Source organism: Homarus americanus, unplaced genomic scaffold, assembly GCF_018991925.1.
Source record: "Homarus americanus isolate GMGI-L3 unplaced genomic scaffold, GMGI_Hamer_2.0 scaffold51859, whole genome shotgun sequence".
NCBI lineage: Eukaryota > Metazoa > Arthropoda > Malacostraca > Decapoda > Nephropidae > Homarus > Homarus americanus.
Window position 1 is genome coordinate 14,177,581 of NW_024711292.1, and position 72,089 is coordinate 14,249,669.

Sequence of the window (72,089 nt, forward strand, 5' to 3'; positions counted from 1 at the left end):
ATTAATGTTTACAACAATGGTAGTGGTTACAAGGGTGCTAGTGGTGACTATGATGGTAGAGATGACTATGGTGGTAGTGGTTACAAGGGTGGTAGTGGTGACTGTGGTGGTAGTGGTGGCTATGGTGGTAGTGGTGACTATAGTGGTAGTATTGATTTTGGTGGTAGTGGTGACTATGGTGATAGTGTTGACTATGGTGGCAGTGGTGACTATAGTGGTAGTGGTGATTTTGGTGGTAGTGGTGACTATGGTGGTAATGGTGACTATGATAGTAGAGATGACTATGGTGGTAGTGGTGACAATGGTGGTACTGGTTATAATGGTTGTAGTGGTGACAATGGTGGTAGTGATGACTATTGTGGTACTGGTGACTATGGTGGAAGTGGTGACTATGGTGCTATGGTGGTAGTGGTGACTATGGTGGTAGTGGTCACTATGGTGGTAATGGTGACTATGGTGGTTGTGTAATGGTGGAAGTGATGACTGGTAGTAGTGGTGAATGGTGGTAGATGGTGACTATGGTAGAGATGGTGACTGGTGGTATTGGTGCATGGTAGGAGTGGTGACTATGGTGGTAGTGGTGACTATAGTGAGAGTGGTGATGATGGTGGTAGTGGTGACTATGGTGATAGTGTTGACTATGGTGGTAGTGGTGACTATAGTGGTAGTGGTGACTATGGTGATAGTGTTGACTATGGTGGTAGTGTTGACTATGGTGGTAGTGGTGGCTATAGTGATAGTGATGATGTTGGTGGTAGTGGTGACTATGGTGATAGTGTTGACTATGGTGGTAGTGGTGACTATAGTGGTAGTGGTGACTATGGTGATAGTGTTGACTATGGTGGTAGTGTTGGCTATGGTGGTAGTGGTGACAATGGTGGTATTGGTGATTATGGTGGTATTGGTGATTATGGTGGTAGTGGTGACTATGGTGGTAGTGGTGACTATGGTGGTAGTGGTAACTATGGCGGTAGTGGTGACTATGGTGGTAGTAGTGATTGGTGGTAGTGGTGACTGGTAGTAGTGGTGACTGATGGTAGAAGTGAAAGGTGGTGTTGGTGATTATAGTGGTAATGGTGACTATGGCAATTGCATTTACAATGGTGGTAGTGGTGAATGGTAGTAGTGGTGGCTGATTGTTGTGGTGACAATGGTGGTAGTGGTGATTATGGTGGCAGTGGTGACAATGGTGATAGTGTTGACTATCATGGTAGTGGTGACTATGGTGAAAGTGTGACTTTGGTAGCGGTGACTATGGTGATATTGGTGATTATGGTGGTAGTGGCCAATGGAGGCGACAAGTTGCTGGTGGAGTGAATGTTGGTCTCCCGTTATTACCACGACCTTGAGGAAGAGTTAAGAGCCACTTGTCTCCCCCTCCTGCCTGTGGTGATATCGAGTTTTACACAAGATGGAAGCAGTATTTATTTCTGTATACTTGTGTGTATGTTAAAGTCAGCATCAATCTTCTGTAGTAATATTTGTTATAGCAGTGAGTAGGTGTGAGGCAAATAGCTGAGAATCACTACCAGTCAAGTACCGTACATTTCCTTGCGTAAACCCAACAACCTCACTAAAAAGAGACTCCTTCGACTGAGCTTTACAGAAAACGATGACCTACTTTTTTACATGTACTCGTCAGTTGTCAGTTTATATCACAGGAATTCGTACTTAGTTGGCAGAGGATAACGTTATTTTACTGAACTATTAATGACTTGCCGGGTGCTTAGTTTATCTAAGGTAACTTTAGCCATCAAGAGGATAACATTCCGGTTTCGTAACGATAAAAAGTTCGCATATAGTTTATTAATATTGGTTGTGAACGACAGTTGTAATATATCTAACCGTTCATCGCTTTTGACGTTACTCGACTCATACCCGGCTGACACTGGTTGTGTCTTTATGATTATATATGTTTAAGGCTCTAGAGTTGAACACAACATCTTGTTTATCATTAATATCTTATTTCGCTGGTTGTACATTCAATCACGAATTTTCCCATGCATTAGGCAGCTTCATGATAAGTAAGGAAAGCCTTGATTTGGGTGTACGAGTTTATACGTACGTCAACAGGAGAGCTACCAGTGTCATCTATCTCTATGTTAATAATCATATCATACATTATTTATGTATGTCTTCAGCATGATTCAAGAACAGAGAGAGCTATAATGGTCCTTTGTATAATCACCACGACAAACCACTACACGTGCTATGTTTTGAAGGCCAATTGATCAACATTCAAGGTTCAAACTTTGAAAATGGTGTACCACCGTGTGTGGGTTGGCACCTCGCCCAAGTGCGTCTGGTTATGTGTTTGGTAATACTGGAGTCCACAGCTGCTGCCAGGGAGTGCCTGCTGCTAACAGCTTTCCGCTGCCATTATTACGAACCCCCTTACTGATGTATCACCCACTGCCGTTCCCGCTACATCATACTACTGCGAGGCGTGAAATTACGACAGAACGTAAGGTGTGGAGAAGAGAAGGGCGGGTAGAAAATGAGAGGAAGGGAGGAAGGGATAGAAGAATTAAAAGAAGAGGAAAAGTGGGAGGGAAAGGAGAAAGGAGGATGGAGGGAAGAGGGAAGGAGAGACAGAAGCATGAAGGGACGGATGAGAGGAGGGAGGGAAGTGCCACGCCTCGGTTCTGCACCACCATTCACCAGCGCCAGTCAGTCGTACAGAAGAGCGTGTAACACAACTACATCTATGCCAGCTAGTGTGGCGAGGATGATGGTGATGACATGTCGCTCTCGGACGCTGGCACGAAGGGGAGGTAGAATATTCGGGGGTTGTTTATAAGTTGTTGGAGAGAAGGTGCGAGAAGAGTGAGGGAGAGAGAGCAGGGATAGAGCTACACACCTCCAGACAAACAAAACCAGATTTTGCAAAAATACGTGATAGGTTCTATCTATCTACCTATCGATCTATCTCTCTCTCTCTCTCTCTCTCTATATATATATATATATATATATATATATATCACGTAATTTTGCCAAAGCTGGCTTCGTTATGTAATAGACATAACAATTCTCAGAAAACAATATTTGCCAATGTACAAAAAAAAATAGCCAAACAGACCCTAATTAGTAATGTTCATTACGCTCTCACTAAATACTGGAAATGTTCTAGTGAAAAGTGATTCCTGAATTACAAATATATCAAGGTTGATGTAAATTCCAGTATGCCTGGTTACAGCCCGCTTTCGTTTATAAGAGTCAACATGATCTCACACAATTTGTTGATGTACTGTACTGTATATACATATTAAGTGTTCTGTGCCCCCTTCCTCTCTGGCAGAAGGTGACCTTGCTCTACGGTAATTTATTTATATATTTTTTCTTTATAATATTAATTATGAGATTTATTGTAATTGAAATATTTCTGGTAAAGATATTTGTGATGACAGGAAGGCCAGTAAAGTATATCATGATCAGATATGAGTATAATTTGGAGAGAATGAGAGTCTAGTTCCACACAGGAGATCCTTGCCACCGTGACAAGTACTTTTATTGTCATTCTACATTCTAGTGAGTGAAAGTATTATGGTAGGTTAGGTAAAAAAATCTAACAGGAGGAGACAAGAGTTGGAGGTAACACGAGTGGTTACAACATGACGTATCATAAATCAAAGGTTACCACAACATTTATAACAAGTGTCACATGTGTGTGTCATACTATAACACCTTAATTTGTCTACTTCTCTGTAAACAGCTCTTTATATATATATATATATATATATATATATATATATATATATATATATATATATATATATATATATATATATATATATATATATATATATATATATATATATGTGTGGCGACCTGTGGTGTAATAGTCAGCTGGGACTCTAAATCACCAGAAACTATATACACCAACACATTAGTGAAAGATTGACGAAAACCAAATTACAACTAACCAAACTCCGTCACTTCAGAGAATTAAACACCAAAACACAGCAAAATCTATACGAATCACTAGTCAAACCACACCTTGAATACCCACCAATTCCACTTAACGCAATAACTAAACAAACAAACTCAAGCTGCAAGCATTCCAAAATACAGCACTAAGAAGAGCAGCAAAACATCGGCCGCCATACAGACAAAAAATACGAGACATACACATCGAACATAAACACAATTAACATAAGAACACACAAACAAGCGAAAGCGGTATGGGAAAAACTACACCGAACACAAGACCCCATTTTACAGAAACTATTACAGGCAAACAACACTATATCACACGGCTGGTGGCCAAGAAGCATCAATATTAACACAATCAGCCCGGAACCATTATACGCGAGAGAATAACACCACTCATATAACCGAAAAGATGGGGACTATCCTGCCAGTTCACACAAGGACCCGGTGGGACCCCCCAATCACTAAAGATGAGGAACATCCCTTCAGTTACACAAGGACCTGACGGGACCCTCCAAGAAACAACCAACACGAAAGACCAACACCACATGCATAACCTTAAAGATGGGGATTATCCTGCCAGTTACACAAGGACCAGGCGGTACCCCCCAATCACAAGGACCTGAAGGGACCCTCCAACAAACCCTAAAACAGCACATTCCCTAGGATCGCACTTTAAAGTAGCTTAGCTTAGCTATCTAACCTCCCTTGCCCCTGGAGGACTGAGGGATGTCTGTCACTGGTTAAGCCACAAACCAGCCTCAGCAAGGTGGAAAGCCCACCTGCTATAATTCTTCTTCTGTACTTCCAACTTCTTAACTATACTTGCCCTAAATATCCTTATTCACCTCAGAGACACGGCTCTCTTATCTCGGTGTTCTGACTGACTGGTGTAATGGCCAGCATGCTCGCCTCGCAAGCAAGCGGACCCGGGTTCGATCCCCAGGTAGGGTGAAACTACGGCAAGTTTCTTTACTCCATTTGCCTCTGTCTACCCAGCAGTAATTGGGGACCTGGATGTTAATCGATTTGCGGATCGTATTCCGGGGAAAAGGTTAGCCAGTGCAGTTGGCGAGTTGTCCGGTCTGGTCTTCTCGGACTATTCCTTGACACTGGGTCATGCAACTCGTTCACTCAGGGTGTGGTTGTTATGTTGGCGACAGCTTCTACACCTTAAGCAAATTCACGCCTAGGTGGCCCTAGGGCCGGCCATCTTCGTTTTAACGAGGGGCAAACATTATTATTACTATATATATATATATATATATATATATATATATATATATATATATATATATATATATATATATATATATATATATATATATATATATATATATATATATATATATATATATATATATATATATATATATATATATATATATATATATATATATATATATATATATATATATATAATGATAACATCACATGGGAAAAAGGGAAACAACGGAGCACCTTAGCTTTCGTCTTTATTCAAGACATCTTCAGAGGCAACTGTGCAGACGTCAGTGCTCGAGGATTCTGGACGCGGGGACATCGAGCCTTCTTCGACATAAGGATTTTTTATCCCATGGCTACATGTCACCACAACCTAGCTCCCGACGCTGCACACAGAAACAACGAGAACGACAAGATTAGGGCATGTGGGGAGAGAAATCAAAATGTCGATCAGGGCAGCTTCACTCCTCTGGTGTTCACAACCTCTAGCGGGATGGGACCAAATGCAAGATGATTCTACGCCAGACTCGCTGAGGTGTTATCTGAACGGAAGCAGCAGCCCAGAAGTTATGTTACAGCCTGGTTGAGATGTCGACTGTTCTTCTCTCTGCTACTGAATGTCGCATAGATCTGAGGCTCAACTAACTCAACACAGCTAGGGTAGATACTTACGCATTAGGATAGTTAATTTTAAGGTAATAAAATGGCGGTGAAGGTGTGGCTATTGGGGGATGCTGGAGGCCTTTTAAAACAAATAGTAGTAGTAGCAGTGTCCAAGCTTTGCAATGTGTGTTGAAAACGCTTATAGGAGTCCATCAGACCTCTATATAGTAAACAACAAGGCTCTAAGAGGTGATACCATCATACAGTCAACCGAGGGAACAATGCAGGAGGACCCTGTTGCAATGGCAATGTACGCAATAGGCCTATCCGTGCTCCAACACACAATAAAATTTGAAACAACTGTGGTCAAGAAAGTGGCGTATGCTGATGACCTTACAGGAGCAGGAAACGTGGAGGACATCAAAAAGTGGTATGACCTGGTAACATCACGAGGCCCACAAATAGGGTACCACCCAAACGCCAAGTCCTTCCTCATTATGAAACCAGAACATTATGAACGGGCAATGGAGGTGTTAGGTGGAAGTGAGGTCAAATTAACAAAGGATGGCCAAAGACACCTAGGTGCAGTAATCGGCACGACGGACTTCAAGACCGAGTACGTAACAGAAAAGGTGAATGAGTGGGTTTGGGAAATCCAAGCTCTGTCTGAGATTGCTAACACTGAGCCACATGCGGCTTTTGCGGCAATCACCCATGGAGTCAAGCATCACTGGAACTACCTGATGCGCACTCTCCCTGATATGGGTCCCCTCCTCCACCCTCTGGAAGAAGCTATCAGCGTCAAATTCATTCCCAAATTAGTGAAACACTCTCACGTAACCCCAGCAGAAAGATCACTCCTTGCACTACCACCGAGACTGGGAGGAATGGGATTGACCTATCCAGAGGATATTGCTGCCACCGAACATCAAAACTCAGTTAAGCTCACGGCAGCCCTCACAGACCACATAATAGCTCACAACGCAACAGGGGAGGTGGATACCAGTGAAGTAAACAAGATTCGAAGGTCCATTACGACAGAATGACAGCACAGCCAAAGTGATAAGTTGCAGTAACTGTTGCTGCAAGTACCAGAGAATTTGAAGAAAAAAAGTAGCTATAGCGCAGGAGGTGGGCGCCTCGAACTGGTTAACTACGTTACCGATAAGGGCAAATGGTTTCACTTTCAATAAACAAGAATTTACAGATGCCAATGCTCTAAGGTACGGTAGGGCAGTAGAAGGTTTGCCCTCCGAATGCGTGTGTGGCTCTTCCTATGACATCGATTACGCCTTGGTGTGCAAGAAAGGGGGCTTCATATGCATGAGGCATGGCAAAGTAAGGAATCTTACAGCAAATATGTTGAAGGAAATTTGCCGTGATGTCTGGGTAGAACCGACCCTCCTTCCATTGGACGGTGAGAATTTCCAACATAGGACTTCAAACATATCCAATGAAGCCCATGTTGATGTCAGTGCTCGAGGATTCTGGAAGCGGGGACAGCAAGCCTTCTTTGACATCAGGATTTTTGATCCCATGGTTGCATGTCACCGTAACTTAGCTCTCGATGCTGCACACAGGAGGAACGAGATAAAGTTCTTAAATATCCAAGCAGGATAGGACTCGGAGCAACGGATTTAAGTTGGATAAGTTTAGGTTAAGGAGGGAGATCGGAGGAAACTGGTTCACAAATTGGGTGGTGGACGAGTGGAACAAGCTTAGCAACTTTGTAGTAAGTGCTGGAACTCTGGAAAGTTTCAAAAGGAGGCTAGATAGATTCATGTATGATAGAGAGTGGTAGTAACTCTCGACAGGAGCTGCCATGCACAGGCCAACCGGCCTATTGCAGACTCCATATTTTCTCATGTTCTTATGTTCTTATGAGAACGACAAGATAAGGGAATATGAGGAGAGAATTCAGAACGTTGATCAAGGCAGCTTCACTCCTCTAGTGTTCACAACCTCTGGTGGGATGGGACCAAGTGCAAGATGTTTCTACGACAGACTCACGGAGGTGATCTCCGAACAGAAGCAGCAGCCCAGAAATTATGTTACAGCCTGGATGAGATGTCGACTTTCCTTCTCTCTCCTTAGGTCGGCTTTGCTCTGCCTCAGGGGAACGATAGCATCGGCCCCAAAGCCGACAACAGTTGCAAATATTGACTATGAGGCAACAGTCACTGAATGCCTCATAGATCTGCAGCGCAGCTAACTCAACACAGCTCGGGTAGCTACTTATGTATTAGGATATTTAATTTTAAGGTAATAAAATGGCGGCGAAGGTGTGGCTATTGGGGGAGGCTGGAGGCCACGTAAAAAAAAAAAGTAGTAGTAGCAGTAGTAGTAGTAGTACTAGTAGTAGCACTTCATTCACAGGACTGCCAACGCAACCAATGAAACCCAAGTGGATGTCAGTGCTCGGGGATTCTGGATAAGGGGACAGCAACCCTTCTTTGATATCTGGATATTCTATCTTCTGGCCGCATGTCACTGAAGGTTCCAAGTGCTCCCTGAAGAAGGCAGTGATGGGTAGGGAAACACCGGGTAACACTGAAGTCCATTTATTAACGGATAGGAGAAATACAAGTAGTGACTAGCATGTGCCATGCACGACACACAGAGTCAGATTGAGACTGCCTTGCCATATGGCAGCCTCGGGGCAATGTGCCACATAACACGTGCAGTGTTGCCACGTAATTACATATATATAAACGCTACTCGGCACAGTAGCTTATATACAAGGTTGCTACTCGGCACAGTAGCTTAGACACATAACCTACATCTCCCTCCCCCCCACGCTCATAGTCTTTGTCTTGAGCGGACTTCTTAGTTCTAAGTCGCTCCGAGCGTCGAGGTGCACTGTGGGGCGGATCCTCGTGAGGTGTAGGGGACTCGTCCTCGGTGAGGGGGCCAGCAGCAGGGGGTGGGACTGGCCGGAGGAAGCGGCGGTTCCTCTACCAGACGCAGCCGCTCGGCATCCTGACCTTGTAGTCCCGCGACCGGCCGACGCCCATCACGATACCCACCTTGTCCCAACGTGTCGTCGTCGGGTCCTGGATGCGGACAAGGGCACCAATCTCCAGCGGCTGAAGAGGGCGGGCATGGTCGTCATACCGAGCCTTGGCGTCCTTGGTGCGTGTAGCGGCGCGGCGGTCGCAGCTCTTGGCTCTGGTCTGCCACTCCTTCGCAAAGGCCATGGCGTGTGCAGGAACGCAAGAGCGGAGAGGGTGACCATACAGGATCTGGGCAGGGGAGCGTCCTGTGTGGGTGGGAGTATTACGTAACTCCAGGAGTCCTTTGTCAAACGCCTCACAGTCTATGTTGCCTGAAGGGGCCACCTTGAGGATGAGGTGCTTGACTGTCTTGACCGCAGCCTCAGCGTGGCCGTTTGACTGTGGGTAGTAGGGTGTTGACACGATGTGGCGGACTCCCCAACGCTCCAGGAATCCTGTGAAGCCCCGGCTGGTGAACTGTGGCCCACCGTCCGTCTGCAGACGTACGGGGACGCCCAGGTCACGAAAGAGGTGCCGGAAGTGGCGAATGGTGGCCGCGGACGTCGTGTCCGAGCCACAGATTACCACCACAGGCCAGCCAGAGAGGCGGTCGGCGACAACTAGGAAATGTTTCCCAGCTGTGCTGAAGAAATTAGCCGACACGGACTCGAAGGGCCTGGTGGGTTCGTCATCGCGCAAGAGAGGCTCCTGGTGTTGACTGGGCTGCATGATCTGGCACGGCTCACAGGCACGGACCGTATTGACGATATCCGCGTCATTGCCGGGCCAGTACACAGCCTGCTTTGTGCGGCGCTTGGTGGCCTCTGCTCCACGATGGCTGTCGTGTAAGCGGGCCAGAACGAGATGGCGCAGAGCTGCAGGGACGACCACACGGGCACCGTACAGGACGAGGTCCCCATCTGCGTAGAGGTCCTCGCGTATCTTCCAATACGGGCGTAGGGCGTTGTGGAGGTCAAAACGGTCGAGGGAATCCAGTCCTAACACTCTCCAAGAGCTGAGTGTAGGAGGGGTCGTCGCGTGCCGCGGTCCGTAGTTCCTCAAGGGCCAGATCGCTGTGAAGAGGAAGCAGCCGTGGCTTGGGTAGAGGCGGGGCGGGAGTGGACGCGGGTTCTGGGCAGCTCTGTGCAGCAACGCCAGGCGCATCGCTCGTTGACTCACGCACCCTGCAGGCGGTGTACCGAGCGGCTGGGATCTGCTCGGGAAAGTCTCTGGGCACCACGCCTAACTCCTTGCAGTGCTCCCACGACAACAAGGGTGTAGCGAGAGTAGGCTGCACGTCCATCCATCCGTGACACAACCTGTCGCAGTAGGTGATCTCCGCTTGAAAGGAGCCCACAGCGTCCGGCGTCTGGGAACCGTACGCATTATAGTACAGCAGCTGCGGCGGTGGTCCCAGGTCGCGTTTGGTGCGGCCCAGTTTCTAGAGGTGCTTCATGCCTATCACCCTAGTATCAGCGCCGTTGTCTGGTATCACCTCGATGTGGCCGGATACATCACCGTGTGTGAAGGCGACGCGGATGGTAGGGGAAGGGGTAGCCCTGGGGCGTGTGGTCAATTCCACCCTCCTGATGTGACTCAGCTGCTGCTTGGGGCTGCGAGGGCCATCTGAAGGGGGCTGCGTGCGAACCACCCCGAGGGAAGTGCGCTGCTTTCTTCCTCGTCTCGGGCTATTGGGCTTGGGTTGGCGGCAGCACTTGTCGTAGTGTCCATAGCGACCGCAGGCCTGACACTTGTGGCCTCGTGCAGGGCACCTGTCTGTGTTAGACCAGTGGCCCTTACGGTCACATCCACGACACAGTGCGTCGGCGGCCGGGCATGCTGCTTTCCACAGCTGCCACAGGAAGCACTAGGCGGAGGCGTGGAAGAACGTGCGGCAGCCTTCACGTTGTTGGCCGCCTTCTTACCCTTCTTGTACTGTGAGATAGCTCTCACAGCAGGTGGGGCCCGTAAGGCAGAGGTGGCGGACTTGGTGGCCTCGTATGACCGACATTCAGTCACTACCACCTGGAATGTGGAAGAAGCATCTAGGGGGATGAATCGCTGCACCAACTCTTCTTGCCTGACACCTGTCAAGATCCCGTGCTTGATCCAGGCTTCCTCACATTCCAGGCTGTGCGCCTTGCAGACGTCGATCTCCTCCGACAAACTCTTCAAACGTACAAAAAAGTCGTCAAAGGATTGATTCTCCGCCTGCTTGCAGCTGGTGAAGGCGCGGCGACGCAAAGCCTCGTTATTCCGACCTTTAACATGCTCCTGTAAAATGTCGAGTACATCCGTCACTGAAGACGTAGAATCGGGAGGCACTTGCAACGTGTGCTCCAAAACTCTCTGGGTCTCCAGTGACAAACACATCCGCAGTTGGATGAGCTGTTTGTTTGGAGGCATGCTATCAAGGTCCACCATCGTGGAGTAATCTGTCCACCACCGCCTCCACTCACGAAAAAGCTGAAACGTGACGTCTGGTGAGAGGGCGGGTGGGGGTTGAACAGATGCCTTGGGAGCTGTTGGAGTAGCAAGAGTGCCTGGAGGACGCTGGTGTGGTGGAGGAGGGAGGGTGTTGGTGCCTTGATGCGCGCTACCTGCGAGTGAGGGAGGGTGGGTTAGCGCCAGTGTCGCCAATATTGCAGCAAAGCGCGCCTTTTCCTCCTCTCTTCTTATCTCCTCCCTCTGAAGTTCCATTTCTCTGCGTCTCTCGTCCCTGTCGTCCATCCACCTCAGAATTGTGGCAATGTCCGTCGCTGGAGGTGGAGGATGAGAGGCGGTGGGCGTAGAAGTTGGGGAGTCGTGTCTCCCATCTTGACATTGTCCCTTCTTACTGCCCATCTTAGTATGCTTGAACTACGCTGTTTTGTATATAAAGTGGTGCTTCATCAGTTCGAACCACATATATATGACATAAACAGCACAGAAATAATGCATAGAGTCCACTGTTCTGTCCGTGAGTGCGTGCGTGCGTGTGCGTGCGTGTGCGTGTGTGTGTGTGTGTGTGTGTGTCTGAGAGAGCAGATCGTGGTGGCCTTAATGCGGGTGGCTGGAGCCACGGCAGAGGTGAGAACGTTAGTGTCTCCCCGGATGTCACGCGAGAAGGGTGTACACCTGCGTGCTCCGTGGGTACCACCAAAAACAGGCCAATGCTCAACTCTCAGCTCTAGACACACTAATACACTGACACTAACACTGCCACCGTCACTAAAACGCACTGTGACGGCGCAACACTGCACGTCGTGGCGAAACACAACGCAACACAACACAACAGAGTCGACACGCACATCGCTGGCTGACTGTCCATTGTTCACACACTTGTAAGTCCACAGATCCTGCTCACTGCGCCATGAAGGTTCCAAGTGTTCCCTGATGAAGGCAGTGATGGGTAGGGAAACACCGGGTAACACTGAAGTCCATTTATTAACGGATAGGAGAAATACAAGTAGTGACTAGCGTGTGCCATGCACGACACACAGAGTCAGACTGAGACTGCCTTGCCATATGGCAGCCTCGGGGCAATGTTGCCACATAACACGTGCAGTGTTGCCACGTAATTACATATATATAAATGCTACTCGGCACAGTAGCTTATATACAAGGTTGCTACTCGGCACAGTAGCTTAGACACATAACCTACAGTCACCATGTCCTGTCTTCCAAGGCTGCACACCGGAGGAACGAGAACGAAAAGAACAGAAGATAAACACAGTGAATCCAAAATGAGAACAAAGTCAGCTTCACTCCTCTGGTGTTAACATCATCAGGTGGGTTGTGCACCTACTGCAAGGTGCTTCCACGCCAGACTGTCTGAGGTGATATCAGAACAGAAGCAGCAACCCAGAAATTATGTCATGGCCTGGTTGAGCTGTCATCCATCCTACTCCTTGCTGAGCAACTTGATTTTCGGTTCCTAAACATACTGTCCAGTTGCAGTCAAAAGTAATCATCCACTCCACCACCTAACCCTGCACCTGGCCTGGTCCTTTCTTCACGTTAAGTCAAGTGGGGTGAATGGATGGGGATTGGTTGACTTGGGGGGAGGGCCGTTTGTTTGAGGGGTATGAGAGCGTGGTAGGCATTACAAATTGGTCATCAGAAAAGTAGGAGATTGAAGAAAGCAGGGAACTCATGAAAGAAGGAAGGGAAGGATGGATGTAAATTTCTTTTTGTCACTCTATTATCATTGATTACATGCTTGAAAGGGTAATATATTAGGACCCTTATTTTATGATTTTTATAATGAGCCATCCATTGCTATATTTAGCATTTTTTCAGGTTGTTATTCAGGTTTTAAACAACGGCAATTAGATATTTATAATAACGTTGATATGAGGAGATATATTGAATATGAGGATAGAAATCACATTTATATTTAATATTTACTAACACAGGTCAGACAGAATATCAAAAGTCCATCCAATGTCCTCCTCGCTTGTCAATTGTGGTCTCCCCAACCTAAATTTATATATTTTTTTATGAATTAAGAGTTCGAATATGTTTTGTTTACATTACACACCTGAAATTAATCATTTTAATATATCAAATGCCAGCAAACCTTCAAAAATACTCATTTCGGCCGGTTTCCCAAGTTCCCAGCCTCCTCCCAGCTGGTTAACCAACGTCTCAAAGTGACCCCAACCTCTCTTGCAATTTCTGACACATTGTCGCCAGCTGCGTGCAAACCAATAATTTGTCCGTGACTCACCAATCTCGCCAATCGACGTCCTTTAGCATCCATTCTGTGCTGGGTGTGGAGCAGTGCCCAACACCATTGCTACTATCATCTCACCACCTCACATTGATGTTCACAACTGTATAAACATATTACAAGGCGAGAGGTGGAAGTGATCAAGTAACAGCCTACTTTAGTGTCACTGGTGGTGACCAGGCTATATCCCCTATTTATCAACCCTAGTGACCCATTAGCTGCCAAAAACTCACTTGCATTCCTCCCCAAAATCTCAACTGCTAGGGTCATTAAGGCCGTCAACGTCAAGCTATATCTACCAGCCTTAACACCTTCTTCAGGTGTTAAGGATAATTCTAAGACCTCATATAGTCTCACTACAGATGCGGCTCCTGACTTGCGCCTTCCTACTTTACCCGGATCTGCCACCTCTAACTTACCTCCCTCCATCAATACCTCCCCCATCCTCTTGAGACCAGTCGTGTAGAAAGGTCTTGAGCTCAAAGGTATGATTACTTTTGACCGCAGCTGAACATCAGTCCCAGAAATGGACTTCGAGGCAACAGTCATGGAATGCCGAATAGATTTGTGGCTAAAATAACTCAGCTTGGATAGATAATTTTGTATTAGGATAGTTAAGTAAAAATATGTGTGAAGAAGGTATGTCTATAGGGGGAGGTTGGGGGGACGTTTTAATAGTGGGGGTAGGGAGACTGTGTGGATGATCAACGCTCTGCAGGTGTGTGACCAGTGGATGACGGAGGTAGGGAGACTGTGTGGATGATCAACGCTCTGCAGGTGTGTGACCAGTGGATGGCGGAGGTAGGGAGACTGTGTGGATGGTCAACGCTCTGCAGGTGTGTGACCAAACTATGATATAAAAATTCGGAAGATAAATGTGTAATTTTTTCTGTAACAAGATGTAGACTTATGAAATTTAAAAAGTTTCATTTTTTTAATACGTTAAAATACGAAGTTTTATGTACAATTCGAGGTTATTATACGAGTTTATCAGGATATAATTAATTAAATTTTACAATATAATACCAAATCGAACTCTTAATGCACCGCAATACTAACTTCTGAGTATGTGAAAAAAAAGGCTTTTGAAAATTGCTTAACACCTTGATAAAATTTCGAAGTTGTTCATCTTCGCTGATGGAGTCCTTGATGTCCTCGAGAATAAGAGAGCTGTATGGCGTTATACCCAGGTCACGTCTGCCTACCAAAGTTGTACGACACGTAATTTGCTCTAATTTTGCTCATGACAATGCAAACTTCCATCTATTGCAAACAATCACTGTTATCATTTTAGAGAGTGACTATTTATTAACTAAAAAATCACTAAAAGAGGTTAGTAGGTAATGACAGTGGAGGTTTCTGAAATGCTTGTAGTATAACAATCCTCGAATGTAAACAAAAAGTTACGAAAACTATTTATTATTGCACTCTCTTGCTCTCGCTTTTTCATGATGTTTCTACAATATTATTATTATTATTATTATTATTATTATTATTATTATTATTATTATTATTATTATTATTATTATTATTATTATTATTATTATTAATTATTCCTTCTCACCGACATATTACAGCCAGAACTCAGCATTAAATATTCTAGCCACACTCAGGGTTCATCCTTGTGATGACAACAAACGCAACACTCCCGAATATTTATCTGACATTTCAGGGTAATTTTTTTTTCTAGCGAGGTCGACGCTAACTAGAGAGGGCGCCGTGAAAGATATATCACAGGGAATGTTTAATAAAGGGTGTGAGGGCGGTGGAGGTAGGGGGGGGGGCATAAACTGTACATGGGTCTGGATGAAATACACGTTATATATATATATATATATATATATATATATATATATATATATATATATATATATATATATATATATATATATATATATATATAAAACACATGTAGATCTACAATGGAAACGTGGACAAGATAAATCTCGATAAAACCACGCAGGAAAAGGGATAGTCACCGATTAAATTTTAAAAAGGAACTGACGTTTTTACCAGTGTACAGTAGCTAAAACAACTATCTGTGCATACTTTGTGGGAAACAATATGAGACCATGGACGATAAATTTGGGTATATGACGGCTGTCACTAGTCACACGTAAGATTTCGGAGCATATCGACCCCCCACCTGGACAGATAGTTGGTACGTTAGATAAAGCTAGGTTAGACTTCGTATGAAGCTCATCATTTATACGTATTTCGTTTATCTATATGAACGTCTGTGGCCAGTCAGAAGTTTACAGAGAAGATAAATACATAGACGTCATCGCTAGTTGGCAAATATCCGCCTTAGTGTTACATACTGAATATATTTATGTATAGAGACATCATAAACACACAAACACGTCCACAAGCAGCTGCCTGATAGTTACTGTTACTATAACCATTGTTGTCTCCTCTTTTGTACTTAAGGCTTTTGTTAAATGACCCACTCCCCTCTCTCCATAACTACTGTATGTTAACTACGTCATCTCCGTTCATTGTGTATTTTCACTGTTTGGCTATTATTATTCCACCTTTTCACATATCCGTTGAGACATTGTTACATAACTATTTGACAAATTTGACAAATTTGACAAATTTCATGACAGTAGTAGTAGTAATAGTAGTAGTATCACATTAACAGACAACAACAACACAGGGTAAAGAATAAAGCACACACACCTGGATACGACACCGGGGTTAAAATGCTTTATTATCGTTTTATTGCAATATTGCAGAGCTCTGCTGCAGTGACCCAGATTAATGGTTATGTTGTATTACTGCGAAATGATATTGCACAAAAAACGTAATGGTGTAATTTTTGTTAAACTTCGCGAACTAATACAATGGAGGAACATTTAACATCTGACCTAAGAAAATATCGCATTAACGAATATTATTTACTGAAAAAGTTAATAGTAGAATTGCAATTGTGTGTGTTTGGTGCTATAGTGCTTAATCATTCTTACACTTTAATAAGATCGAAACCAGTAAGGAAAAATTAAAAGTGTTGTATTTATAATTTCGTCATCATGGTACAGAGAGAGCGAGAGAGCGAGAGAGAGAGAGAGAGAGAGACGCAATACCTGTACAAGATTATAATACAGCACTGCTGGGACAAAATCACTAACACAGACCCATACACAAATTGACTAATCGATTTCAATAACCATCTTCCCTTTACTCTTTGATGCGAGGATAAAACGAAAATACATCACACTGAGAAGATTTAGCAGTAGGACTGTCATGAGTTAGCAAGAATACAGTCGTCAGTTAGCAAGAAGACTGTCATGAGTTAGCAAGAAGACTGTCATGGGTTAGCAGGAAGACTGTCATGAGTTAGCAAGAATACAGTCATCAGTTAGCAGGAAGACTGTCATGAGTTAGCAAGAAGACTGTCATCAGTTACCAGGAAGATTGTCATGAGTTAGCAAGAAGACTGTCATCAGTTAGCAAGAAGACTGACATGAATTAGCAGGAAGATTGTCATGAGTTAGCAGGAAGACTGTCATGAGTTAGCAGGAAGAATGTCATGAGTTAGCAAGAATACAGTCATGAGTTAGCAGGAAGACTGTCATGAGTTAGCAAGAAGACTGTCATGAGTTAGCAGGAAGACTGTCATGAGTTAGCAAGAATACAGTCATGAGTTAGCAGGAAGACTGTCATGAGTTAGCAAGAAGACTGTCATGAGTTAGCAGGAAGACTGTCATGAGTTAGCAAGAATACAGTCATGAGTTAGCAGGACGACTGTCATGAGTTAGCAGGAAGACTGTCATGAGCTAGCAAGAATACAGTCATGAGTTAGCAGGAAGACTGACATGCGCTAGCAGGAAGACTGTAATGAGTTAGTAGGAAGACTGCCATGAGTTAGCAGGGAGACTGTCATGAGTTAGCGGGATGACGTTTATGAGTTAGCAGGAAGATTCATTAGTTAGCAGGAAGATTGCAATGATTTCGCAGGAAGACTGTAATGAGTTAGCAGGAAGACTGTAATGAGTTGACAGGAAGACTGTTATGAGTTAGCAGGAAGACTGTACAGTAATGAGTTAGCAGGAAGACTGTTATGAGTTAGCAGGAAGACTGCAATGAGTTAGCAAGAAGACTGTAATGAGTTAGCAGGAAGACCGTAATGAGTTAGCAAGAAGACTGTAATGAGTTAGTAGGAAGACTGTAATGAGTTAGCAGGAAGACTGTAATGAGTTAGCAGGAAGACTGTCATGAATTAGCAGGAAGACTGTCATGAGTTAACAGGAAGACTGTCATGAGTTAGCAGGAAGACTGTCATGAGTTGGCAAGAATACAGTCATGAGTTAGCAGGAAGATTGTCATGAGTTAGCAAGAAGACTGTCATGGGTTAGCAGGAAGACTGTCATAAATTAGCAGGAAGACTGTCATGAGTTAGCAGGAAGACTGTCATGAGTTAGCAAGAATACAGTCATCAGTTAGCAGGAAGATTGTCATGAATTAGAAGACTGTCATGGGTTAGCAGGAAGACTGTCATGAGTTAGCAGGAAGACTGTCATGAGTAATTGGAAGAATGTCATGAGTTAGCAAGAATACAGTCATGAGTTAGCAGGAAGACTGTCAATAGTTAGCAAGAAGAATGTCATGAGTTACCAAGAATAAAGTCATCAGTTAGCAGGAAGATTGTCATGAATTAGCATGAAGGCTGTCATGGGTTAGCAGGAAGACTGTCATGAGTTAGCAGGAAGACTGTCATGAGTTAGCAAGAATACAGTCATCAGTTAGCAGGAAGACTGTCATGAGTTAGCAGGAAGACTGTCATGAGTTAGCAAGAATACAGTCATCAGTTAGCAGGAAGACTGTCATGAGTTAGCAGGAAGAATGTCATGAGTTAGCAAGAATACAGTCATGAGTTAGCAGGAAGACTGTCAAGAGTTAGCAAGACGACTGTCATGAGTTAGCAAGAATACAGTCATGAGTTAGCAGGAAGACTGCCATGGGATAGCGGGAAGACTGTCATGAGTTAGCAGGAAGACTGCCATCAGATAGCAGGAAGAATGTCATGAGTTAGCAAGAATACAGTCATGAGTTAGCAGGAAGACTGACATGCGTTAGCAGGAAGACTGTAATGAGTTAGCAGGAAGACTGTCATGAGTTAGCAGGAAGACTATTGTGAGTTAGCAGGAGGACTGGCATGAGTTAGCAGGATGACGTTTATGAGTTAGCAGGAAGACTCATTAGTTAGCAGGAAGACTGTAATGAGTTTGCAGGAAGACTCTAATGGGTTAGCAAGAAGACTGTAATGAATTAGCAGGAAGACTGTAAAGAGTTAGCATGAAGACTGTAATGAGTTAGCAGGAAGACTGTTATGAGTTCGCAGGAAGACTGCTATGATTTAGCAATAAGACTGTAATGAGTTAGCAAGAAGACTGAAATGAGTTTGCAGGAAGACTGTAATGAATTTGCAGGAAGACTGTTATGAGTTAGCAGGAAGACTGTAATGAGTTAGCAAGAAGACTGTAATGAGTTAGCAAGAAGACTGTAATTAGTTAGCAGGAAGTCTGTAATGAGTTAGCAGGAAGACTGTTATGAGTTAGCAGGAAGACTGTAATGAGTTAGCAGTATTACGAACCACGCCATCTATTGTGTCATGATCTAACTACCCAGCACTACCGAGCAACGCCATCTAGGGACGAAACCCGAGTATGACTAGTCTTAGTCACCACTCCGGGTTTCCTTTCTCCATATCCTGGTTGTTGCGTCACCTCCTCCAACTCTTCCTCATCAGCTCCGGATCGAGGAGAGTTCAGTTCACTCTGGGAAGTGACCACACTTGGATTACCTATCCTGGAAACCTACGGCACAGTGACTACCTACCATCTTCTTCAATACTCAGCCCTACTCGTCAGACACTTCAGCACCGCACTTGAGTATTGTAACCCTATTTTGCCTCCCACCTCCACTTGCTTCAGATTGTTGTATGTTGTATAAATATGTATATACTGTTAAGCCAATGTTGTGTATGTTTAAGTTAAGTATGGTTAAGGGTAAATTATAGAAAGCTGGATATTTTGTTAAGGAATTTATTGTACTTTATTATACACAACAAAAACTCGCATCCTTTGTCTACCCTCTTATAGTCAGATTGTCTTTGTTTGTTTAGTTTTTTTATTGTTGTTGCCTGTTGGGATCTGGGTAGACTTTTAACTATATTCTAAACCAGTTTCTAAATCCCCAACTCGTAACAGCAGGAAGAATGTAATGAGTTAGCAAGAAGACTGTAATCAGTTAGCAAGAAGACTGTAATGAGTTAGTAGGAAGACTGTAATGAGTTAGCTGGAAGACTGTTATGAGTTAGCAGGAAGACTGTAATGACTAAGCAGGAAGACTGTTATGAGTTAGCAGGAAGAATGTAATGAGTTAGCAAGAAGACTGTAATGAGTTAGCAAGAAGACTGTAATGAGTTAACAAGAAGGCTGTAATGAGTTAGCAAGAAGAATGTAAAGAGTTAGCATGAAGACTGTAATGAGTTAGCAAGAAGACTGTTATGAGTTAACAAGAAGACTGTAATGAGTTAGAAAGAAGGCTGTAATGAGTTAGCAAGAAGACTGTAATGAGTTAGAAAGAAGACTGTAATGAGCTATTAACGCAAGAAGACTGTTATGAGTTAGCAAGAAGACTGTAATCAGTTAGCAAGAAGACTGTAATGAGTTAGCTGGAAGACTGTTATGAGTTAGCAGGAAGACTGTTATGAGTTAGCAGGAAGACTGTAATGACTAAGCAGGAAGACTGTTATGAGTTAGCAGGAAGAATGTAATGAGTTAGCAAGAAGACTGTAATGAGTTAGCAAGAAGACTGTAATGAGTTAACAAGAAGACTGTAATGAGTTCGCAAGAAGAATGTAAAGAGTTAGCAAGAAGACTGTAATGAGTTAGCAAGAAGACTGTTATGAGTTAACAAGAAGACTGTAATGAGTTAGAAAGAAGACTGTAATGAGCTATTAACGCAAGAAGACTGTTATGAGTTAGCAAGAAGACTGTAATGAGTTAGCAAGAAGACTGTAATGAGTTAGCAGCAAGACCCCTAATGAGTTAGCAGGAAGACTGTGATGAGTCAGCAGGAAGACTATTATGAGTTAGCAGGAAGACTGTGATGAGTTAGCAGGAAGACTCATGAGTTAGCAGGAAGACTGTTATGAGTTAGAAGGAAGACTCATGAGTCAGCAGGAAGACTCATGAGTTAGCAGGAAGACTCATGAGTTAGCAGGAAGACTCATGAGTTAACAGGGAGACTGCCATGCGTGACATTTACTTAACTGTCTCTTTTCGCCAGTCTCTCCTTCTACCCATGACTCTTATCCATCCATCTATCCATACAGTTATCCATGCATCCATCCATACAGTTATCCGTTCATCTTTCTATATACTTTTCCATCCATCTATCCATGCACTTACCTATCCATTTATCTATAAACATATCCATCTATCTATATATATATACTTATTCATCCATCTATCCATACACTTATCAATCCATCTATCCAAACACTTATCCATATTTTTATTAATGCATTTATTCTAACACTTATTCATGCGTTTATTCTAACACTTATTCATCCATTTATCCATACACGTGTTTATCCACCCATTTACTTATTTAACCATCCATCTAGGGATTCTCTTGATTTATCAAGTCATGTATCCATCCACTTATCTCTCCATCCACTTATTTACTAATCTATCCTATCTGTTCACTAATTATATCCATTTACTCATTACTCTATCCACTTATTCATTAATATATCCACTTATTAATTTATTCATCATCTAGTTCACTAGCCTATCCACTTACTTATTCATCCATCCATCTGTTTATTGTAAACAGGTTCATGTGGGTATTCGAGGCATTATCGTGTGTTCGATGTAATTGCGTCTTATCAATGGTGCCAAGAGTGAAGAGGTGTGTTGAGTGGACTACCTGTGGTGCTTCACATTGTGACATAGGAGCTGTCACCTTCTTTTATAACTTCCCCATCACTTATATGATAAACAAATTTCAATACCATCAGCACATGCTTCCCTCAAATAGTTTTATTAATAAATTAGACAGAAAATAACGGTTTCCGTCTTCATACGAGTATGTTAGGGGAAAAACGTAAAAAGTTCCTCGATTCAAACAATTTCTATGTGAAAGGCTGAACTGAGAGGAAAACAACAGTAAAATCATTCTCTCTCTCTTATTTATATGCATAATGAAAATCTCTTTGCAAATCCTACTCAAGGGAATAATGTTCTTAGTAATATAAAGCAGAAGTGTTCTCTACGCCTTCAAAACCTCCTTCCTGCTGCCATACGATCATCAGGTACTTGTATATTGCGTGTGTCGACAGCATATGGGTGTGTTACGAAGCTCTCTCCCAGCCTTCGACGTAAGAGTTTTGGTGAACATTTTAAGCCGGTGAATCAGAGCAGGTGGTCCGTGAGGCAGTTTGCCTTCCTCTCTGGTTTTCCAGTATTCAAAATGTTGTAATTTACTCCCAAAAAATCGAGCCCTATTAAAATAGTAAACAGGTAACCTGTTTAAGGTGTTTTAAGAATCGATGAATCCCGTTATACACTCAAGGGCGGAACTAAATCTGATATGTCACCTCCTTGCCTTCTGAGTATCTGTCCTCAAACAGTTAACATGTTTTTATGTTACAGTGTATTTATAAAAAAAAAATTAAAACCTTACTTCTTTCCAATCCCTGTTATTTTTACTTGACTTGTATTTTTTAGTTACCGATGACTTATTATGAAAAATATGGAATCGTCTGCCTGACATAATGATCTCTTCTGAATACTCGACTTACAATACATAATAGTTTTTTGCGTTAACGTGACCGTCAGACGATCCATGAGATGACGCAACAGTGTTGTTCTCTGACTCTCTGACCCGGAGCTGTGAGAGACCAGGTTTCATGAGATTTAAGAGAAAAACGAGGAGCATATCATACTTATAAATTTCATATATATATATATATATATATATATATATATATATATATATATATATATATATATATATATATATATATATATATATATATATATATGTAATATTCAGAAATTTCAGCGTAATTTCAAACGCCGCGCCATTGGCGATACTGAGTTTCCAAGGTCGACTGAGGGAGGAGCGCTCCTGCAGCTCTTGCACGTAGTGAGAGCTTTTGGAACTAGGCCTATACGATATTAAATGTAGTTTACCGAGTTAATAGGGACGCGAATCATGAAATTAAACATCAGTTACTAAATTGAAAATAATTATAGATCGTTTCCCAGTCTGAAAATGTTGCGTAGGTCCTAATTAAACTGTTGATCGTCTGGTAAATAAGTCACTCCTGAAAAGAGTGAACCAGTGAGCAAGAGTGGCTGGGGAGTTGTGATGGAGGTCACACCAGAGGACCATCTCTGTTCTGTACCCAAGAGAGACGGACCACGTGAACTGGTGCCTTCGTTATTTAACATCAGTGTTAACAAGTAAGTTTTATTCAATCTCAGACAAAGCTAGATAGGGCGGTAGGAACAAACGGTGATGTGAGACAATAGCTAACAGCTCGGGTTTTTTCAGGGTTCTGTAGAGCCCACACGGTGTGAGACGTCTGCTGTATGATAACGTCCACTGGCGGTATGAGACGAGTGGTGAAACGAGCTGTATGACCATCCACTGACCTGGGGTTGAGCTACCTGTTGAGTATGGTGAGAGTTGGAGTGAAAATAGCCGTCTGGGTGCCCAACTAACGACGTGACGATCGTTTGGGGTCATCAGCTCTCCTCTACCTCGGCTCACAATACCACATATCTTCAAGTAGCTTTGTGAAAATCTTTTACTAACGGGAAGCTAAAGCTTCTCTCAATTGTACAAGGTCTGATTGGCTCACTCCCTTCCGTTTCATGGATGTACTGGGGGTAAAGTGAAGCCAGCTGAGTGATACAGGGTCACACACTGGGACCAAGAGTCCAGTGGAACTTAGAGAGGTACATTTCCTAGGTTGAGAAAGGCTGGTTTGGGCCTTAAACTATGGGTGCCTGTTGGTTGTGCCTTAAAAACTACGGAGTGCAGGTGGAATCTATGTGTTAGGTTAGGGAGCACGTGTTTACAGGTATTGGTGGAATCGGTAACTTCTTAATCTAGTGATAATTTTTTTTCATTTACTGATATTGTCTTGCTGTGTGTAATTAATATTTCTTAAATAATTGTGATAATATTGTTTTTAATGGTTGTGTCACTAATTGAGGCCAGAGAATGAGGGAACTGTTTTTCAGATGAGTTTTCTCCCTTATGTTGTAAGTGATACTGTGATTTAGTTCCTTTAATGCATTTAATATTTTTTTATAATTTCAATCTCAGGTATAACCTTTGTTCCCCAGAGTAGTGTTTAAGTTAGGTTAGGAGGTGTGTATCTGTTGGGGTAATATAATTTTGTTGAGTGCCCTGAAGGCCTATTCATTGTAGAGTTATTAATTTCTTATTTTTTTAATACCATTTCCTCAGTGATTGATATTATTTTGTTGAAAGCTCGTAAGGCCTGTTTCATGTGCACAAGCAACATTTCTTAATACTTTGAATTTATTGTTGTCAAATGAGGCGTTGTCTGAGTTTCTAATAATTTCAATATCATGTATAACTTTTATTCCCCAGAGTAGTGTTCTAAGTTCAGGTTTAGAGGTGCGCATATTGGTGTACCATTATTTGACTGTGTCTGTAGTGTTGGAGGGAATATAAGTAACTAAATTTTACAGTGTGTCTCATTCATCCCAATCACAGACGCTATCCTTCCACGGGTCACGGACAATTCATTTTGTTGGTAAATTTAAGTGTTCTTGTGCTGGTTCGGGATTTTTCTCTAAGGGGCGCTTCCACTGCCATTACCATCTAATAACTAATAAACCCCAAGTCAAGTGAGAAATTAAAGGTCCAGTAATTCCGACCGGATATATATATATATATATATATATATATATATATATATATATATATATATATATATATATATATATATATATATATATATATATATATATATTAAAATCAATGGAAATTACTTCGTTTGCAGTAAAATTTGCTTTGATTGATTTGAGGCGTAGGAAAACTATACCTATAATTGGTTAGGGTAGGCTAGGTTGGCTTAGGTTAGGTTAGGTTAGATTTTGTATGAAAATTTCCATATGAATATTTTTTCATAACCTACAAGATCATTCATGGCCAATCAGAAGTCACAGAAAAAATAAGCAGCCTACTTCGGCTATATCGCTAATCGGCAATTATACCCATTTAGCGTAATGCACACGCACACACAAGTACTACTACTAAAACTACTGCTTTTTTTTTTAACGTGGCCTCCAGCCTCTCCCAATAGCCACACCTTCGCCACCATTATATTACCTTAAAATTAAATATCCTAATACATAATAGCTACCTTAGCTGTGTTGAGTTAGTTGAGCCACAGATCTATAAGGCATTCAGTGATTGTTGCCTCATAGTCAATATCTGCGACTGTTGTCGACTTTGGGGCCGATGCTCTCCTTCCCCTGAAGCAGAGCAAAGCAGACCTAAGGAGAGAGAAGGACAGTCGACATCTCATCCAGGCTGTAGCATAACTTCTGGGCTGCTGCTTCTGCGTAGAAGCATCTTGCACTTCGTCTCATCCCACCAGAGGTTGTGAACACTAGAGGAGTAAAGCTAAGTTAGGGTGACATGCGCCCATGGGATCAAAGATCCTGATATCGAAGAAGGCTCGCTGTTCGCTCGTCCATGATCCTCGAGCACTGACGTCAACAAGGGTGTCGTTGGATGTGTTTGAAGTCCTATGTTGGAAATTCTCACCGTCCAATGGAAGGAGGGTCGGTTCTACCCTGACATCACGACAGATTTCCTTCAACATATTTGCTGTGACATCCCTTACTTCGTCATGCCTCATGCATATGAAGCCCCCTTTCTTGCACACCTTTGGGTGATCGACGTCATAGGCAGAGCCACACACTCACTGGGAGGACAAACCTTCTACTGACCTTCCGTACCTTACAGCAATGGCATCTGTAAATTAGTGTTTATTGAGACTGAAACCATTTGTCCTTATCAGTAACATAGTTAACCAGTTCGAGGCGCCCACCTCATTACGCTATAGCTACTTTTTTATTTATTTTTTTTAATTCTCTGGAACTTGCAGCATCAGTTGCTGCAAATTATCACATTGGCCGTGGTTACGTTCTTTCGTAATGGACTGTCGAATCTTGTATACTTCTCTGGTATCCACCTCACCTGTTGTGTTCTGGTTATCATGTGGTCAGTGAGGGCTGCCGTGACCTTAACTGAGTTTTGATGTTTGGTGGCAGCAATCTCCTCTAGATTGGTCAATCCCATTCCTCCCAGTCTCGGTGGTAATGCAAGGAGTGATCTTTCGGCTGGGGTTAAGCTAAGATGTTTCACTAATTTGGGAATAAAATTGATGCTGATAGCTTCTTCCAGAGGGTGGAGGAGGGGTCTGATATCAGGGATAGTGCGCGTCAGGTAGTTCCAGCGATGTTTGATTCCATGGGTGAATGCCAAAAAAGCAGCATGTGTTAGCAATATCAGACAGAGCTTCAATTTCCCTAACCCACTCATTCACCTTTCCCGTTACGTACTAGGTCTTGAAGTCCGTCGTGCCGATTACTGCGCCTAGGCTGTCTTTGGCCATCCTTTGTTATTTTGACCTCATTTCCACCGAACACCTCCATTTCCCGTTCATAATGTTCTGGCTTCACAATGAAGGAGGAATTGCTGGTATTTGGGTGGTACCCTATTTGTGGAGCATATGATGTTACCAGGTCCCACCACTTTTTGATGTCCTTCATTTTTCCTGCTCCTGTAAGGTCGTCAGCATACGCTACTTGCTTGACCTCGGTTGTTTCAAATTTTATTGTGTGTTTATGCACGAATAGGCTCATTGCGTACATTGCCATTGTGACAGGGTCCCCCTGCGTTGTTCCCTCAATTGACTGTATGATGGTATCACCTCTTAGGGGCCTTGATGTTTACTATATAGAGGTGTGATGGATTCCTATAGATGTTTTCAACATACATTGCTAATCTGGGATACTTGATCTTGATGTTGTTCAGTGTGGCCTTGCGGTTCAGTATGTTGAATGCATTGAAAGCATCAACCAGGAGAATTGCCTCACAATAACGCTGCTCAAATATCGTTCTCATGGCGTGAATGGCAGCTTCCCCTCCTGCCTGGTGGCCAGCACAACCTTGCAGTTTCCCTGCCGCTGCCCTGACATCATCCTTTCCCACCTCCAATATGCATTTTCCGATGATCCGCCTCAGTACTTCCCCCACCCCTATAGGCCTCTTTCATGGATTCTTATCCAGGGGAATGAGGCGGCAGGCCGTCAGACCATGGAGGCGGTGGCAGCACGAGGTTGCTAGCTTTCTTGCAAGGGCGGCAATGGCAATGCAGAGATCACTTGCTACGGGGCCAAAATTGTTAGTGGTGAGGATGACTATACAACCGTTTGCATTCAGGCCTGAAGGGCCAGCCCCTCCCTGAGTTTTCAGTACTTTTGTCCACACCATCCCTCCTGTCATTTTCTCGAACAGGACAGCATTTGGTGGGATATAGTCACCCTGGAACCTTATGCCTTCCTCTTCACTTGCAGGGGAATGTTTTTCCTTAAGTTGTTTTAATGTCTCTGTTTATTGGCGAACACCACCTGAGGATTCCTCTGTGAGAGATCTTACCGCAAAAAACACTTTTCCCAAACGCATTTTGTTTCCAAACTTTCTAACAACTATTACTACTGCTACTATTCCTACTACTACTTTGCTGTCACTCGGAATTGATTATGAAGATCATTTTGCACATATAGTGCGGGAGGAGCGGCGGCAGCGTCTTTCCGGCGTTGGCGCTTGTCTACCTCGGTACGCAGTTGGGCTAACTTAAGGCATTGACACTTTCTTGTGTGGTACTCCCCCAAGTGTTACAGTGTGGAGTAATCGTCTCCCAGGTGAGGGGGTCGATTTGGCACTTTTACATGTTTGTCTTACGACTATCCTTACACGTTTTCAGTTGCCCACCAGCGTTACATTTTCTATTTGTTAGGTGACTGTAAAGTTACTGCTTTGGCAGTCTACTGTCGTCTATGCAGGTAACATGACTAGTCCAGAGTAGTTGTTCATGGATAATTTGGTAGCCTCGATGCTCCTACAGTTGGTATCAGTGCAAATACTGGCATTTGCTCTCTTGTCTTCCCAGCGAACTCGGAGGATGGAACGTAGACTAAGTTGGTGAAAGTTTTGAAGTGCATTGAGGTGCCTCCTGTACAGTATGTGACCCATGTCTCGTTGCCATATAGCAGGGTGGGGAGGACCACGTGCAACTTTGTAGATAATTTCGGCTCTCTCCAGCTGAAGACACAGGTACGGAGTCTGCCAAGGGCTTGAGATTCACATCTGATCCGATGTTGAATCTCTTCATCGATGTCTGTGGTTGATGGTCAGGTGGGAGACGAGATACTGAAAGTGGGTAACATTAAGGAAGGTAGTACAGTTATGTTGGATGAATGCTGGAGGTGTGTCTGAACCAGGGACGTTCAGTGTGAACGGCAAGGGTGAGGTCGTCTGCATACTGAAGTTCAGTAATGGAAGCTGCCGACACCTTTGTACCTGCCTGGAGTTGTCATATTTTGAAAAGACCCTTCATCCGGTAATGGATGTCCACCCCGCCGGCTAAATTGGTACTGGCATGAGTAAGGAAGTTAGCCAAGAAAATGGAAAAAGAGTTGGTGCCAGTACACATCCTTGTTCTACCCCCGCTTGGATGGGGAAGAACTCAGACTGGGTGCCATTGTGCAGGACACTGCCTTTCATGCCATCATGGAGTTGCCTCACAATGGCGATGAATTTTGGTGGGCAGCCAAAACGGCTGAGGGTCAGCCAGAGGGCTTTCCTGTTGACCGAGTCGAAGGCCTTGGTATCTGGCGGGCGGCATAGATCATGTCAGTGGTGCCATGTGATGGTTCTAAAGCCACATTGAGATTCTGGGTGGAAGTTTTCCGCCTCAGGAAGAACTCTGTTTAGGAGGACTCAAGGCGTTAACCTTGCCAGCTACGGACATCAGAGCGATCTCGCGGTAGTTGCCACAGTCTGACCGGTCTCTCTTGCTTTTATAAATATTGACGATGGAGGCATCTTTAAGAGCTTTGGGGATTTCCTCCTTTTCCCATATAATCTCTAGGAGAGAGTGAAAACGGCTGGTAAACAGAGGTCCTCCTGCTTTATACACCTCGGCTGGGATTCCATCAGGCCCCGAGGCTTTGTTATTTTTCATCTGTTAAATGACAGTAGCTTCCTCATCCAGGTGATGGAGGATAGCTGAGGTGGGTCAGCTCTGGATTCTGAGGGACCTGCTGGGTTGTCAGGACATCCATGTCGGTGTTTCGGTTGAGCAGCGAATGGTAGTGCTCTTTCCAGCACTGAAGAAGGCCTTCTTCATTTTTAATTGGGAGTTACCGCGGGATGAGCACGCACACACACACACATATAAATAAATAAATATATGTATATATATATATATATATATATATATATATATATATATATATATATATATATATATATATATATATATATATATATATATATATATATATATATATATATATATATATATATATATTTCATGTAAATCCACAATGAAAACGTGGATAAGATTAATTTGATAGAAAATCATACGAAAATGGAAACAACGTGAGTACCTTAGCTTTTCGTCTTTTATTTTCCCGTGTGATTTTATATATATATATATATATATATATATATATATATATATATATATATATATATATATATATATATATATATACTGTATATAACTTCAGCAATGGTCTTGTTACGTGGAAAGGGTAGTTTCATAATCTAGCTAGTTATAACCAGAAAACACAAAATATCTTGACTAAGCCTGGTTCTCTTTCCTCGTTATATATATATATATATATATATATATATATATATATATATATATATATATATATATATATATATATATATATATATATTAGGCCTGACCAAACTAAGCCTAAAAAAAAAAAAAAAAAAAATATATATATATATATATATATATATATATATATATATATATATATATATATATATATATATATATATATATATATATATATATATATATATATATATATATATATATATTGGTTTGCGTTTCATTTGCCATTTAAGTTTCCTTTTGAATCTGTTACATTTTCGTCTCATTTTATTAAAATTACGTTTCAGCCTTAGTTTCAGCTTCACTTAGTGCGACTGATATTTTCCCTAATTTTGTTTTGTTATGTTTGTCATATTCACAGAATCGACGTCACGATGACCAATCAGATAATGTTAGGGAAGAGAGTTATAGATAACACACACACACACACACACACACACGCACAGAAAATAGACCCAAAAAATATATTTTCAGAGAGAGAATATCCACAGAGAAAGAGAGAGAGAGAGATATAAGACAACAAGCACACATTTATATTTGGATCATTAAAATTGTCCCCACTAATCTATTACAGCGGTTTATAATTGGTTTAATTAGACTCTGGTGCTTGACATCAGTTAACTTGACCTGCTCACTTTAGTCATAATCCCATACTTGTAATAAAGGCCTTGGTAAGGCTGCTCATAGTATCGTTAATTGATATTTTCCCCTTAACTGGTGATGTGACTAGACCTATGAGAGGTTCTCCCCCAAACAATGACACAAATATAATTTTGCATAAATTATACTTGGAGTCGGTCATAAGCTCCTCTGTATACCCAATTAAGAATAAATAAAATAATGAACGGTTTTCTGGGAATCTGGAACATGTTGAACAAACTTAGCTACAGGACACATATTGTATATGTTTAAAATACAGAATACAAATACTATGTGCGTTACCTACAGGATACAGACGTTATGTGCGTCAACTACAGGATACACAGCTGAATTTGCATCTCCTACAGGATACAAGTACTATGTATGTTAACTACATGATACATATACTATGTGTGTCTACTGCAGGATACAAATACTCTGTGTGTTAACTACAGGATACAAATACTCTGTGTGTCAACTACAGGATACAAATACTCTGTGTGTGTCAACTACAGGATACAAATACTGTGTGTGTCAACTACAGGATACAAATACTGTGTGTGTCAACTACAGGATACAAATACTCTGTGTGTCAACTACAGGATACAAATACTGTGTGTGTCAACTACAGGATACAAATACTATGTGTGTCAACTACAGGATACATACAGGTATACTAAGTGTGTCAACTACAGGATACAATTATTATGTGTGTCAAGTACAGGATACAAATACTATATGCGTCAACTACAGGATACAAATACTGTGTGTGTCAACTACAGGATACAAATGCTATGTGTGTCAACTACAGGATACAAATAATGTGTGTGTCAACTACAGGATACAAATACTATGTGTGTCAACTACAGGATACATACAGGTATACTAAGTGTGTCAACTACAGGATACAATTATTATGTGTGTCAAGTACAGGATACAAATACTATATGCGTCAACTACAGGATACAAATACTGTGTGTGTCAACTACAGGATACAAATACTATGTGTGTCAACTACAGGATACAAATAATGTGTGTGTCAACTACAGGATACAAATACTATGTGTGTCAACTACAGGATACATACAGGTATACTAAGTGTGTCAACTACAGGATACAATTATTATGTGTGTCAATTACAGGATACAAATACTATATGCGTTAACTACAGGATACAGACACTATGTACTGTCTCACTATTTTGTACGCAAAACTTTTTGCGTAAAAAATTACGAAGATACTCTAATTCATCAAAACTCTGCATTCTGATTGGAAGATCGAATCAGAGTGACGTCATGGCTTTATCGAGATTTGAGTGGATGTTTCACTTATCCAGTCAGCAGCTAGTTCTCTGTATCATGTTGAAAACGCACATAACTGGAGGCATAAGTTAATGGATAGAGAGATATTGAAAAGGTAGATCTGTTTAGAAGTGTGCAGCTACCAGCATCACTACACACGACACCTTTCAGGTGACTGACACTGTTTATCACCACCAGCGCCACACAGTCACCTTGTTCTCCCCGCCGTAAACACAGCGACAGAGCAGGCATTCAGAGCACCTTCGCTTGTGCAAATATTCAACAGGCCCGATCCTCCTTTAAGGGTATTCAGCGCACCAGGCACACCTTCGTCAGTAAAGGCAGTCAGCAGGCTCACATACCTTTCTCCAGCAAGGGAGTTCAACAGGTCCCACGCATCTTTACCAGTGTTGGCATTCAACAAGTTACGTACACCGCTTCCGGTGTGGGCATACAGCAAACCCAGCGGCAATCTGGCAGAATGTACTGTACAGTACATGAATATAGACATGAGGGGACATGAGGTGCAGTGATTGGCCCATCAACGTTCAAGGAATGTATTACAATTCTCTGTCGCTGATCAACTCGTCACGTGACCCACTACAACAAAATTTCATCAAAGGAACGTGAAACTACAGATCATGTCTCAATGACTCATATAAGAGGTCTAGTTTCCCGTTCAGGCGACGCCCACGTCACGGCATATATTTGGCCTTTCACCTTTTCCCCAAAATGGCCACCACAACTGGAGGTGACATTACCGCTGAACAAAGGAGCTCAGTGTACCAGAGAGATGCAAGTGCGCGTGTGATTCAGTTTTCAAGAAACCAGGCTAAGATCTTGTTTAGACACTGTTATCATACGAGATAAAAGAAAATTGAGATCGTGCACATACAGAGAAGATGAATGGACAAATACAACTACAGACAGAAGACATATACTGTACAGTACTTACTGACAGAAACAAATATACAGACAGACACAAACACTCACATTACAATATAATGCTAATTCTTGTACAGCTGCATAACAATGGGACAATTAATTTTCAGTAGAGTAACTGTTTAAGTGACGTTGATATAACAAAACTGCCCCACTACCCCCTCTCACCCCTACCATCACTCTCCTCCCTCTCACCACAACCACCACTCTCCTCCCTCTCCCCCTACCATCACTCTCCTCCCTCTCACCCCTACCATCACTCTCTTCCCTCTCACCACAACCACCACTCTCCTCCCTCTCACCCCTAACATCACTCTCCTCCCTCTCACCCCCACCATCACCTCTCCTCTCACCCCCCACCACTCACCCCACCCACTCCTCTCCCTCATCACTCTCCTCCTCACCCCACCATCACTCTCCTCCCTCTCACCCCCACCATCACCTCCCTCTCACCCCACCATCGCTCTCCTCCCTCTCACCCCCACCATCGCTCTCCCGCTCACCCCCACCACCACTCTCCTCCCTCTCACCCCACCATCACTCTCCTCCCTCTCACCCCTACCACCACTCTCCCTCTCACCCCCACCATCACTCTCCTCCTCTCACCCCTACCATCGCTCTCCTCCCGCTCACCCCTACCATCACTCTCCTCTCTCTCACCCCTACCATCACTCTCCCTTCATCTCATCCCTACCTCCTCCTCCTTTTCTTCTCCTCTTCCTTCTACCTCCTCTCCTCCTCCTTCTTCTCCTGTTCCTCCTCCTACTCTTTCTTCTTCTCCTCTTCCTACCTCCTCTCCTTCTCTTCATTCTTCCCTTTCTTTTCCTCCTCCTCCCCCTCATTCTTTTCCTCATCCTTCTACCTCCTTTCCTTCTCCTCCTCCTTCTAAATCCTCTCCTTCTCTTTCTCCTCCTCCTTTTACCCCCTCTCCTCTTCCTTCTTGCTTAAGTTCTTCTTGGTAGAAGTACATTACACCTGATGTGGGTCACTCCTCAACCGGCGTGATCTCTGACGTAATATGTGGTCGGTCAGGGCCACACTCCCCCACACTCACGGACTATAATACATGTGGCATAGAATTGTATACGTGTATGTGTATATTATGTTGTTTATTTCAACGTTAGTAAAAAAAACATATTCTATTCCCAAATACACGTCCATTATCCCTCTTGCACACACACACACACACAGGAGGACGTGGGCGACTTAGAAAGACCGGTTTGCTCTCACTACCCTGGAGGACGGGGAGGGGGAGAAGTCCCACGTAGTTTTTTGTGCCTCACACGAATGCCTCCACCCTCCCTCCCTCCCTCAATGAAAGTGAAAGTGAGAGCCAGAACAGCAAGTCTTACAGTCTCGTGGGAGAGAAAGTGAGAAAGGGAAGAGACAGGTGAATTGTTAGATCGATACAGAAAGGAATAGATATATAAGGAGAGAAAGACGATAATAACAATAAATATACAGATATATATATATATATATATATATATATATATATATATATATATATATATATATATATATATATATATATATATATATATATATATATATATATATATATATATATATATTTCAGGTAGATCCACAATGAAAACGTGGATAAGATAAATCTTGATAAAATCACACGGGAAAATGGAAACAACGGAGCACCTTAGCTTTCGTCTTTATTCAAGACACCTTCAGAGGCAACTGGATTACATGGACAGAGAGAGGCTTAAATATACAGGGTGACCTTATAAAACATCAGGTCAGGTCATAATGATGTCATCCACTAATCCCCACACCAACACACACGTAGAGGAGCTAAAGAGAAGGAGGTGACGTGACTAGTCAGGTCAGGTCAAAAATAAGGGACCCACTAAATAACTATCACACTTCTAGATCAAAGGTTTTCAAAGCATTTTTAACCTTGGGCTACTGACAAATAAATTTATGTAACATATTATCAGTTTTGAACTGACCATCACTAAGGTTTCTTGATTTTAATTCCTGCTAACGTTTTTTAGGAAAGTCTTCGAGGTAGTAGATAATGACGAAAATTACGATGTTATTTGACAGAGTTCCGCATCAGAGGCTTCTGAGAAAAATTAAGGCTCATGGTATCGAGGGGAAAGTTTTAAATTGGATTAAATCATGGCTCACCGATAGAACGCAGAGGGTCAGCGTAGATGGTGTTAAATCTGAGTGGGGCCGTGTAACCAGTGGGGTTCCCCAGGGGTCAGTACTAGGCCCACTCTTGTTCATAATCTACATAAACGATCTAGCTACTGGGATCAGCAGTGACATAAGCAAGTTTGCGGATGACACCAAAATAGGGCGGCAAATTAATTCAGGGCAGGATGCAAATGCATTACAGGAGGATCTAAATAAACTGCTGGGGTGGTCTGAAAAATGGCAAATGAAATTCAACACCAGCAAGTGCAGCGTATTTAATTTTGGAAGAACAAATACTTATAATGTATACAGCCTTAACAACATCAACCTAGAGAAGTCGACTTGTGAAAGAGACCTAGGGGTACTTGTAAGCCCGGACCTACGGCCTAGAAAACAGTGCGTTAATGTTCGAAATAAGGCAAACAGAGTATTGGGTTTTATATCTAGAAGTGTAAGTAACAAGAGTGCAGAGGTCTTATTGCAACTATATCTTGCGCTAGTCAGGCCGCACCTCGATTATGCGGTTCAGTTCTGGTGCCCCTATTATAGAATGGATATAAATTCACTAGAGTCGGTGCAGCGAAGAATGACAAAAATGATTCCGCGACTTAGAAACCTTCCATATCAGGATAGGTTAGAGAAACTTAACTTGCATTCCCTAGAAAGACGAAAAGTGCAGGGAGATATGATAGAAGTATTTAAGTGGGTGAAAGGAATCAATAAAGGGGATATAGATAAAGTTCTTATAATATCCGAGCAGGATAGGACTCGGAGCAACGGATTCAAGTTAGATAAGTTTAGGTTTAGGAGGGAGATAGGAAGAAACTGGTTCACAAATAGGGTGGTGGACGAGTGGAACAAGCTTAGCAACTTTGTAGTAAGTGCGGGAACTCTGGAAAGTTTCAAAAGGAGGCTAGATAGATTCATGGATGATAGAGAGTGGTAGTAACTCTCGACAGGAGCTGGCATGCACAGGCCAACAGGCCTATTGCAGACTCCTTATTTTCTTATGTTCTTATGTTAATCAAACTAGCTTCAACCAGAAGTCTTTCTGTGACACAAGATGATTTAAATACTTCTAAGCTTTTTTCCCAAGCAATGGGATGATTATTATTCCTAACATGAACGAACAGGGCACTGCTTTCAGATGCTGTTCTGATATTATACTTATGTTGTTTGATTCTGAGCTGCAGTGTTTTTCCTGTCTGTCCTACATAATTACAATTACATTTGCTACATGAAATACAATAAACACTTCCATTTACATTCAAACTTGGGCTATTTCTTATTAACATATTGGTAATGGTTGAGTCATTCTTGAAAACAACATTAATATTTAGTAGCTTGAGGGACCGAACTAACGGGACAAATTCATTACGATAGGGCAGTCACAATATTCTTAAGTGTAGGAATTTGCCTGGTTTGAGAGGAATGAAAGGATTTTTTAGCCCTTTTCCCGTGTGATTTTATCAATATATATATATATATATATATATATATATATATATATATATATATATATATATATATATATATATATATATATATATATATATATATATATATATATATATCTCGAGAGAGAGAGAGGGGAGGGGTGTCAGTGGTTAGTAGGAGAGACCTGATATAGACAGTAGTAAGGTCATAATGGATAATTATTCAACTATAAGTCCCCGCCGTTTCTCCGCAGGGGACTATCAAATTACCCTGAGTGTCTATCTGTCTGTCTTTGGGTCTGTGTCTCGATCTACTTGTGTGATTATTTTTCTGAAAGTCGATCTTTGTGTCTGTGATTCGGTCTGTGTGTGCAAGTACAGTATGTAGTATTGTCGATCGTAATTTTTGCATATCTGTCTGTCAGTCTGTCTGTCATCTCCTCACTTTTTCGTTACCACTTGTTTTGTAAAATACATTCGAGATACTGCCATCAAATTTTGCTCAAATATGGAATATTTTAATTAGATAATACTTAGGATATTTTTGTATTTATTTTTCCATCGAAAATGGCATTCTGGTGGCCATTTTTATTTTTTTACTATTTATTAATTACACAAAAGCCGTTGGAGGTATTATTTTATAAAAAATTGGATCGGTTTATAAAATAACAAGACGGTGAATCATGTAAGAAATAATTTTAATAATATCGAAAATGGCTAACTGGCAACCATTTTTGTTTTACTGCCTTTTCCCATTATCACTAATTACACAGAAGCCATTGGGGATCGTTTTACCAAACTTGGCATGAGTTTAGAGGATGACGAGGTAATATTGTACATGAAGTGGGTTTGAGATTACAGTACATACGGAAACGACCCCCCGACGCATTCCATTAATAGACTTGTGTTTCTGTGGAATAATTACACCATAGTTTGTATTATTACAGTAATAACGATGTTATCCTATGATTTATACACACACACACACACACCAATCAGACATCCGTGCACTTTCTCTTACCTGTAGTTGCGAGTATTAATAACACAAGGTCACCTAACACTACACTGAAGAGCGCCAGCAGGTCTGACTGTTGTTGTTTTGTCTTCTGGGTGTTAAGAGTAAGTCAGCCTCGGTGTATACAACTACTCTTCATAATTATATACAGTATATAATTGCTCAACTGAACACCTACCATAAACCTATGAATATTACCACTTACCTATAACCTGAAGTACCACAAACATACTCAGTACTACCAAAGACTACAAAGAGTACCAAAGAGTACCAAAGAGAACCTCATACATACTTAGTGTACTCAAAACCACCATAGACTACCACAACGATAGTCAGTGCTGCTATAGAGTACCACAAACATACTTAGTGCTACCACAGACTGCCACACACGCTCCCAGAATTACAACAGACTTACCCAGTATTACTACAGATTAACGCAGACCTATCAAACACTACAACAATGGACGAGTTGACGGTTCTGGGTAAACACAAGAAATACTAGATGGAGATACGAGTAAATTTAGAAGTGATGACATTGTCTGGACTTTGTTTTGATAATGCCTGATGCTAGGTAAACATGACAACATAGTGCTGCCATTGTTTTGATGATTCACTAATGAACCACTGGGATATATCATCATTTATATTAATTAATGGGTAAAATTTTACTTTAACTACCATAAGTATTTTGATGTTTAGATTCGAGATACCGAAGGCTATATTGGGTAAATTTTAAGTTTTGGTCATCCCTGTACTTAGATAAGAACATAAGAACATAAGAAAGTGGGATACTGCAGGAGGCCGACTGGCCCATACAGGGCAGATCCCTTTCACACCCATCCCAGCACTTCCATGTGCCTATCCAACTTCGTCTTGAAGCTCCCTAGCGTCCCGATCCTACTATAGCACTCGGTAGCCTATTCCACATATCCACAACTCTATTTCCAAACCAGTGCTTGCCTATATCCTTTCTGAATCGGAATTTATCTAATTTAAAGCCATTTGTTCTAGTTATTTCGTTATTACTGAGCTTCAGAACATCTTCCATTTTACCCTTGTTAATCCCACTTACCCACTTGTACACCTCTATCATATCTCCCCTAACTCTACGCCTCTCTAATGAATGTAAGCCTAAGCTTTTCAGTCTTTCTTCATATGGAAGGTTTCTAATATTATGGATCATTTTTGTCATTCTTCTTTGTACTCTCTCCAAAGAATCTATGTCCATTCTATAATAAGGACACCAGAACTGAACCGCATAATCCATGTGTGGCCTCACTAATGCTAGGTAAAGTTTCAAGATAACGTCAGCAGTTCTGTTACTCACATACCTAGATATGAACCCAAGAATCCTGTTTGCCTTGTTGCGAACGCTAATACATTGTTTTCTAGGTTTCAAGTCGTTGCTAACAAATACACCTAGATCTTTTTCACAAACTGAGTTTTCTATTTCCGTGTTACCTAGTTTATACTTAACGTTTGTATTCGCCTTCCCTATCTGTAGTACCTTGCATTTATCAGTATTAAAATTCATTTGCCAGTCTACTGACCACTCATGTAAGGTATCTAGATCTCTTTGAAGGTGTTCAAAGTCACTGTCTGAATTTATCACTCTCCCCATTTTGGTATCATCTGCAAATTTACTAATCCTACTAGTTATGCCTAAATCAAGATCATTAATGAATATAACAAACAGCAGAGGGCCTAATACAGATCCCTGGGGAACTCCGCTTTTGACCGCACCCCAGTCTGACTTTAATCCATTTATGCTGACTCTTTGTTTGCGATGTGTTATGAACGATTTAGACCTTCATTTCTATCAGAAATCACTAGTTTTGAGTTACAACCCCCCCCCCCCTTACCGATGTATGTTAAGCTAACCTTGTAACTCATCATACCCAAACCTAACCTAACCTATGATCTGTATTTTCTTATGCGATCGAAAAATGTTTTGCGACAGAAATCCTGTAGAGAAAATGTGTCTTATTGTTTAAAGTACTTAATCCCATAGTTGGAATCTTAAGGTTCCCCAGATGACCAAAACCAAAATAATATAAATATGGTTTGGAATGTTTATACTATGAAATTTGTTGTATAGGCAGCTAATATCCACTGAATTAGTTTATGTGCTTAGTAATATTTATATATTCGAAATAGTATCACTGTGTTGCACAATAAAGCACAATTAATTATCTAAAAATATTTATTTACCGAGCCGATTAGCCGAGAAGGTTAGACAACTACACCTGGCTGCCTCCTGCTGGGAAGTTCACCCTAACCAGTGACGTCCCAACCAATCACTGAGCTTTTCGCAGTCACGTGACTTTTTAGCAACCTTAATCATTATTTTAGACACTTTTTGGCCCAATTTAATAACAAATATCAAATATCAATTTAAGCGTTTTCTTTACTCATTTACTTGCCATTTTACGAAAAAATTCCGACCGTCAACTCGGCCATTACCACATGGATACACAGACGTACCCAGCATTACAACATATTAACATAGAGCTGCTAAATGCTATCACGGACAAACTACCAAACATTACCACAGATCTACCAGATACTACCACGAACTACCAAATGATACCATAGACTTGTGGAATGCCAGACTATTTCTGACTAGAGGCGGAATGTAAACACAAGTGGAGATGGTTAGGTTAGGTTAATTAAAATGGTCAAAGATACTGTATAATTAATTGAACGTATTTACGAGAAAACCAGTGCTGAGTGAAGACATGTTAACAAAGTTTCTCTGTTTATGGCGAACAGAAGACTGTTATTCTGGTTTACTCTTACAGTGTTTAGTGAGTAATTACACGACTAGCGATGTTATAAATTAATATATTACGGCTAATACATGGAAGATATTACTGTCAGGTCCAAAGCCTCGAGAGAAAGAAGTTTATCCCTGAAGAGAGTTTTCGAGTGCAGGTTGTATCGTTTCCTGAGCTGTGTCGTCGTTCTGTGTTGTTTGGTGTTTAGTGTGTGAAATTCCTGAAAGATGTTGTCGTGTCTCATGTCTATCATACAGTCTGTTGTTTATAGTCTATAAGGCTTATAACAAGTTTTTAGATGTATATGTGTGTTTAAATGTTCCAACGGATGGTTTTGTGATAGTACTGTTAAAATACGTAAATTGCGTTATTGGTGAAAAAAACCCCAAAAAAACAATTAGCATGATCAATATTCCATCATGTTTGCTGTCTGTAGTATAAACCCAAGATACATTTGATTAATTTCTCGGGCGAAGTAATAAGAATTGTTTAAATAAGCTGTGATATGAAGAATGTACCGCCCAGTTCTTAATGCTACACCTGGAGATTAAATGAGGGATAGTGAACAGTGTACAATAACCTCAAGTTCATTGTCCGTACGTTAGTAAAGTTGAGAATCTATTATATCATCAAAACACTGAGTCAGAAGCTTCGGCAGACCCCCAAGAGATAACATAATAGGAAGTCCCTGAAGTTGGTCACTTTGTGAATACGAATTGTGTAATAGGAAGGGTGTGTAGTCCACTCTGGCTGTGTCCTCAAGTGGATGAAATGTTTCAGAGAGAGAGAGAGCAGGCCTACGTTAAATTTGCAGATATTTAACAGGGTATTATTGAAGTATATGAAAAAAGTATTTCATAAATAATCACATCAATGTAATTTTTTTTCCATCACGGTACAGTCAGTCATAGTGATTAATGGCGCAAAGGAACAACAGAATTAATCATTCACCTTTTGCTTGTGTTCCGTGGGTTGAATTGGTCGTGTTTACTGCCTCACGAACTACCACAGAGTTAACAATACTACAACAGACTCTACACTCTACAGGTATTTGTCTTTGAACATGTTTGAAAACTTACACATAAATTGAAGAAACATATTCTTTTTTATTTCAAGTGAATAGAAACTGACCCAATTGATATTGATATTAAAACAGTTTATTTAGCCAGAAAAATACAAATACTGAGTGGACAATGAGAACAATATTGACATGGCTGAGCCAAGTGAGAGCTTGACCTTCTTTAGTGGCACTTGATAGAGACTACTTTTATCTCAAGGAATTATTATATAACATTTAATACAGTATTACTAAATGTAACATGGTGTTGATAAATACATGTTAGAATGTTAGGTAAGTTTAAATTAATCAAGAAACAAACAATTTGAGTGATTTGAACAGTTTTGAACACATTTTAACCAATTTCCTATTTGTTTCACTTCACTGTTAACGATAAGTCAGCCTTGGACTATAAGTTTAAGTTAGTCGATGAAAACTTTTTGTGGTATGATCAGTTTTGAACGTGTTGAAATTGTATATTGCTGATACATGTAACTAAGTCCTATTTTTTTGTGAATCAAAAAGTCAGCCTTGGTATAGATATGTTCAGGTTAATCGATGAAATCTTATTTTTTTGTGCTTTGAACAGTCATGGGCACATTATAAGTGTGTGTGAGTGTGTGTGTGTGTGTGTGTGTGTGTGTGTGTGTGTGTGTTTATATTTAATTGTAACTACTTTTGATTTTATTTTTTTTAAATCTTGATTGTTAATAGTAAGTTGTCGGCCTTGTTCCTTAAAGTTCAATTAGGAGTCATGGTAACGGTGCTCAGAACACCCATGAACACGTTACAGGGAGATGTTGACAAACGTACTCCTGACTTTTGTCGTTTTACTTTGAACATTTAATCAAGGTTATGTTATATAATTTATTTATGGTAGATACATGATTGCTGGTATGTTTGATATGTTTCCGAACCTCTGTGAAAACGCTTAAGCCCATTTGAACACTTTTGTACCCATTTGGTCACTTTCGAGAACCTTTGATTACTTTTGATCCTCTTTGAATACTTACGAACCTCTTGGAATACTTCCAGACATCTTGAAACACTTTTGAACCTTTGGAAACACTTTTGAATTTCTTGGCACACTTTGAACCTCTTGGAACACCTCTTGAAACACTTTTGAAGCCATTTGAAAAAATTTGACAAGTCACAGTTGTTAAGAACGCCATGACATACGCCGGTCAAGTGGCCAGATTTTTAAATGTTCTTAAGGTGACTATCGTCGTCACTGCAGTTATAAGAACATACTTGGTTGGTTGACTGCAGGTAAATCGTAAATATCGTGTCCATAAAAAACATTACAATTACAGAGAGAATTTGGTGTAACTAAATATAATCACATAAAACCAAGACTTTATGAAGGATATATTTGTTTCCTAATTAATGTATCGTTAACGAATCTAGTGGAGTTTTGATGCTTATTTCTAAGCGTTAGTCAGCCAATTAGGTGAATTTTACATCTTTCGTGAAAAATTACTGGAATAAAATAAGACAATCCTCATAATATAAATTTGCTCAGTTACAGTACCATTATATATAATATATAATATTACAGACGAAAGCTAAGGTGCTCCGTTGTTTCCATTTTCCCGTGTGATTTTATCAAGATTTATCTTATCCACGTTTTCATTGTGGATTTACATGAAATATATATATATATGAAAGGAAAGTATATTCAGTATTCATGCACAAGCTAGGTGTCGCCTATCTGCGCTCTGAAAGACGAACACTCGATATATCACCGAATGGCCGTACTCCCATGGTTTAAATATCACAGGAACTGACACGAATCCTACACGGCAAGTTGTTCTACCTGCACATCTCCGCGGCAGATAATGGTACGGTTGTGGAAATTTCGCGGATGAACAATGGTCGCTAAATCGTCAACTTTGTTCAAATCATGGCAATTATTTATCCCTGAGATTTACTTAAGGAGACAAGTGTTTCTGCCAAGTTTTGACACATCTGTTAACCCCTTCAAGCGTCGTCGTGTGAGTCGTCATGTGAACAACAGGGACACACCACGGACGCTTGGTTGGGATATGATTTATATACACAAACACATCCATGAACACAAAACTGTTATAGCCTACACACCCATGCATAGAAGACACACACACACACACAAGGACACCACACATGTCGTTCCAACAAAAGCCGCCTCACATTTACCTGTTCAGCATAGAGGTCGACATTTTCCCAGCGTAGCCAGAACTTGGTGAAGCCGTGTTGAGTGTGGAGCTCATAGTGATAGGCCACCCCGATCACCACACTCAGGAGACCTAGGAGTACAGCGTACCATCTACCACGTGTGCTCCTGCTGGTGCCCACCTGTGATACCACCACACACTTCTCACTACTCCCTCCCTTCCCTCCTCCCTTCTTCTTCCCCTCACTGTTATTGTCGTTCTCATCTACGAATGCTTCGGAGCGCTTCTTGAGTAATTTCTGGTAGGCGGGGAGGCGCGCCAGTGAGGCGGCGTCCACCCCACGTTTCTGGAGCCTAGCGAGGAGTCCCTCTACACGCTCCCGACCCCCACACATCTCGCCACACACTGCCGGGGCCAGCCAGGTGCCGCTGTTCACGACCCCACTCGCCTCGCCCGCGCCCCCTGCTGCTGCTGCCATTGCCAGGACGCACGCGGCACCCACACCACCTGCTTATTGGGGAGTAGTGGGGGAGAATGGCAAACATGTCACCATCACTGGTCTTGCAGGTGATGGTGTGTGTACTCAAGAAGAAATGGTTTGACAAGAGTATGATAGAGGACCCAGGGTTGCATCAAGTGCCACGGGCTGGTGATGTCAGAATTTTAGTCCCTAACCAGGTAATTACCCGGGATGGCATGTACTTAGTCACGCTCCATCCTTACGTCCGTTAATCAGCAGACCATAACTCACACGTATATGAATTGATTTCCTTTAAAGTAAAACACACCCTCCTTATGCTAATAATTTTCTTCTATGGTTTGATCTATGGACAACTGGTACTTAATTACCCACATTCGGTTTAGGTTGTGTTGTCGACACTGAACAACTGATTAACTATTAAATCGACTTTCATAAAAGATAGACTCAAATTGTCTTAAAGTAGCCAAGCCTCTGACGTACTGAAGGTTGTGCACTCGCTGCTGTAAACACCACATTTGAGGCCTACAACCAGAAAACTGTTGCCATGCTGTTGCCCTTGGTTTAGGTATTAAAGTACCAGTTAAGTGAAGGACGTCCATAAAGATTGTTTTTCTGCAACATAACTTTAAACAAAAACAACAACCGGTATATTTGGGCTGTGAAGAGTTCTTTTTTAATTATATATCCTCGCCTACTACCTTCCCCCACCCTGTAATAACCTCACAACCACCTCCTATCTCACCTGGTGTACAGAAGTTCCTATGTGACGAAATGTTCCCGAGGTTGAATTTTTAATTGAATTGAAACAGTTTATTTAGCCAGAAGAACACAGATACAGAATGGATAATAATAACAATATTAACATGGCTGAGCCAGTTGAGAGCCTGAGCTCTCTTTTAGGCACCTGATATATACTATACATTTATCTCAAGGAAGTATTATGTAACATTTAGTATCATCTGGAATGGTACACATAGTATGGTGGTAATAAGAACATATCAGTATGTTACCACGGTTATCACTTCGATATTTATTTATTTTATTTATTTTATTATTTATTTTTTTTACATTACAGTTACAGTGGAATTGAAAAAAAAACATAAGTATAATGGGGGAGCAGTACAACATGGGTTGTACAGTATTAAGGTTGAACAAGAGGACAGAGCTGTCAGGATTATGTCTACAGTAGTTGGCAAATATAATTATTGCATTGTTAATTTCTTTTCTATCTACATTCTACATGATAGTTTCTGATAAAACGGTTTTGATGGTTCAATAAAAGCAGGTATACAGTACTGTATATAGTAGGTATTAAATTTTTTTTTATTACTTAGACAATAGATATTTTTTAAGAGATGATTTAAAGGAAGGGAGCGTAGTTTTTGCTCTGATGGGTGGGGGGTAAGTTGTTCCACACCTTCACACCATGATATTTTATGGAGGTCTGGGACTGAGAGAAGCACATGGGGGAGTGGTCTTAGTAGCTCTTGGTGCCTTAAGTTGTATCTCTGATTATTCCGGAACTGGAAATAATTGGGTGCTCCCAATTTGTCTGTCGCTCACCTCCCAAAGGTCGCACACCCTTATCCTTGCTATTACTTCACTTTGCTCATTCTCCGCATCCACTCACTTCTACGCCCCCACACCTCTCTCAGAAGTAATGAGCTACCTTTGGCATTTTACTCCAATTCAACCAGTCCACTCAATCCCCACACCTGCCTGCCTGCCCAGCCTTTACTCACAGCCACTCATTTTTACACCCACATTCATGCCCACACACCGCACATACTCGATAAACTTCTCTTAGCATCATGGCCACCCCCCTCCCCCCAAGCTCCTCCCAACTGCTAACCTACGAGCTCAATGTTTATTCCACCCAGCCTGTACTTCTCTTCCTCTGTCCTGCCCACCTTCACTGTCCTGCCTACTTATCCTGTCCTGCTCATCTATCCTGCCCTGCCTATCTACACTGTCCTACCCACCTAACCTGTCCTACCCATCCTGTCCTGTTAACTTACCCTGTCCTTCCCACTTACACTGTCCTACCCACCTAAACTGTCCTACTTGTCCTGTCCTGTCTACCTACCCTGTCCGACCCACCCTGACCTGCCCACCTACCCTGTCCTGTCTACCTACCCTGTCCTGTCTACCTACCCTGTCCTGACTACCCACCCCGTCCTGGCCACCCACCCTGTCCTGTTCACCTACCCTGTCCTGTCTACCCACCCTGTCCTGCCCACCTGTCCTGTCCTCTCTCCACGATATCCACCTATCCTGTATCAACCTCCATCCTCTACCCTAATCACCCCTTACCCTGACCATCCCCTTACCCTGCCCACTCTTCATCCTACCTACCTGCTTCTTTAGTCACTCCGTACCCTGCTTATCTGCTACCCTGCCCACTCTCTACTTTGGCTACCCTCTAACCTGCCCACCTTGCACCCTCTACCCACCAGCATGAGGGTATGAGTGCGCTAACTACACCTCAGCTTGTAGCTGTATCTCACCAGCGGTACAAATGTCCAGTCGTGGTACAACCCACCCCAGACACCATGTAGCCTCCAGAGATAGAGATAGAGAGAGAGAGAGAGAGAGAGTCAAGTAGGAACAGGTCCATCTGCCCACCTGTTTAAATATTATGTGTATATTTTCTCTGCCAACACCTGACAGAAGAGGGTCCCCGTCTACTGTGTAAATACACCTTGGAAGGGTCTGCTACACCTGACCGGTTGTTTACACATCATTGATGAGACCCCTTATTTTACACCGCCACTACATACAACAGCAGGGGTCAGATACCCTTCCCTGCTCTCTCTCTCTCTCTCTCTCTCTCTCTCTCTCTCTCTCACTATATATCTTTTGCTCTATGTCCTTCACTGTCACTATCTCTTTTTCATATTCTGTCTCTGTCTCTTTCACTGTCATTGTCTCTCTGTCTCCTTCTCTCTCTCTTTCTGTGTGTGTACGGTATGGTGAGCGTGGTGTGGAGATTGAGAGACTCGTCCACTTGGTCATCAAGGCGACAGATCAAAGGATGTGTGAAGCACCTGGGGCAGGACGACCACCGACACACTTGATTGTGTTAACTCCTCGCCTGCCACGACCTCCAGCACGAGACCTTTTGTCCTTGTGGTCGTCCAGAGAGTCGTCGTTCAACCCTCTACTGTATAATGGGGTGTCTGAGTTTACTGTTGGGGCAGAGTGAGGTGATAAACTTTAGCGTCGGCTACGTTGCCTCCTTGTATACCGACGGCTTCAGTGTGCTGTATCCACGCTACCCTAAACAGCACGTCAAGCTTATATGATCCAGATTCACTTGATTTCATGGCCCTTGACGTCGTTCGTGATGGTCGTTGAGTCAGTTACCGTTTAGAGAGTTGACATTAAGTTTTTGTTAAGTAGGTTGTCTCTATTTGTCGTGGAGTTAGTTGTCGTTATTTATTGTTGACTGAATTGTCATTAATTTGTCATTGAGTGAGTTGTCGTTTATTTTTGTTGAGTAAATTGCCGTAAATCGTCGTCGCGTGAGCTGAGTTGTCGTTAGTTACTGTTAAGTGAGTTGTCATCAGTTGTCGTCGAGTGAGATGTCGTTTGTTGTCATCGAGTGAGTTGTTATTTGTCGTCGAGTGAGTTGTCGTTAGTTGCCGTTGAATGAGTTGTCGTTAGTTGTCGTCGAGTGAGTTGTCGTTATTTGTCATTGAGTGAATTGTCTTTAATTATTGCTGAGTGAGTTGTCTTTAGTTATTGTTAAGTGAGTTGCCGTAAGTAGTCGTCGAGTGAGTCGTCGTTAGTCGTCGTCTGAGTCGTCGTGGAGTGTGTTGTTGTTAACTGTCGTCGAGTCAATTCCTATTGTTGAATGTGGTGGTCGTTTTGTGAATTGTTGTCAAGGGAACGCTCATCTTCTCAGCTGTCGTCTTCAGAGGTCTGCACTTTCATTTTAGTTCAGTGTAAAAGTTACTTCAGTATTTTTCGAACCGGTCTCGTGTGAGGTGTGTGTGTGTGTGTGTGTGTGTGTGTGCAAGGGTCTTTGTGGCAATGCATGTGTATTTGTATATGAACGTTTGTGTGTTGTCATGCATGTACGTGTTTGTGTGCTTGTTTTTCCAGAGGATAATATGCTCATGAAAACACATCCATAACACTCTGGCGTATGTATTTCATCCCACTTGTTTATGTTTTAGATAATATGCAACAATATTATGTCATTTGTATTTTGCAATTGTATTTGTGCAATGATATGCATATTAAATCTTGATAAATTGGTATTATTTGCTAAACCTGTGTGATAGAATTACCCTCTCCAATACACACACACACACACGCACACACACCACACACACACACACACAAACACACACACACACACACACACTACATCCTTGACCACCGAAGGGTCAAGACGTACATGGCGCTCCTCTCGGAGCAGCCAGGTCAACTGTTAAGCTGGCCCATACCAACTCCCTCCCCTGAACCCTCCTCCCCACCGGAATATCAACACGTTCTCGCCAGAAGTTACAATTTCATTTAGGAAAGGAATGGAACCAGTGTTAAACAGAGGTGAACAGTGGTGAACAGTGCGTAAGTCAGTGAGGACAACTCAACAGTAACAGTCGTACCCAACTTAACCTTCACACAGTGAGGTCCCAGGTACCCAGTGATAACGGCCCGTGAGACCCAACAACAACCAGCGATGTGTTAATCCGTCTACGATAGGAAGGACTGAGACCACACCTCACTCATATAACACCATCTGTGAGGGAATTACTATACCACGTCAGGTCCCTCATAACACCATCTGTGAGGGAATTACTATACCACGTCAGGTTCCCTCATAACACCATCTGTGAGGGAGTTACTACACCACGTGAGGCCCCTCATAACACCATCTGTGAGGGAATTACTACACCACGTGAGGCCCCTCATAACACCATCTGTGAGGGAATTACTACACCACGTGAGGCCCCTCATAACGCCATCTGTGAGGGAATTACTACACCACGTGGTCCCTCATAACACCATCTGTGAGGTAATTACTACACCACGTCAGGTCCTTCATAACACCATCTGTGAGGGAACTACTACACCACGTGAGGTCCCTCCTAACACCATCTGGGGGGGAGTTAGTACACTACGAGTTTGCTGTTCAACACCTACATAAATCTGTATGTTCACTGTACGTTCCTTTACCTTTCTCTAATGAAGGCTTTTGTTAAACCACCAATGTATGTAATAAGTCATTTATGTCTAATGTATATTTTCAGCCTTCGGGCTGCAAAACTTTTTTAATAAACCGTTAATTATTATTATTATTATCATTATTACACACACACACACACACACACACACCATCTCTACTCCCCTTACACCTCCGCTCTCATTCCCTGTTTATCGATCTCCCCAAGAGAAAATCCTGACTAGAAAGCAAACACATAAACAAAACAGAAATAAGAGAATAACGAAAAAATTGCAAAAAGTGAGTTGGAAATGGTTGAATTCTTCTTCTGTCCGTCTGTCTGCCCCTCTCGTTCTGTTTGCCTCTATATGTGTTTGCCTATCTCTCGTTCTGATTGCATCTCTGTCCCTCAAAGTATGTGCTACTCATTGGCGTCTTTCAACTGATTGTGTTGTTGTTATTGTTGACATTCTTGGGATGGTGAGAGAGAGAGAGAGAGAGAGAGAGAGGTATATTCACCCAAGTCCTCTTTCACCTCCGTATCATTCTCAGCCTGTTTTCCTTCCTCTTCTTATAACTTACCCTCCCTGCCCACACTTACCCTCCCTGCCCACACTTACCTTCCCTGCCCTCCCTCCCTCTCTTCACACTTCATCCTGCCCACTAATCTCCTGCCCTTACCTCCTGCCCCACTTACCTCCCAGCCTACACTTAATCTCACCCCACCTTACCCCTCCTACCCACACCTACCCCTCCCTGCCCACTTACCTTCCCTGCCCACTTACCTCCTGCCCAGTACCCTCCTGCCCCCTTACCCTCCCCTACCCACACTTACCCTCCCTGCCCATTACCTTCACTTACCTCTGTCCCTACCCTCTACCCACCTACCTCTGCCCCTTACCCTCCTTTCCTACCCCTTACCCTCCCCACCCCACCTTACCTTCCTGCCCATTGCTTTCCTCTTACATACCCCTCTGCCCCTCCTACCCTCCTCCCCACTGCCTACCCCACTTACCCTCCTGCCCTTACCCTCCTGCCCCCTTACCCTCCTGCCCACACTTACCCCTCCCTGCCCCACACTTACCCTCCTGCCACTACCTTCCCTGCCCACACTTACCTTCCTGCCCACCCCTCCCTGCCCATTCCCACCTTTCCCTGCCCACCTACCCTCCCTGCCTACACTTACCTTCCCCTACCCACACTTACCTCCTGCCCACCTCCCTCTACCTTACCTCCTGCCCACACCTACCCTCCCTGTCTGCATAACCTCCTTGCCCACCTTACCTTCCCTGCCCACACTTACCCTCCCTGCCCACACTTACCTTCCCTGTTTACATATCTTCCCTGTTTATACCTCCCCTGCCCCACACCTACCCTCTCTGCCCACACCTACCCTCCCCTCACTTCCTTCACCCACACCTACCCTCCCTGTCTACCTTAACCTCCTTGTCCCACCTACCCTCCTGTCTGCATAACCTCCTTGCCCCTTACCTTCCCTGCCCCTTACCCTCCCTGCCCACTTATCTTCCCTGTTTACCTTAACCTCCTGCCCACACCTACCTCTCTTACACCTACCCTCTCTGCCCACACCTACCCTCTCTTCTGCACCCTACCCTCCCTGCCCACACTTACTCTCTCTGCCACCTTACCTTCCCTAGCCCACACCTACCCTCCCTGTCTACACTTAACCTCCTTGCCCACACCTCCTGTCTACACTTAACCTCCTTGCCCCTTACCTTCCTCCCCACTCTTAGCCTCCCACCACACTTACCTTCCCTGCCCCCTTACCCTCCTGCCCACCTACCTCCTGCCCCACTCTGCCCTCCTGCTTGTTACTTTCCCTGCCCACACTTACCCTCCTGCCACACTTACCTTCCCTGCCCCCTTACCTTCCCTACCCACCTTGCCCTCCTGCCCTTACCCTCCCCTGCCCCACACCTACCTCCTGTCTACAATTAACCTCCCCTTGCCCACCTATCCTCCCTGTCTGCACCTTATCCTTGCCCACCTATCCCTGCCCTTACCCTCCCCTGCCCACTTGTCTTCCCTGTCTACACTTAACCTCCTGCCCCACCTACCCTCTCTGCCCCACACCTCACCCTCTCTGCCTTCACCTACCCTCCTGCCCACCTCTCTTTGCCCCTTACCCTCTCCCACACTTACCTCCTGCCCACTTATCCTCCGAAACCCACACCTACCTCCCCTGCCCACATTTACTTTCCTGCCCACACTTACCCTCCTGCCCACACCCACCTCCTGTCACACCACCGTCCCTGCCCACCTTACCCCTCCCAGTCTACACTTAATCTCCCTGCCCCACAATTACCCTCCTGCCCCACCCACCCTCCCTACCCCACACCTACCTCTCTGCCCACATCTACCCTCCTGCCCCACCACTCCCCTCCTCTTACCCACCTTCCACCCCTTACCCTCCCCTCCCCTACCCTCCCTGCCCACACCTTCCTGCACTTACCCTCTCTGCCACTTACCCTCCCACCCCACACCTACCCTCCCCCCCCTTCCCTCCCATTCTACATAATCTCCTTGCCCATACCCTCCTGCTCACACTTACCCTCCCTACCCACACCTACCCTCTCTGCCCCACTTCTCTCTCTACCCACACTTGCCTTTCCTGCCCACCCCCCTCCCTGCCACCCCACCTCCTGCACCCACATTTACCTTCCCCTGCACATACCCTCTCTGCCCCCTTACCCTCCTGCCCCACTTACCTTCCTGCCCATCTCCCCCTCCCTGCACACTTCCTCTCTCTGCCCACTCACCTTCCCTGCCCATACCATCCTCTCTGCCCCACCTACCCTCCCCTGCCCCACACTTACCCTCTCTGCCCCACACTTACCTTCCCTGCCCCACCTTACCCTCCTGTCTACACTCACACTCCTGCCCCACCTCACCCTCTTACCCTCTTTGACCACACCTACCCTCTGCCCCACACCTACCCTCCCTGCCCACACCTTACTCTCTCTGCCCTTACCTTCCTGCCCACACTTACCTCCTGCCTCCTTGCCTTCTCTACCCACACTTTCCTTCCCTGCCACTCACTTCCCTGCCCACCACCTCCCCTGCCCACACTTACCCTCCTGCCCATTACCTTCCCTGCCCCACACCTACCCTCCCTGCCCCACTTTCTTTCCCTGCCCACACTTTCTTTCCCTGCCCCACCCTCCTGCCCCACACCTCTCTGTCACCTTCCTTGCCCCTTATCCTCCTGCCCTGTTACCCTCCTGCACACATGTGAGTGGTTTGGACAAGCCAGCCAAGTGGTGAGTCACAACGTACGCTCCCTTTCTCTCTCCCACTCACTTTCTCCTTCTTCTCCCTCCCCTTCTTTCCCCTCTGTCTCTCTTTTCTCCACCCCTTTATATGCCTTCCTCCTCCTCCTCCTCCTGTACGTTTTTATTAATTTCCTCCTATATGGGACGGACCTTTATCCCTCTTTTTAGTTTCTTTTCCTTCTCTCCTTCCCTCTCACTCTCCCTACCATTTACAATCCATTCCCTCTTCTGTCACTTCTCTCCCTCCTATTCAAAAGAGCCTTCCTTGGCATCATTCATCTCTCTCCTACCCTATCCTACTTCGCACTCTTCCTCTAATTCCCTCTCCCTACTCTCTTCTCTTTGTATCCACCTGTTTTTCTCTTCTTCTTTCATTATTTAACTTCCTTTGTCTCTTTCTCTTTATTCCCTCTATGATTATCTTGCTTCCTTCTTCCATCTTTCCGTTTCTCTTCTTTTTTCCCCGTCTCTCCTCCTCCTCCTCCTCCTCTTCCCCATCCATCTTCCAGCTGTCTTTCTTCTTCTGCTCCTCCTATATTCTCATCTTTCTTTTCTCTTTATTCATTCTCTCCGTCTCTTTCTTTCTTCTCTTTATCTTTCTTCTTATCCAGTTTCACTTTTTTTTCTTGCCTTGCCCTCCTCCTGTCCTGTTTCTTCTTGATCATATTCATCATCGTTTCATTTTTTTCTTTTGTTTTTGCTTTAAACTGCTTCATATTTTCCATTCTTGGCCTTAGTTACGTTTCTGACCTCCCCTGCTCTCTCTCTCTCTCTCGTTCTTCGCGCACCCCTGTTGCCCTCTCCTGATCGCATTCCTCCTCTCTCTCTCCCACTTTCATGCTTGCCCTTTCCACTTTTTCTTCCCTTTCTTTCCCTTTCCCATCCCCCACTTTTGCTTCATCCTTTCCACTCTCTCTCTTCCACTCCCTCCTATCACACTTCCCTCAATCGCCACCACCCTCTGCATGTACCTGGGAATGGGATGAGGGCGAGGAGGGGATGTGGTGGATGCACTTGTCTCAGCTATTGTATCATGTTGTCGTTTTCCAGAGCCACACCATGACCACGACACCCAGAGACACTACTACCACGACACTCATAGCCACTACGACTACGGCACCCAGAGACACTACGACCACAACACCGAGTCACTACGACCACAAACACCAAGAGCCACGAAGACGACTATGAAACCAAGATCAAAACAACGAGGAAAACGACTTTTAAGGCTTATCTTGACAGCTTTGTAAGTCAGACTTGAAGTCGCCTTCGTAGTCTCTCTCGTAGTCGTCCTCATACTCGTCGTCGTAGTCCTCGTATTCGTCCTCGTACTCGTCTTAGACAACGCAGACTCCGAAAACAGTGTTGCTAATATCTGAGGAAAAGGCAGTCCAGACCGGCCTTCAATTGCTTGTCACTTCCGTCTGCCTGGCCACGACCTGTGGTGTGACTGAGGCAGGGGTGAAGGAAGGTGGGAGGAAGGGGGAGTTAAAGAAGGAGGGAGGGGTGGTGGAGGATTGGGTGGAGATAGAGAGGGAAAGTGGAGGAAGGATATACGGGTGCGGGAGGGTGGGATGATGGAAGGAGTTAATGGAAAAAAGGAGTGAAGGAGGGAGGAAAAGGAAGAAGGTGGAGATGATAAGAGGAAGAAGGGCTGAGAGATGGTTTATTGAAAAAATTAAGGAGGGGTGTGGTAAGGATGAATGAAGGAGGGAAGGAGGGGTGAGGGTGAAGGAGGGGAGATAGCCACCTGAACACCTCCATTACACCTCACTCACCTTGTTATTCTCCTGGACGAACAAGGAAGTGCTCACACTCTGTTCTGGGAAAATGTCAGCAGCCCTTACCTGACCAGACACGACAACTGAATTTAACCCTAATTAACTTATGTGAAATATTGTCTAAATCTTTATAAGTCACTTTCCGAAAACGTCACTGGCCCTTGCCCGAACTAGTATCAGTTTGGTTCAAATTAAAACTTAGAAAATTAGCTCATTTAAAATTAATTTAAACCTTTACATTCCACCTGCCCGGGGAAAAACTAGCATTAAAAGTAATCAACTAACTTTACTTGATTTACATTCAGATTTAGTGAGGATTTTGTAGAAATACAACGAATATAAAGCAAAAACTATGAATGGATCAAGATAACAATTTGTGTTTATATCTGAGAAGTCGCTACCATTGGCTCTAAGGTTATAAGCTAAGCAACGTTTCTTATGTAAAAATAAATAATGTAAACCAACTGTGAGTGTAAACAGTCTTACCTCTAAAGAACCAAACTAGAGTAAAGAGAATATTGGTTTTAATAAACGATGATCGTTTACTAAGGTGTTTGATCATGTCACTGGTACTGGTGTGTACAATGTACAAGCTCAAGGAAGTCACATAACATGATCTACACTGGCTTAACGCCTTGAGTACGTGTCTTAGTTCAGTATGATACATAGGCCCCCGACAACTAAGATGACAGCTCCTTAAAGACAATAATTTAACCCCCTGAGTACGATAACTTAACCCCTTGAGTATGACTTAACCCCTTGAAAACAATGACTTAACCTCTTGAGCATAACAACTAATCCATTAAATACCAAAACTTAATCCCTTGAATACAATGACTTAACCCGTTGAATAGGTTCAATTAACAACTTGAATACAACAACTTAATCCCCTGATTACGATGACTTAAGCTCTTAAATATAACGACTTAACCCTTTAAGTACTATGTCTTAACCTCTTGAACAAATCAGCTTAACCCTTCGAATACGTTGACTTAACACATTGAGTACTATGACAACCCTTTGAGTACATTGACTTAACCTCTTGAATACATTAACTCATCCCCTTGAATAAGATGAATTACACACACATTGAATACGATGACATAACGCCCAATACAGCGACTGAACCCTTGATTATGATGACTAATCCCCTTGAGTACAAATTCTTAAGTCGTCGTACTCAAAGGGTTGTCATTGTATTTAATAGATTAAATCATCGTACTCAAGAGGTTAAATATTCGTACTCAAAAGGGTTAAATTGCCATATGGAAGGGGTTAAGTCATCGTACTCGAAGGATTAATCAAGGGATTGTATTCAAAGTCAAGGGGTTGAAACTGACTTGGAGGCAGAGGGTAAAAATACCTTTCGTTCGACTCAATGCTTGATGAAATCACTTCTCCCCTTGAGCAAAAAAAAAAAAAAAAGAAGAACCTCTGTAGACTCGCCCGACAAGTTCCTCTCTCCATGGTAAAGTTAAAATGTGAACGGCTTCAGTTGCCACAAGCTACTAAACCATTCTCAATTATATCACCACGCACACGCTCTCTCACGTGCTGCCAGGATATTGCGGTCGGTATCCTGGCAGGTAATTATAGATCCAGGTGTACACGAAGACGGGGAAGAATATCACGCATGAAGACGCTATGTTTCTATTTTTAATATGCGTGAGAGAAATCACGAATCGGCAATCGTTACTTGCACTGTTGCCAGCAACTCACGGAAAGACATGTACGTAACGGGACATTGGTATTGCGTGATATGTGAATCAGTATTAACGAAATTCGTACTAACTGTTTGTTATTCTTTTATTTATATGTTTCGTTCATATTATGTAGCTAGAATTATATGGTTGGTATTTTTTGTTGAAGTAAAAAACTCTAAATTGAAATTGAAAAAACTGAATTTCGCCGGCATAGTTGGCACCGCTGTATGACATTTGGCGCTACATATCACGATCTTGTTCGATCAAGAAACCAGGTCAGTCTAGCTAGTGTTGAACTCATAAACCGGGAGTGTACTGGTGACCGAGTACCGGGCACCCCAGTGTACTGATGACCGATTACCCTGCAGCCGAGTGTACTGGTGACCGAGTACCGGGCACCCCAGTGTACTGGTGACCGATTACCGTCCAGCCGAGTGTACTGGTGACCGAGTACCGGGCACCCCAGTGTACTGATGACCGATTACCGGGCAGCCGAGTGTACTGGTGATTGAACTTGTCTCTCAAAATCCTGTTGGAAGCTTGACATGTAGATTATGGTGTTGTGTCGTTAGCTCACAACACTGCACGGGTCAAAGGTGAGGGAGATTTACTGTGCTGTTGTCAGCGATCGGTACCGCTCTTGCCTCGCAAGCGAGATGTCACGGGTTCGATTCCCGGGCCGGTGGAAAGTTGTTCGGACACACTTCCCAGCCTCTCTTGGTCCCTGTTCACCTTGCAGCAATGTAGGTACCTGCTGTAAATCGAAAGTTGCGAATGTGTATTCAGGGACAAGTTGTTGGAGCTTCCAATAATTTGCTTAGACATAAACCATTGAATCTTAAGGCTTCTACGCCCTTGACTCTTCAGGCTTCTACGCCCTTAACTCATGAGACATAAAGGCAAGCATGAACTTAGCATGCTTCCCTAATGGGCGCTGTAAACGCTTCTGAGCTTCACCTTACACAAGGATGTAGGGGGGTGCCCAATATATAAAAAAAATACAGCACAGGTACTGTGTGTGTGTTTGTGTGTAAAAAATTTTGTCTCCTGTCTCTCACTGTTTATCTGGAGACCTTTCTATCTCTACACAATATACTCTCTCTCAACGCTACCGGAGGTGAGAAGTGAAAGAGAGAGTTCATGGTACAGTTAGCAGGTAGTGGCGACCTTGAACGTGCAGTAAATGGTGGTGGTGGTGGTGGTAGTGGTGGTGGTGGTAGCGGTGGTGGTAGTGTTATGATGGTGGTGGTGAGGTGGTGGTGAGTGGTGAGGTAATGGTGGAGGTGGTAGTGGTGGTGGTAGTGGTGGTGGTGGTGATGGTGTTATGGTGTGGCGATGGTGTTATGCTGGTGGTGGTGTAGTGGTGGTGGTGGTGGTTGCTTGATGTTATGGTGGTAGTAGTGGTGTTATGGTGGTGGTGGTGGTGGTGTTATGGTGGTGGTGGTAGATTGGGTTTTGTGATAGTAGCACCCATCCCTCCCACAGCACCCACCATCACTCCCTCCCACATCACCCACCATCACTCCCTCCCACATCACCCACCATCACTCCCTCCCACATCACCCACCATTACTCCTTCCCACATCACCCACCATCACTCCCTCCCACAAGACCCACCATCACCCCTCCCACATCACCCACCATCCCCACCCACATCACCCCTCCCACACACCCAATCACCCTCCCACATCACCCACCACATCTCTCACATCTCCCTCCCACACACTCACCATCCTCCCTCCCACAGCACCCACCATCACTCCCTCCCACATCACCCACCATCACTCCTCCCCACATCACCCACCATCACTCCCTCCCACATCACCCACCATCACTCCATCCCACATCACCCACCATCACCCCTCCCACATCACCCACCCATTACTCCCTCCCACATCACCCACCATTCCCCCACAGCACCCACCATCACCCCCACAGCACCCACCATACTCCCTCCCACATTACCCACCATACTCCCTCCCACATCACCCACCATCACTCCCTCCCACAGCACCCACCATCACCCTCCCCACCACCATACTCCCACCCACTAACCCCATCACTCCCTCCCACATCACCCACCATCACTCCTCCCACATCACCCACCATTACTCCCTCCCTCATCACCCACCATCACTCCCTCCCTCATCACCCACCATCACTCCCCTCCCTCATCACCATCATGACTCTCCCTCCCTCATCACCCACCATCACTCCCTCCCCACAGCACCCACCATCACTCCTCCCACATCACCCACCACCCCCACCCCATAACCCACTATCACTCCTCCCACATCACCCACCATTACCCCTCCCACATTACCCACCATTACCCCCCCCATCACCCACCATCACTCTCCCACACACCCACCATCACCCTCCCACATCACCCCCATCCCACCCATCCCACATCACCCTCCCACACCCACCATCCTCCTCCCCATCACCCCTATCCCTTCCCCTCATCACCCACCATCACTCCTCCTCCATCACCATCATGACTCTCCTCCCTCATCACCATCATGACTCTCCCTCCCTCATCACCCCTGTCCTCCCTCCCACATCACCCACCATTACTCCCTCTCCCATCCTCCCTATCACTCCCTCCCACATCACCCACCATTACTCCCACCCACATAACCCACTATCACTCCCTCCCTCATCACCCACCATCACTCCCTCCCACACCACCCACCATCACTCCCTCCCTCATCACCATCATGATTCTCCCTCCCTCATCACCCAACATTACTCTCTCCCGCTTGACCTATTATGACTCTCCCTCACCACCACCATTATCACCCCCATCCCTCTCCAAACTTCTGAGCTTCGGGAACTCATCCAGCTCGCAAACACTTACATGACAGCACAGAGATGGCGACCAAAAATCTTTTCCAAGTTACACTAAGTCGAGGCCTCCCTGCTTCTTCAGTTACCTATACAAATAATTTCAGAATCTTTAAACAAAATCTAACATTAGACCTGAAGCTGCCGATGATACCTGGTGTCGTGAGATCGGTACATGGTGACGTGAGAACGGTACCTGGTGACGTGAGAACGGTAACTGGTGACGTGAGAATGGTAACTGGTGACGTGAGAACGGTAACTGGTGACGTGATATCGGTTCCTGGTGACGTGATTACGGTACTTGCTGACGGGAGAATAGTATTTGGTGACGTGTTAACGGTAGCTGGTGAAGTGAGAGGTACTTGTTGACGCGAGAACATTACCCGGGGATGGGAGAACGGTACTTGGTGATGTGAGAACGGTACTTAGTGACGTGAGAATGGTGCTTGGTGACGTGAGAACGGTACCTGGTGATGGGGAGAACAATACTTAGTGACGTGTTAACGGTACCTGGTGACGAGAGAACGGTAATTGGTGATGTGAGAATGGTACTTGGTGACTTGAAACGGTACTTGGTGATGTGAAAACGGTACCTGATTGGAGAACGGTACCTGGTGAAAGATGAACAATATTTGGTGACGCGTCAACGGTACCGGATGACGAGAGAACAGTACCTGGTGACGTGAGAATGGTACTTGGTGACTTAAATGACGCTTGTTGACGGGAGAACGATACCTGGTGACTGGAGAACTGTACCTGTTGACGGGAGAACAATACTTGGTGATGTGTTAACGGTACCTGGTGACGTGAGAACTGTATCTGGTGACGTGAGAACGGTACTTGGTGACTTGAAACGGTACTTGGGGATGTGAGAAAAGTGCCTGGTGACCGGAGAACGGTACCTGGTGACGTGACAATGTTACCTGGTGACGTGACAATGTTACCTGGTGACGTGACAATGTTACCTGGTGACGTGACAATGTTACCTGATGAATTGAAACGGTACTTGGAGACGCGAGAACAGTACCTGATGACGGGAAAACAGAACCTGGTGACAGGAGAACAGTACCTGGTGACGGAACAACGGTACCTAGTGACGGGAGTACCATACTTGGTGACGGGATAATAGTTCCTGGTGACGAAACAACGGTACCTAGTCAGGATAAAATCGTAGTTTGAACGCTACTGTGAGGGACATCTTTGCACTGTGACTTATAAGTACTGGTAAGCTGCATCCTCTCATCTCCAGTTAGGATGGGAATTCACCGTTCGAGTCCTTGAGCAACGATTTTTGTTTTAATAATACAAGTTCGTGAGTGTGTGAGACGGATTTTGAGGTTCACAATTGTGGAAAATGGGCGTACGATGCGTTCAGATTATGTAACATCTTTAACCACAAAAGAGCAACCAGTCCCCCAAAAAATATGTATTTTGAGATTTTTGGGGTCAGAGGGAAATTTAACGTCTGTCATTTTGATTATTAGGAAACCAGTTAATGATACAAATCCATGGGAAAGTAAGATGCTTTTCGAGGTGTTAAGTTATGGGGAAAATTAACACACTAACCTTAAAAAATCAGTATTTGTTTTTGATAATGTAAATATGTAAAAAAAAATATTATTTTGTGTTTAAGGAAAACTTTAACGAGAGAGCTTCAAATTCAACCGAAATTTGTCTAATAATTACGAAAACATTTGGAAAAATATTTAAAAAGACAACAGCTTCTTAACACCGACTAACGGCGAAGGAACAACCGTGATCAGGAAAGACTGAAGAAAAGAGAGTGTAAGAGGAACACTTGTCACTAAGGTAGTGTATGTACAGTATAAGGAATAAAGACGAAGGAGAGTAAATATAAGATGAAACACACACGTTTTCCTTTGAAGTTGTGACGTCACTTTAGGGTGAAGGTTTTTGCCGGCTTGGTGTATAGCGGTGCTTGTGGAGGGTGAAGGACGGTTCCTGCTGCAAACACTCACATACGCACACACACACACACACATGGTCACGTACGCGCGCACACACATATATCCAACGCATACCTGGTCACGTATGCATACACAAACATGCACACTACTCACGTAGACACTCATACATACTGTTGTACACACGTAATCAAATAATGGTAATTGTATGTATACATGCACACATACGCATAAAACACCCTCTTTCTCCTCACTCTCACAAACATAGCCCAAGCCACACACACACAAACACACACACTCACATACACACACACACACACACACACACAAACTCACACACACACACGCACACACACAGAACACCTTGAATATAACGGTAGTTCTTGGCGGCGGGGTCGCTCAGTTCCTGTGTCGAGAGAGAAAGTGGAGGCTGGAGTGTGTCAAGGGAAATGAAGAATAGCAAAGTGGGGAATATAGAGATGAGAAGAAAATGGGAGAGACGGAGACGAGGAGAAAAATAAGATAGACAAAATGGGAAAGAAAATGTGACAAACGAATTTGGAACGAAAATGAAATAGACGAAATGGAGAAGATGCCATAGACGAATGGGAACGAAAGTGTGTTACACGAAATGGGGAAGAAATGAGATAGACAAAGAATGGAAGCTAATGGGTAAGGTGAAGATAGAGGAAGAAATGAAAGAGACGAAGAGAGAGAGAGAAAAGGAGAAGAATGTGAGAGACACGAAGATAAAAGAAGTAAAGGAAGAGGGAAAAGAGGAAAATAAAAAATCAGAAAAGAAAGGAAGAGAAAATGAGAAACACGAGGGAAAATTAAACAAATAACTGGAGCAAAGAAAAGAAAGGGAACAAGGTAAGTGTAGAGATGAAGAGACGAAACATGTAATTAAATAATAAGGGTTAAGAAATAATGATAACTGGGAGATACAAGGAACAAGAGACATATTAGGCACATAGGCAACGAAAGAATAATAATGATAAAGATAATAATATACTGATAAAAAAACAAGGGATAACAAGGGCATTAAGGTGATAAAAACAAGGAGAGATGTGGAGAACAAAGCTGTGAATATTATCGAAATAGAGTAGAGGGAGAGAGAGAGAGAGAGTGTGTGAGTGTGAGGGCAAATACAACAGGAGGGAAGGAACGTGTATCTCTCTATGTATGTACAGCATGTATGTATGGCGACCTGAGGTGAAATGGTCAGCAAGCTCGGTTCGCAAGCGATCGGACCCGGGTTCGATCCCCGGGCAGTGCAAAACTATGGGCAAGTTTCTTTACGTCATTTGGCCCTGTCTATCCGGCAGTAATTGGGAACCTGGATGTTAATCAATTTGCGGATCGTATTCACGGGTAATGGTTAGCCAGTGAAGTTGGCGAGTTGTCCCGTCTTCTCGGACTATTCCTTGACACTGGGTCTGCAACTCGTTAGCTCAGGGTGTGGTTGTTGTGTTGGCGACAGCCTAGGTGGTCCTTGGGCCGCCCATCCTCGTTACACGAGGGACAACTATTATAACAGGAGCTACTCAAGACCCTTCTTCACCTGACATGATCAGGAAGCGAGGCCACATCTGCTGTGTTTGCTGATCAATTCTTGGGTAAAAAAAGTAAGATATTTGTTTCGGGAAGAGTGTCCGTGGTATTGAAAACCATTATACGTCAATTTGGGTGTTTTTATGTCTGTTGTGTGTGTTTTTGTGTGTTGAGGTGTGTTTGTGTGTGTTGGGGTGTGTTAAGGTATGTTTGTGTGTGTTGGGGTGTGTTGAGGTGTGTTTTTCTGTGTTTTTATGTGTTGATGTGTGATTTTGTGTATGTTTGTGTGTCAAGGTGGGTTTTGGTGTGTTTCGTGTCAAGGTGTGTTTTTGTGTGTTGGTGTGTGTTGATGAGTGTTTGTATGTGTTGATGTGTGTTTTTGTGTGGCGGGATGTGTTGAGGTGAGTTTGTGTGTGTTGGAGTGAGTTTGTGTGTTGAGGTGTGTTTGTGCTTGATGATGTGTGTTTTTGTGTGCCGGGATGTGTTGAGGTGTGTTTGTGTGTGTTGGGGTATGTTAAGGTGTGTTTTTGTGTGTTGATATGTGCTTGGGTATATTTGTCTATGTTGGAGTGTGTTTTTGTGTGCTGGGGTGTGTTTGTGTGTGCTGGGGTGTGTTTGTGTGTGCTTGAGTGTGTTTGTCAGTGCTGGGATGTAATTGTTTGTGCTTGGGTGTGTTTGTGGGTAATTTATGTGGATGGTGAAGTGTGTTTTTGTGTGTTTAGGTGTATTTCTGTGTGCTGGGTTGTGTTTGTGTGTTTTTTGATTGTTGGGGTGTGGTTTTGTGTGTTGAGGGGTGTTGTGGTGTGTTTTTGTAAACTGGGGTGCGTTTGTGTGTGTTGAGGTGTGTTTTTGCATGTGTTTGTGTCAAAGCGTGTTGTGGTGTATTGAGGTGAGTTTGTGTGTGTTGGGGTGTGTTGTGTGTGTTTTTGTATATTTTGTGTGTTGTGATGTGTTTTTGTGTGTTGGGGTGTGCTTTTGTGCGTTGAGGGGGTGTTGTGGTGTGTTTGTGCTTGTTTGTGTGTGTTTTTGTGTGCTAGGGTGTGTTTGCGTGTGTTGGGGTTTATTTTTATGTGGTGGTATGTGCTTGCTGCGTGTTGGGTGTGTTTGTAATAATAATAATAATAATAATAATAATAATAATAATAATAATAATAATAACACTAATAATAATAATAATAATAATAATAATAATAATAATAATAATAATAACACTAATAATAATAATAATAATAATAATAATAATAATAATAAACGGTTTATTAAGAGATGCAGCCGATGGCTGAAAATATATAGACTTACATTTGATTTAGACATAATGATATAATATGAGTAGAATACATTTACAGGGCTGTACAGTACATAAATAAGGAGTTGTTTATTATTTTAACAATAGATGGGATGGTGCTATTCTTATATCTATCGGTGCGGTCTCTTATGGGCTGAATTTTGTTTTAGTGACGGACTGCGCGAGGTGGGTGGGGGGCTGCCAGTGGCAGGAGGTGGCGATGACGAGGGTGATGCATTAGTTCACTGCCAAACCTTGCCAGTGCTTGGTGGTGGAGGCCACTGAGGGATGGTTTTTCCAGGGTGGAGAGAGCGTTGATGTAGCCGGAGTATTCTGTGCCGAGCATGATTCTGCAGGCCCTTTTTTGTACCTTCTCTAGCCAACGTTGTTGGGTGGAGTTGAGAGAAGACGACCAGGCTGGTGACGCATATGTTAGTTTGGGGAAAATAAAGGCGTTGTAGATGTGTGGTTGATGGTGACCTTTTTCTCCGTAGTCCATGCCTGTAGCCTGTCCAGGGTGCCTTGCAGCGATGAGTAGTCTGGTGCGTTGTTGTCCACTGTAACCCCCACAGTGCAGTCATCCACGTACTTCCACCTGTGAGGAGTGTCCGATAGAGCGTCGTTGATCAGGATTAGGAAGCACAGTGGTCCCATCTTGGTCCCCTGGGGAACACCGCAGGTGAGGTGTTGGAATATCGAGACCGAGCCCTGATACCTCACTGACTTCCTGTGTGTGTTTGGGTGTGCTTGTGTGTGTTGGGGTGTGTTTGTGTGTGTTTTGTGTGCTGAGGGTAATTGGATTTTGTGTGTTGGGGTGCGTTTTTATGTGGTGCGGTGTGTTTGTGTGTGCTGAGTTGACTTTGTGTGTGTTGAGGTGTGTTTTTGTGTATTGGGGTGTGTTTGTGTGTGTTGGAGTGTGTCTGTGTGTTGAGGTTGTGTTTGTTTTTGTTAGTTGGGGTGTGTTTGCGTGTGCTGGGGTGTATTTGTGTGTGTGTGTGATTATGTTTAGGAGTGTATGTTTTTGTTTCTTGGGGTGTGTTTTGTGTGATGAGGTTGTGTTTGTTTTGTTAGTTGGGGTATGTTTTGTGTGCTTGGGTGTGTTTGTGTGTGTTGGGATGTGTTTGTGTGTGTTTTGTGTGTTGAGGTGTGTTTGTTTTTGTAAGTTGGGTATGTATTGAGTGATTGGGTGTGTTGGTGCGTGTTGGGATGTATTTGTGTGTGTTTATGTGTGTTGAGGTGTGTTTGCTGTTTGTTGGAGCTTTTGTGACTAGGGTGTTTGTGTGTGTTGGGGTGTGCTTGTGTGTGTGCTGGGGTGTGCTTCTGTGATGTGCTGAGGTGTGTTTGCGTGTGTTTTTGTTTTCTGGGGTGTGTTTGTGTGTTAGGGTATATTTGTGTGTGTTGGGGTGTGTTTGTGTGTATTTTATCCATTGATGTGTGATTTTGCGTGTTTCTTTCGTTGTTGGAGTGTGTTTGTGTGTGCTGGAGTGTGTTTAATAATAATAATAATAATTAATTTACGGTTTATTGAAAAGTTCTGCAGCCCGAAGGCTGAAAATATACATTGGACAAAAATGACTTATTACATACAAAGACATGGGGTAGGTGGGTCGTTTAACAAAAGCTTTCATTACTGAAAGAAGAAGGAACATGAAGTGAACATACAAAATTATTATAGTTTACAGTTGATGGCCTGGGCCTGGGCTGGTCATTGGGCCACAGGTGGTGTGGTGTTCACGTGGTGTAGTAACTCGTTCTCGGGTGTTGATATGAAGGACCTCACGTCGTCATGGCGGCATCGGGTGGTGTGGTGTTCACGTGGTGTAGTAACTCGTTATCGGTTGTTGATATGAAGGACCTCACGTGGTCATGGAGACATCGGGTGGTGTGGTGTATACGTGGTGTAGTGACTCGTCGTCCTCGGGTGTTGATATGAAGGACCTCACGTCGTCATAGGGACACCGTGTGGTGTGGGGTGGTGTCACAGTACTTCACTCTCTCTGTTGTTCCTAGGGTGGACGGATTAGCACCTCCTGGTCAGAAGATGGTGGTCAGTTCCCAGGGGTGCTTATCTCACTGGTGGGTCACGGCTCTCACTGGTACTGTCTAGTGCCAAATTCAACTGGCTTGAACACTCTTCAACACTGATCCCACTTCTTTCCGATACAAAATTGTCACTTTTGATTATGTGGATATCATGGTGGGGATGGGTCGGGGAGGGGGACTTCAGGAATGGGCCGACATGGCCAAGGGGGGCCGCTGCTCAGCGAGAGCAGCCCCTGAATAGGTCTCGACCCTATGGTGGTGTGCTTATGTGTGTTGGGGCGTGTTTTTATGTGCTGGGATGTGTTTATGTGTGTTTTGTGTGTTTGTGTGTGGTGGAGTGTGTTTGTGTGCGTTTTTGTGGGTTGAGAGGCATTTTTTTGTGCTTGGTTGTATTTGTGTGTGTTTCTGTGTATTAGGATGTGTTTGGGTGTGCTGTTTTGTGTTGGGGTGCTTTTTTAGGTGTTAGGTGTGGCTGTGTGTGGTGGGGTGTGTTTTTTGTGTTGGGTGTGTTTGAGTGTGTTGAGGTGTGTTTTTGTGTGTCAAGGTGAGTTTTTTGTGTGTTTGTGACGATTAAGTGGCAAATCATGTTGTGTTACGTCATGTAACAGTTTTTATTTTGTCATTTTATATCACATTTTACGGCTCAAAGAACATACGCTCTTGATCTCACAGTACGTGATAATTCAAAGATATCCCTTGACCGAAGTCGTTAAGACAAACAATTTTCGCCTCAGAAACGCGAGTGCCCGGGTTCGGTTCCCGTCCCGGGTACAGAGAAAAATGAAGCTTAACTTACAAAGCGGAAAATCCGCCGCCATTCAGGTGTGAAAAATAGCAGACAGTGGTGAAAGTTGCATTGTCCTGCTGTCTATCTTTTTGTTCCCTGAAGAAAAAGACATATGTGTAAACATTCCGGGGCTTATTGTAGATCTAACTTTCACCCCAGGCGCTAGGATCCCTGTGTCGCTACAGGACGTCGTAATTTCTCGGGCTTGTCTTTGAAAAACAGAAAAATTACCTCCTGCTATATAAGTCTTTTGATGGCTCTATGGAGAAGAACCTATGTGTATTAGCCTTAGTTTACGAAGCAGTTATTGGATACTTTGATGTAAATTGATAGCCGTTGATGTTCTGCAGTATTGGATAACCAGTGCGGTTGACGAGCTTTGCGGTCTTCCTGGGTTCTTCCCGGACACGAGGTTACACAACTCGCTTACTATTGGTGTGGGTGTTATGCTATGGAAGAGAGGAATGTGGAGGGAAGGGATTCGGGAGTAAGGGATTTAGGATTGAGGAAAGTGGTCATATTCCACACGAGGGGCAGCCAACCAGTGTTTAGCCGAGGGCACGAGAAAATGATGTATGTAATGAAGAGTTCAGGTTATTATGTCTGGTGAAATGAGTGGTATAGAGGTTGTCAGTGTCTTGATGGACACGTGTGAGCAAGGTAACCAAGATTATGTGATGTTAGTATTTAAAAAAAATTGCCCGAAAATCAGCGGTGGAATTCACATAACGTCTATATTTTGAAGGACACAAGGAAGTCAGTATGTTAGGGTCAATATCATAAAGGTCACCAGGAGGTCAATATCATAAAGGTCACCAGGAGATCAATATCATACAGATCACCAGGAGGTCGATATCAAAAAGGTCATCAGGAGTTCAATATCATACAGCTCACTAGGACCTCAATATCTTAAAGGTCACCAGGACGTCAATATCATAAAGGTCACCAATAGGTCAATATATTAAAGGTCACCATGATGTTACTATCATAAGGGTCACTAACAGTGACCTCAATACTATAAAGGTCACTGGGAGGTCAATATAAGGACAATATTGTGAAGGTTTTCTGTTTATTCTTTGCTCTCTGTTCGCTGTTCTCTGATTGATCTCTGTTCTCTGTTTGCTCTCTGGATGTTCTCTGATTCTTCTCTGTTCTGTTTCTTCTCTATTCTCTGAATGTTCTATGATTGTTTTCTGAGTTGTCGTCCGTTCTTTATTTGGTTTCTGTTCATTTATTTTCTCTTTTTCCTTATTCTTCTGTATTCTCTGATTGGTCTCTATTTATTGTGTTCTCTTTCTGTTTTCTGTTTATTCTCTTATGATAAGTACAGTTCACACACACACACACACACACACACGCACACACACACACACACTTGACCACCGGAGGGTCAAAAACAATCCGACGCTGCTCCCACTGTGCAGCTGCCCCCCTTGGCTAATGTCAGCTCATTCCTCAAGTCCCTCTCCTCGACCCATCCTCACCACCGGGATATCAACATAATCCCGTCAAAAGTGACAATTTCGTTTCGGTAAGAGGTGGGGTCTCTGTTGAACAGTGATGAAGTGTTTAAGCCAGTGAATTCAACACTAGGCGGTACCAGCGAGAGCAGTGATTCATCAGTGAGATAAGCACCCCAGGGAAACGACCACCCTTCTGACCAGGCGGTGTTAATCACTCCACCCCGGGAACAACAGTAGGCCAGCTTTACGACTAAAAGATAACGCAACACCATCTAGCAGAGAGTGAGGTACTGTGACACCACCCTACACCACGTGGTGCCTCCATGACCACGTGAGATCTTTCATGTCAATACCCGACCTGACCTAGATTGAAGAAGGACGTGACCGTAAGTGCTCGTGTTAGTGACCATAGGAAATGACCGCCATGGATAGTTGTGTTGTGAGGGAAGAGGGACGGTGTGTGAGAAAAGATGACCTCTGGCCACTCTGTTAAGTCAGCTGGAGCAGTTGAGGAGAGAAATAGACATTTTAAAGAGGAGAACAAAGCCCTCAGGACTCAACTCCTTCAAGTAAGTGTCCTGCCTAGCAGGACACCTATGAAGGAGGGTCTGGAGGAATAGGGGTGAAGAGTGGTTGTCTCCAATGGGACTAGAGTCAGACTCAGGAAAGCTGAACACGGAGGAAGATGGCGAGAAAGAGAAAAGGCAGGACGAGGAAGAGAAGAGGTAGGATGGTGTGGTGCCTGGAGAGAAAGGGGCAGTTGCTTAAACCCTGCCCATTGGTAAGGTCGTGGAAGTTGGGGGACAGCCAGGTGAGGTTCTTAGATAGGACTCTGTGCAATAGATAGGAAACGTAGGACTAGGGTGTGTTTTCCTAGGGCTGAGAGGATAGATAGGGTTTTGTCAGGAGAGGGTACCAAGCCAGTAGTGTGTCTTAGTGTAGGAGGTAACGACATAGGAAAGGTTAGGAGTGAGGAACTTTTCAAGAGGTATAGGGAGGCGCTAGGGAAGGTTAGAGATAGGGGAGGGATCCCGATAGTATGTGGTGTCTTGCTTAGAAGAGAAGATGGTGGTGAACAGCTGTCCAGGGCAATGGCTATAAATTGTCAACTGAAAAAACATTGTGCAAGCAATGGTTGGGCGTTCATTCATAACTGGCAACCATTCTATGGTAACGACTACCTATACAGTCGTGACGGAGTACACTTGTCTCGCGCGGGAGTAAAGACGTTGTCTGCATCCCCGGAGCGTGAAATTGTCAACCCAAAGGGGGGTCTCGTTAGTAGAGAGAGGTCAGGGTAAGTGGGAGTAAAAAAACAAGCATGTCCTGGGGAGTAAAATTGGTTACTTAGTACAAGGGGTAAAACAGGACCAGGGAAGGGTAGGTTTAAGTGTATACTATACAAACACTAGGAGCGTTAGAAATAAAATGGACTTGCTGAGACCGGTTGTATGAACCGAAAATGTAGAAGTCTTAGCAATCACCGAAACTTGGATGAATCTGGGGAGCAAGAACTTATCAGAGGACCACATAGAAGGGTACAACTTTTTTCACAAGGACAGGGAAGGTAGGAAGGGGGGAGGGGTCGCATTCTTCGTCAGGGATGCATTAAAATGTTGTATTAATAATTCAATAAAGGGTGAAATAGGAACCGAGTCTGTAAGGGTAGAAATTGCGGAAGGAAGAGAAAATTAATTATGGGAGGGATTTACAGGCCCCCCAAGTCTTGGGAAAGAAGCAGCTCAGCCCAAATAGCAGGAAATGAGCAGGGCAGCAAAATACAACAACCTTATGCATTATGGGAGATTTCAATTTCAGAAATATTGACTGGGACAACATTGTAGGTGACTATGAATCTGAAGACTTCCTAGACGCAGTACAGGACAATTTTTTGAAACAACTAATTGCAGAACCTACTAGAGGTGACAATATATTACACCTAGTATTAACAAATAAAGCAAATATTATCAGATATATCACAATAGGGGAAGAACAAGGGAACAGTGATGACAGAGAAATCATGTTCACCCTAAATTGGGAAACGACAAACAATGGCAATATGATCAGATTCCCAGGCTTTCGATCGGCGGATTATGAGGGGTTAAGAAGGTACATAGGTGAAGTCACCTGGGAACAGTCAGGTCAGTCCCCGGTAAGAACGGGTGAGGTCACCGGCGACACAACAATTGAACATGACTATAATATATTCACTAGTATACTAGGTAAAGCACAAGAACAAGATATACCATACAGAAAAATTAGGTCAAATAACAATAAGCCATGGTGGATGACTAAATAACTTAAACATGACGTAGGAAAAAAGAAAGGAATTGATAAGGAATTATGGGGAGGGGAGTAGCATCTCAGAAATAGGTATTACGAATTATCTAGGAATGTTAAGAAAAATGTAAGGAAGGCAAAGAGGCACTACGAAATCAGGATAGCAAGAGAATCCAAGGCGAATCCCAAGGGATTTTTCCAGGTATATAGGACAAAGGTCAAGGACAAAGTGGGACCTTTAAAGTCAGAGAAGGGGAAGTGATCCATGATAGTGATAAAATAAGCAAAGCATTAAACAGCTACTTCTTATCAGTTTTCACAGAAGAAATTCACGAGGAAATGCCAGAGGTGGAACTGATATTTAAGGGAAATGAAGAAGAAAAATTAAAGAATATCACTATCAGCAAAGAGAATGTTCTTAAAAAGATAAATAAATTAAAGAAGACAAAATACCCTCGGCTGGAAGAAATTTTCCATCGAGTTTTGAAAGAGTGAAAGGAACAGAATAGCAGACCCCTTGTAAATTTATTTACAAAATCATTAGACACGGGAGTTGTACCAGACTTGTGGAAACAGGCAAATGGAGTACACATATTCAAAAAGGGAGACAGAGCATCAGCGTCAAATTACCAAATTACCGGTCGATTAGTTTGACGTCAGTAGTGGAGAAATTTCTTGAATCAATTATAGCAAATAGCATCCGATTGCATTTAGAGAAAAACAAATTAAACTATGACTCTCAATATGGGTTTACAAAGGAAAAATCTTGTCTAACAAATCTGCTGACGTTTTTTAGGAAAGTGTTCGAGGTAGTAGATAATGACGAAAATTACTATGTTATTTACTTAGACTTTCGCAAAGCGTTTGACAGAGTACCACATCAGAGGCTTCTGAGAAAAGTTGAGGGTCATGGTATCAAAGGGAATGTTTTAAATTGGATAAAATCATGGCTCACCGATAGAACACAGAGGGTCAGCGTAGATGGTGTTAAATCTGAGTGGGGCTGTGTAACCAGTGGGGTTCCCCAGGGGTAAGTACTGGGTCCACTCTTGTTCATAATGTACATAAACGATCTAGATACCGGGATCAGCAGTGACATAAGCAAGTTTGCGGATGACACCAAAATAGAGCGACAGATTAATTCAGGGCAGGATGCAAATGCACTACAGGAAGATTTAAATAAACTGCAGGAGTGGTCAGAAAAATGGCAAATGAAATTCAACTCCAGCAAGTGCAGCATCCTCAGTGACCTCACTGAGTGAGGACGTGTCTCCTGGCGCTCAGCAGCAGCCAAGGTCATCACGTCGACCTGTAGTTACTTAAGGTAGTTCAGTACTTTTACGGGTAGACAGTGCGTACTTTCAAGGTGTCAGTGACTGTAAGTGCCAGTTTTGTGAATATGCGTGTTCCAGTGGCACGATATCGTCGCACCGACCTGTTTCGGCTGAAGTCTGGTGCCGGCTATCCTCCACCCCACACCATCACTCTATTAAAGGCGCTGCGTATCTTCCACAACCGCGGCTGCAGACGGGGTCGCCGCATTCCCAGACGAATCCCTATCATCACACCGAGCAAGCATAGGAAAGTCAAGCCAGTACTTGAAAGACAGTGTACTCGCTATGAAGTGCCGCGATTATGGTACAGCCTACCATCCCTACTGCTGTCCAATGTCACATCTTTATGCAACAAGGTGGAGGAGGTCAGTGTCACAATGAAGTCAGTTGGTGCAGGTATTGTGGCGATTACCGAGGCGTGGCAAATTGTTCCTGAGATCTGTGCCATAGAAAACTATGAGTTATTTCACCACCTGAGAAAGGACAGGAGAGGTGGTGGTGTAGTTCTGTACTGTCGCAGTGACCTCAAACCGTCACCCCTAGGTGTTAATGTACCTGAAGATGTAGAAGCCTTGTGGGTTCAGGTCACTCCCACCCCCGCCAGCTTGCCTCCCTCATTGTCTGTGTATGCTATCATCCCCCCCGCGCACCAACCGCCAATGTACTGATTACTCATATTATAGACACTGCTGACTCCCTGAGATCCAGATTTCCATGTGCTAAACTAGTGATATGCGGTGACTTCAATGAGTTAGACATCAGTGACATCACCCAACACCTCCACCTTACACAATAGTAGACTTTCCCACACATGGCAATGCCACCCTTGACCTCATTATGACTGATCTCGGTAACCACTACCTTCCCCCCCAGCCGCTGCCTCCCATGGGACGCAGCCCCCACCTGTCCCTGCTGTGGTCACCTGCCCCCACCTTCTCACCACCGCCAGTTGCCACCAGGACATACCGACCCACCCCTGACTCTGCTATGCGGCGTTTTGGACAATGGATAACCCGGTATCCCTGGACTGAAGTGATCACGGTAGACGATGTGCAGAACAAGTGGGATAATTACCTGGACACTATCACCAAAGCCTACCACCACTTCGTTCCAGCCAAAACACTGAGGATCCACCCCGATGATGTCCCGTGGATTACGCCCCTCATAAAAAGACTTATTGAGCAGCGCAACAAGGCATACTACACCAACAA